Source organism: Megascapheus bottae, chromosome 8 (assembly GCF_031878675.1).
Source record: "Megascapheus bottae isolate mThoBot1 chromosome 8, mThoBot2.hap1, whole genome shotgun sequence".
In the NCBI taxonomy this organism is placed as follows: domain Eukaryota; kingdom Metazoa; phylum Chordata; class Mammalia; order Rodentia; family Geomyidae; genus Megascapheus; species Megascapheus bottae.
This window is the reverse complement of record NC_143516.1, coordinates 35,394,300-35,466,388: the sequence shown is the minus strand read 5'-3', so window position 1 is coordinate 35,466,388 and position 72,089 is coordinate 35,394,300. Positions and strand designations below refer to the sequence as shown.

The window sequence follows — 72,089 nt, the reverse complement described above, 5'->3', positions numbered from 1 at the left end:
CGCTTTTGAGGCATGTGAGCAGCGCTTAGTTTGTAACAGGGTGGTAGGCCTTATCAAGGACCCAGGGCAGGATGAGCCCAAACCGCGAGGGTCCATCTTCACAGCAAACGAAGGCTGTGGAAAGTAGAAAGGCTTTTGGATTGCTTATTGATGACTTCCCCCCACCATACGCGCGCGCGCGCACACACACACACACACACACACACACACACACACACACACAAATGCTCTGGAAAACATACGTAGGACAAATTCAGTCACATTGCCAATGGGGGGGCATTCCTTTAGAGCAAAGGTGCTCTCAGAACCATGTAACTTTTGGCTTCTTGATTTGTGCTGTTTTTCCATTTCTTTCTAACCCCCACGCTCTGTATTTCTTTTTGCTAGTCCTGGGGCTTGAACTCAGGGCCTGAACACTGTCCTTGCACTTTCTCAAGGCTAGTGCTCTACCACTAGAGCCAGAGCACCACTTCCAGCTTTTTTCTATGTATGTGGTACCAAGGAATTGAACCTTGGGTCTGCATGCACAATAGGCAAGCACTCCACCACTAGGCCAAATTCCCAGCCCCCAAGCTCTGTATTTTGCTGGTACTGAATACCATATAATAAAGCCATGTGAATAGCTCGTGAGAAAGTCCTAGTTATTCAGCTATTGCAAACAGAGGGAGGAGTATCAGGATCTTCAAACTCCAGCCCGTTTGCTGTTACACTTTAGGAAACAGATATGCATGCCTGTAATCCCAATACACTATGTTGTGTTTTCATTTTTTAAAATAATGCTGGGGTACAGTCAATGAGACCCAGGGCTGGTGGAGGTGAGGAGTTGAGCTCCAATCCACAGGGATTCTTCAGTAGTGTGCTCAAGTAGGACATCCTGGGAAGGGCATGGAGGACCTGGACCTCAGAGCACATGCAGGCTGCTACCCCTCCCTCTGTTTGTGCAATCCAACCTCCTGTTTGTGCTGCATTTGCTTCCTGCATGCTCAGAATGGGATCCCTGTAGGACTGGACATTCCCAGGTGGATTTCCTCTTCTCTCCTGAGTATCCATCTTTTCAGAATAAGTGAGCACTGACTGACTTACAAGAAACTGGACAGACACAGCATTGCCTCTCTATTCCTAGAGAGACAGAAAGCCTGGGAACAGGCGTGGCAGGACCATTTATCTCTTGTCCCCTCCATCCCTTGCTTTCAGCACCTCTGACTCCTCCAGTTGTGAGTGCAAAGCAAATTGTGCCATGGCTGCCAGCTTGGGGTAGTGGGGAGACAGGGGCTGGGTTGGGGGATGGGAAATGTTCAGTTGCATGGCAGAACCCACAGGATGTCCTTGAGCCTGCCTTCAGCAAGGACAAGGGTCTGCAGACTTGCCAGGGAGGCTTCTCTGCTGCTTTCCCCTTCCCTTCCTGCCAGAGGCTTTGTTCGTCACAGGCGCCAAGATCCCACCGTGGAGTCTGAAACTGTGGCTCTGGTGCTTCTCTCCACAATGCCGTGTCTCTTCCCCACGTCATCTCCTTTCCCTCAAAGACAACTGCATGTTATTACTGATGGTCTGGGAGGGAAGTCAGTGGATGTTGTTTCCCCTGAGAATGTTCTACTGTGCTTCAGACAGGGGAGTTCAGGATAAAAGGAATCAGTGCTGGGGCCTGTGCTCTGGCACCGTTCCATCTTGGCTTTTCCCCATCATGCCAATACCACTTCCTCCAAGGCTTTTTTCAGTTATATGGTCCATTTCAAGTCTTTAGCATTGAAGCTTTTAAGGAAAAAAAAAAGCCAGAGCTCTTCAGAAGCTGAACTAAAGAATGAGCAAGTATTGTGAAGTCAGCCTACAGCAAGAGAGAGAAAACACAGCTGAAATTACAGGCATGGATTGTTCCTTCCCCAGATACTATAATTGGATATTATTTACCCTTCTATTCCAGGCAAGGTCCTCTGCCTCAACTCCTGAGTGTGTAGATTACAGATCCCCCTAAATCCCAATTTATTTTTTAACTTCATTTGACACAGGCCATCAGGGGCACTGGAGAGCCAGTGCTCATAAGGACTTCTGGTTAACCATCACCTGAGAAAATCAAAGAATGTCTCCAGAACACACAGTGGTGGTCATTGTGGGGGGGAGGAGGATTTCCCAGCCCCCATTCCATTTTCTTTTCTGTCAGTTTCTGTGACTCAGAGTTCTGGGAAGTCTTAGTCATTGACTCTCACCCAGTGTGTGATCTCCCCACCCAGATTGGCTTGGGCTTCCTCACAGCATGGCTGCCACAAAGGAAGAACACAACGCAGAAGCTAAAGACGTCAAGAATGAGTACTCCAGATAGGCAGCTCATGACATCAGCGCTAATTTTGTCTTGGAATCTCTAGCACATCAATTGTGCTACACAAAGACAGTTTTGCCCAGGTTTATCAAGAAAGTTTACAGACAAAAACACAAACAAACAAAAAAAGAATGCAGGGGCTGAGAATTTGGCTTAGTAATAGAGTGTTTGCCTAGCATGCATGAAAACCCAGGTTCTATTCCTCAGCACCACATACATAGAAAAATGCCAGAAGTGGTGCTGTGGCTCAAGTGGTAGAGCTCTAGCCTTGAGGGAAAAAACCCAAGGACAGTGCTCAGGCCCTGCGTCAGAGCCCAGGGTTGGCAAAAAAAAAAAAAAAAGAAAAGAAAAAAGAAAAAAAAAAGAAAGAAAAGAAAAGAATGTAGACTCTTTCCCTTCCATGAGAAGAGTATAAAGAATTTAAGGATTTTTTTTGGGGGGGGAAGAGGATGGGACACATGTATTTAAAAAGTGACTGCTCTCTCCCATTCTTTTCTATTCTTGAGGTTGATATCTTTGAGTTCTCCCTTCCACACCTCAGTCAAGTCCTCTCCACACTGACAGTGTCAGCAGGCCAAGTATGGAGGCATCACGGATGGCCTCTGAGGGTCCACCCTTCTTGGTAGTTATGCTTCTTAGCATTTCCCTCCCAACTCCCATCCAGGCTGCTACATGAGGAAGACATGCCCGGTGCTTACTAAGTGGGGTTCAGAGCTTCTGGGCTTTGAAAATGCCCACTGTAGAGAATGTCAGCCACTCCTGAAACTGCCATGTTTTGAGGAACCCCAAAATAGCCACATAGATGGGTTGTGTGCAAAGACCAAAATGCCTGGGCAATATTCATAGACTCCGATCAACCCAGCCCCAGTGGCCAGACACTGAAGTGGAGAAGCCAGCAAAGACATTCTAGCATCCACATGACTCCATTGTAGCTGCCATTTTCATGACACCAGCTCCTGCAATCACACTTCAGAGTCCAAATGAGAACCATCTCACTGGGCCTGCTCAGCTCTCAGCATCCCAAGAGATAACAACACATGGTTATTTAAGCTACTAAGTTCTGAGGGGCTGATTACACAATAAGAACTCGGAAAACATTAAAAAAAAAAAAAAAAAAAACCAGCCTGTAGCTGGTTGACTTTGAAGAGAAAGGAGTGTCAAACTAGACCTTTATGCCAAGTGAAAGTTTGGTTTATTTTCTAGAAACAAGGAACTGCTAGATGTTCTTGAGCAAAAAGGAAATTTGATAAAAAAAATAATGGATAAAAATTGGTTTGGGTGCAGTCAATAAATTCATAGTACTGAAGGTGATTGTTGGTGGCTAAGATCCCCCTTGGTGGCCCATAATATGTTTCTAAGAGGGCTGTTCTGTTACACATGTGTCATAGGACACAGACAGTCATCTAAAGAAAGACAAAGCTAAGCCAAGTCCTTGCTCTACAGCCAATAGTTGCTGGCCAGGGGAAACTGTAGGCTGTCATTGGCCATGCTGAAAAAACAACAACAAAATACCCAAAATGTCATCAATAATGACATAATAATGAGTGAACATTACAAATGATGAAGTTGTCCTGTGTATGACATATTGTTTTGTTTTGCATAAATTTTTCATTTTGACTAAACAACCTCTCAGGAAAATATTATGGCTATTTTTTTTTCAGTCCTGGGGCTTGAATTCAAGGCCCATATACTGTCCTGGCTCTTTCTCAAGGCTACAACTCTATCGCTTGAGCCACACTATCATTTTCAGCTTTTTTTATGTATGAAATTAAACTTAAGTCTTCGTGCATGCCAGGCATGTACTCTACCACTAGGTCAAGCTCTCCACCCTTAATGACAATTTTAATGCTTATCTTTATGAGCATTAAATATATGCTCAAAATTAGGATACATGCATTTTATATGTGAATTTCAAATCTTAAGGGAATGTTGGAAATTATAGATTTTTGAAAAGTTGAGAACATATAAAGGCTTTACCTAACCTGCTCAGCAAAAAAAAAGAAGCAAAGTTTTGGAGGGGAAAAAAAAGTTGATAAACAGTCACATAAACTTTTTTTTTTTTTTTGCCAGTCCTGGGCTTGAGCTCAGGGCCTGAGCGCTGTCCTTGGACTTTCTCAAGGCTAGCACTCTACCACTTGAGCCTCAGCACCATTTCCGGCTTTTGTCTATGTATGTGGTACCAAGGAATCGAACCCGGGTCTTCATGCATGCTAGGCAAGCACTTTAACCACTAGGCCAAACTCCCGGCCAGTCACATAAACTTTTAAAAATGAGCCTGAGTGATGGAGGTATGATTGAGTATCAGACTGTATTTAGCATGCATGAGATTCTGGGCTCACTTTTCAGCATCCACACACATAGAGTCCCCCCAGACACACACACACACACACACACACACATCCAAAAATGATGTACACTGTACACAGTTGAACTTAGTTGACTGTAGGCACAATTTCTCAGTGAGGTAGGCAGACCCATAAAGAAAAAACAATGGCAGAAACAATAAACACTGTGACCATGATGTGACAGCAGGAATGAGGTAAAAAGTAGATTTCAGATGTGTATCAGATGTCTCTGAAACATTACTCATTTCATTTGCCTAGAATGAGAAAATTATGACACTCTCATTCTCTGAGTAAGTGAAAATGAAGCAAATAATTCCACACTTTTCTCATTTTGAGTAAATGTATCTTTTAAAAGAGAATGCTGTTTTAAAAGTTATTTTGGTTTGGAAGAAGGACATTGAACACATAGTCTCATATTTATGACATCAATGATTACTCTTTAGAAATTCTGTAGCCATTTCTAATATATTCATATTTGTTTGCAAATATGTAAAAACGTCCCAGTACAACCAAGGACAACATTATCACCTATTTAAAAAAGAAAAAGAAAATCTTGCTATGTCCATGTGGATAGCTGTATTTTTTTGAAGTCTGAGCTCCCTCTAATGGTCAAAATAGTCATTACCACTGGATCAAATCAGCCATGTGTTTGTAAAGAACTTCAATGAGTTAAATGTTAACTTGCCCTAGAAATTTATTTACACTTTAACACTTTCTTTTGCTTGTTACTTAATAAGCACCATACTTACTATTTAGGATGCATGGCAACAGCTAGTATTGTAATAATTTGTAATTATCAGCTTTCTGTAGTGTTTATTGAGTTTCAGGCCACACAGGAAAGTAATTCTCACCTAATTAATACTCATTAATACACACCAATTTAATTTGAATGTTCTAAGGAAGTTAGGTCACTGTTTACCACTCTGAAAAGTCTTCATTGTTGAGCTTTGTGCTCCTAAAGTATTCCAAAAAAGAACATGTCTCACCGGATTCCCATCATTCCTTACGGGTAGAGGTCACTGCAACGAGTCCTCTGACGTCACTCTTATATTATTGATATCATTGGCAAAATCCAGTCACAAACTTCAGAGAAGAAGAGAGGAGAGCATGGATCTCGGGGTGGGAGTGGAGGGAGGAGGTGGACAAAGACCAATGTGCCCATGTGATCTACTTTATATTTTATATCTGGCACTTCATTTGAACCCCTAGAGGAGGGGCTTTACTCTGCTTCAATTCATCAAAAAGCTTTTGACCTTGGACAAGTCACAATAAGGTACAGAAAAGAAACAGACATCAGTGATCTCTTTAAAGATGTTTGGAGCCATGTAGGGGAAAAGAGAAAGAACTGAAAGTTGGGGAGGGGGCAATGTGGAAGACAGGAGTTCAGACTTGGGGGATGAAGAGGAGTCAGCTAGACAGCGTCTACATGAACAAAGGACTGGAGTCATAGCAAAAGTTCAGGGCTCTAGGGCCTAGGGAGTGGTGTAGGTTTTATCTCTCCCTTTTTTTCCCCTGGTGGTAGTACTAGGTCTTGAACTAAGGGCCGGAGCACTATTGTGGAGCTTTTTTCCTCCTTCATTCAAGACTGGTCTACTTTCATGCTGCCAATTGAGCCATAGCTCCACTTCCTGCTTTTTCACGTCTAATTGGCAGTAAGAGTCTCACAGACTCCAAGCTGGCTTGAGATGGCTTGAAACCATGACCCTCCGTCTCCTGAGTAGCAAGAATGACAGGCATGAGCCACAGAGCCTGGCTCCATCCTTATCTTTTAGATAACCTCAGAAACATTCAGATACATTACGCATCCTGCTCCTAGAAAATATTGGGAGCTCAGAGCCTCCATGGTTGTCTGGTGTTTGCTTCTTCCTTCCTCATGCAAGGAAATGCTTGTCCAGAGGGAGGGGTGAGGTCAGGACTCGTGCTAACCAGCTTAGGCTGGTTGGGAGCTCAGCCCTCAAAACATCTCCACCTTTTAAATGAAAAGTGGTCAGCCAGAACAGCAGAAGTGATTTGGTGGCCAGGTAGTAAAAACAATCTAGCTAGATGTAAGAGTGGGCTGCTCTCTCTCCCACCTGGCTAAAGGTCAGGTCAAATGTAAGAGTGCGTGACTACCAATGTAAATAATTTCATCGCCTCAGGAGGCTGAAATGATTATGCTTGCCAGCCACCCTGGCACACCTTCTCCACTAAAGGCTGGGTGTTGTAGCACCTGCTTGGCATCCTAATTACAGAGAGAAGCATAAAGTAGGAGGATCGAAGTGCAGGCATGAAACTGAACAAGCGAGACCTTATCTGACCTAACCAGGGCAAAATAAAGGCTGGAATTATAGTTTAGCAGTAAAGTTCCTGCCTAGCAAGCACAAATCCAGAGTTCAAAAATCCAGGTCCACCATTAAAAATAATAATTATTATTCTAAGCTTCGTGCTAAGATGTGGCTAGTTAATGAAAAAACTGATTTTTATAAGCATTGCCTTTGCATTTTTGTGAGATAGACTTAGAGCAGCTATCAGTCTAGATTTGATTTTGTCCTGTCACTGGGCAGGGGATCTTGCACTAAAATGTAATTTTCTAGGCTGATAAAAAAAAAAGAAAACTGCTTTCAGTTCTATTTGATCAACAAGAATTATCCTTTTCTATTCTTTCAAATAGCTGTTCCCCTGTATACTTAAAGAAGTATGCTTGTGAGTTTTCTTCCTCCTTCTCTCTCTCCTTCCTTCCCTCCCTCCTTCCTTTCTGAATAACCTGGCAGGCTTAACTGCCAAATAGTTTCTGTTTTTGTAAAAATACTTTACCTGTGAGTGTTTAGGACTACCTGCATGCGGTTTCATCCTTGTGGTTATTGACTCTGGGCATTGTAAGGTGATGACCACCTGTATACGGTGTTTACCTTTAAAAGCTCAGCCCCACTAAAGGTCAGGGATGCTGAGTAGTCTCTGTGCTGCTGTTAAATTGACTGCTAGCTTGGTTCACTGAGTGCTAGTGACTCTTGCTGGGGGGTTCAGGGCTCCCCCAAATGGCTGGGATATTATATCTTCCTTCCTCCCTCCCTTCCTTTCTTCTTTCCTTCTCTTTTCTTTTTTACACTAATACTACAGCTTGAACTCAGGACCTGGCGTTGTCGCCTAGCTTTTTTTTTTTTTTCTACTCAAGGCTGGGGATTCTTCCACTTGAGCCATACATCCACTTTTGACTTCTTGCAGTTTAGTTGAGCTGAAAATTGTCAGAATTTGTCTATTCTGGCCATATTTGAACCTCAATCCTCCTTTTTCAGTCTCCTGAGTAACTCGGATTATAGGCTTGAGCCAACAGCCCCTTCAGTTGAAGATTTAGTGGCACACCTCTAAAACTCTCTGTCAACCTTCTGTCCTGTGGACTTGATCCATCTCAATCTCCACCTCTATCTCCTTAACTGGGGTGGGAGGCGGGAACTGGGCCTTAGCTGGGGTTCCTTCCTCATGCTGTGGTGGGAGAACTGGGATCATGAAGTTCAGTGTCTTAGTGTGCCAGGCTTGCCAGAGATGAAGAACTCGCAGGCCTTGTGGTCCCATATGGTCTATTCTGGAACCTAGAAATCCAAGTTCCAGAATCCTTGGGATTTTTGGTGTCTTCTGAGGCCTCTGTCCTTGGATGCTTCTTGTCAGACTGTAGTGGAGGCCATTTCGTTTTACCTTCAGCACCTCTTTAAAGGGACAATCTGTAAAGGCAATCCTTTATATATGTCCTGCCAAATTGGCAGGACAATCCTCTGGTTGAATGAAGGCGTAGTGGAAGCAGTTTATTATGATGGGATGGTGGAGGCGGGGAGAGTACTTTGCTTTTTATTGGGAGAGTGTCTAATTAGAGTTCTGGGCTATATTGAAATTGCTTCTTGCATGAGGTGGGATGTTTTAGGGTTTGGGGGTACATCTCTACAGTAAGACATGTGCAGAGAATTTGCAAAACTCCACACTCCATCCCCAGAACTGCAAAAGGAAGTCTAAACAGTGGAGTCTTTCACTAGTATTCTGACAGCCTTGGCTTAGATAGTAAAATGTGAAATGAAGGCACAGAGTTTTATATATAATATAAATGAACAGATCTGCTAAGTCAGTCTAATTTAGTGGTCTGATTTTTATTTTTGGGAAACATAAATTACTATAATAAAATGAGCTTACACACATAAAGGAAAAAATCTGGAGAGGTACACATAGGACTATTGTTTATCCGTATCTTGCTATTTTTCTACATTAAAAATGTGTTCTTTGTTTCTGATGCCAGGGTGTGATGCTATTCAGCTATCCACTATACCAGCTATTCAGGAGGCTGAGACCTGGAGGACTAGAGTTTGAAGCCAGCCTAGGAAAAAAAGTCCTTGAGTCCTTCTTCAACTAACCACTGAAGTGACAACTTTGAGGCATTTAACTAGTCTACCTAGTAAGCAACAAAGCTGAAAGAACACGAGAGGCCCTGAGTTCAATTTGCATAAATGTACGCATGTTTTTATAGAAGTAAATGTTAAAAAAATTAAATTGAACACTAAAAAAACAAACCATTCAAACAAATTGCTAGATTAAAAAAAATGGCAGGGCTTGGAGGGTAGCCAAGTGGTAGAGTATTTACCCAGCATGCATGAAGACCTGGGTTCGATTCCTCAGTTCCACTAGCCTTGAGCAAAAGTGTCCAAGGACAGTGCTCAAGCCCTGAGTTCAAGCCCTAGGAGCAGAAAACTTTTTTTTTTCTGAACACACACAAATGCACACATAAACAGATGAATATTATTAAGCTCCCAGAAGGAAGGAATTCCCACCATTTGCCCTAACAGAGTTCAGCCTGGAAGACATCATGCTAAATGAAACAAGCTACATGCAGAGAGAAAAATACTATATGATTTCATTTAGACATGGAATTTATAGGGAAAAGCAAATTCAAGCAGGCAGAGAACAAAATCAGAAGTAAAAGCTGGAAGGAAATGGGGAGTTGTAGGTCAGAGGATGCAAAAGAGAAGATAGAATTTGTAGCCTAGGGCTCTGATATACAACATGAGGGTTAGAGATCATAAATTATGCTATGTTTAAATTCAAGTGAAGTAGAATTCAGCTGCTCTTAAGAAATGAGTAAATATGGGAGATGATGAATATGTTAATTTGTCTCACTATAGAACCTTTCATATTTGCACTATATATCCCAGGATGTTTTATTATATACCCTAATATATACAATACAATGTACTTTTGAAAGATGACGTATATGTCTTTGTGAGTACAAATGTTTACTTCTCTATGTATTAAAACTGTTCTCAGGAATACAAAGATTGTAATTAAGACCTGATCCAGATGCTAAGGAAAAGCTGGACATCTAAAATAAGTAGGAAAACAAGTTTGTGTTATAAAAGGTTTTGATTTTCAAGTTATATGAATGTGTTATTGACCACAGTGAAAGTGTTAAGTAAAAAAGAAAGTCCAAAATATGACTTTAGGTTATAAATCAATACAAAAGTAATTTGCACATTTCAATGAAGACGTGATGAGTGGTTCTTAGAGATGGATCGATTCCCATGTTTCAGAGTGGAGACTTGCTCTTGCTCTTTAATTCCCAGGGCCCATGCATGGGTCTAGACAGCAGGCAGCCCCAGCCCAGCTGTGTGGCCCTGGCTGCAGGCATGCCCGTCTTCATCCGGGCATTGTGGTAGCCACGCCGATGCACTCTTGATACTACAGAAAAGCCTGGGGTGACTGATTGAATGCGTCTACTTCAAGTCCATTGCTGCCCAGCTTCCCCTAGGATAAGATACAATGCTTTTTGGAAGGTGTCTCTGTGAGCAACGAGAACTGCAAGTGATGTCAGACTTTACAAGCCTTCAACAGAAAGCTTGGATTTCCTTCATTCTCAGCCCATGCCATGCTTGCACTAGAGGCGCCAAAAGATCCACAGGTTAGCTGGATGCCAGAGGCTTGCACCTGTAATCCTAGCTACTTAAGAGGCTGAGACCTGAGAATCCTGGTTTGAAGCCAGCCTAGGCAGAAAAAAGGCACTCATGCACATGCATGCATGCAAGCGTGCACACGAGCGCACACACACACGCACACACCCCACAAGTTAGAAGCCAATGAAGATGCAAATGAGTGAAGACATAGCACAGGTAAGAAAAGCTGAAGCCATTCATTGGTCTGACGTTTCATTAGAGCCGAAAGCCAAACCACCCCTTCTCTTGTGACTATTGGATAATTTGCTGTGCTCCTCGGAAGGTGGCCTCTACCCACCTGACAGAGCAGGTGAAACAGTAGCCATGTCTTCTGTCTCCGCCTCCAGTTCCCTGGCTGCCTGCATGTGTCAGCAATCCAGTGAACATCTTCTGGAGGCAGGTGACACCACTGCCAGGCCATTGATGCCTCTTAGAATAAATGAGGAGGAGATGACAAGGAGAAAAAGGAGCCTTCCATATGGGCCCAGGAAGAGGGTATGCAGTTATTACAGGGAGTGTATGAAGTCTCCATCTCAGATGACTGTCTGTCTGTCTGTCTGTCTGTCTGTCTGTCTGTCTCTCTCTCTCTCTCTCTCTCTCTCTCTCTCTCTCTCTCTCTCTCTCTCTCTCCCCTCCCTCTCTGCCTTTCTCTCTCTCCCTTCCTTCCCTCCTTCCCTACCCCCTCCCACCTCTCTGTTTTGGTACTGGAGCTTGAACTCAGAACCTGGGTGCAATATCTTAGCTTTTTGGCTAAAGGCAGGCACTCTACTACTGGAACCACAGCTCCACTGCTCTGTTTTGGGGTTGTTAATTAGAGATGGAGAGACTCTTACCCTTTCATGCCCAGCCTGCCAAGTAGCTAGGATTACAAACCTGAGCCACTGGTGAAGCTGGATCTCCTCTTACCTGGGTCAAGCACAGCACCCAGGACAGCTCCGGGCCTGCGCGCATTGAAGAGGATACATTGTGTGTGTATGATACATGTTGTCCTAGGAGGCTCTGGCCCAATAGGAGGCAACAGTCCTGAGGCAATTCCTTTAAAACACTGCCTCACTGATGCTTAGAAACATGTAAGTGTGGAACCAACAGCTATTAGACAGCTATAATAAACTTGTATAGCAAGCCTGCGTCTCAGCTCCTTAGAGATGCTCCTCTTCAAATAAAAAGCTCTCACACACTTTTACACTCATCAAGTAAGTGTTTATAGATATTGTTTTGTTACAAAGTAAGAGTATTTTGACAGTACAGAACAGAAGGGTGAAAGATAAATGCTTGTTAACTAGTGCACTGCAGTGATTAGAAAACCAAAAAAAAAAAAAACCCACAGATTTTTCTTGCAGAAAGCAAAGCTGTGCATTAGCTTTGTGCCTCAAGTTAGTACCTAAGAAACAAGTGACAAATGCTAGATGCTTGCTGTATCTGCTGTTGTGGAGAAAGAGGGCACAAGTACGAAGCAAAGAAAAGCTTTCAGTCCTCTCTGTGGATTTCAGTGTTGAGATTATTCCAGCTGCTGTTATTATTAAAATTCTAATAACCTCTTCTCTCACTTCCTATATTTAGTCTGTTAGCAAATCCTTTCATAGAAAATTCAGTTCTCCTCCTTGGCCCAGACCTTCGGCATCTGGATGGAAAATAAGCACACAGGTTGGGTTCCAGGTGTGCCATTCTGCATCTCCAACTTTGAGTGTGTACCAGGAGGTTGAGAGCAGAGTAAACACCTTTCTCCCTTACACTACCCTGTAGCATGCACGCTTGTGCCTACACAGTGGATCCTCAAAACACATACAATTGCTAACAGCGCACAATGAAATAAAGAGCTGCATAATCTGTCCTTTCCAGATTTACTGAAGGAAGCGAAGAAAGCAGAAAGAGAAGAAAGGTGTGGTTTCTGCATGGTTTCTGGATCCACAGATCAATTCACTGTGTGCTCAAAAATATGCTTTCCTCCCGAACTGGTTTCCAGTTTTGCTGAGAAAAGGATCTCTGTAAAGAGCATCATTTGACACAGTGAATGGCCTGGCATTCTGCAGGAGACATTACACCAGAACACCACCAGATTTTCCAGACATAACTGCCTTCTGGCCCCAAGTCACAGCCCAGCTGTGACTGCAGCATGGTTGGCACAAGCCTTGTGGCCTGGCTCCATGCAGCCGGACAGCAGAGGTAGCAGCTATCCTCTTACCATGGGCACTGACGACTTCCTGCTGTGGTCATGCCAAAACATTATGGGATGGCTGAAAGCAGAGAAAGCAGACTCCACATTAACAGATGGTGGATCAAAGATCAAGGGAGAAGTCACTACCTCAAAAGCACCTCAGAAAATCCTGGCCCAGAAGGGATGGTCTCTTGGAAAGATGTTTGGAATTGTTAAACATAGCCTGTTGTTAGGAAAAAGGAGTAACGTAGTTCTCTCCTATTCAGAGAGAAAATCCCAAGAGGTTTACCCAGCATTCTTAGGAGAAGGTTCTGTTTTGATCCATTTCACAGTTAGACAATCTTGAGCTGCAAACTTACTTTCAAACATTGACACTAAACTTCTTTCAGTGTCTCCACACAGCCTTGTAGATTTCTCATATGTAGTCCATTGAGAGTCTTTCGTCTAACCCAAAAGCAACTCTGCTTTCCGCCCTGCTAGGGAGGAAGATATGAGAAAGTCTATCTGCATATGCCTCATTAAACCAGTTATAATATGCATATCTTTTTGTTAAATCATGAGAATATGTATGTAAGTTCATGAAGGAAAGTTATTTATAAATAAATAAATAAAAAGGTACATTTCTCATAGATGAGATAGAGGAGCAGATTATAAGCAAAATTTTCTTCTATATTTCTTTCTTTCTTTTTTTTGGGTCGATCATGGGGCTCGAACACTGGACCTGGGTGCTGTCCCTGAGCTCTTCACCTTGAGGCTACTGCCCTACCGCTTGAGCCACAGTGTCATTTCCAGTTTTCTGATGGTTGATTGGAGATAAGACCCTCATGGACTTTAATGCCTGGCCTGGCTTTGAACTGTGATCCTCAGATCTCAGCCTCTGCGTAGCTAGGATTATAGGCGTGAGCTAACGCACCTATCTATATTTCATTGTAGCAAGAACATATTAGTTCACATTCAGGGAAAATCAACTAGTTTAGAAGAATATGTAGCTGTATAGACTAGTAGCATATTCTAATGGTAGAGTGCTCACCTAGCATGCATGAAACCCTGTGTTCAATTCCTCGGTACCATATACACAGAAAAAGCTGGAAGTGGCCCTGTGGCTCAAATGGCAGAGCGTTAGCCTTGAGTAAAAGTATATGTAGCTGTAATTGTAAAGAAAACATTTAAAAATTACTAAGAATCTTACTGCCCAGTAATTACTTCAATAGCCTTTCATAGTATCTGCACTACACTGGTTCTTTCATGTTTTATAAGAAAGTAACCCAAAACTCAGTACTGTAAAATATTAGTTTATTACTGGAGCCCACATGTTAGTGAGACATGTGAGGATTGAGGTAGGTTTAGGCTGAGCTTGTATGATACTAGCTAGGTTCACTAAGTTGTGAACTGCTCTCCTAAACTTACATGTTTAAATATTAATTCCCAATATCCAGTACTTCAGACTGGGACTGCATTGGGAGCTAGCATCTTTAATTAGAAATAGGACCTCTAGGGTCCATGAGTTTAGCCTAGTGGCAGAGTGCTTGCCCAGCATGCACAAAGAACCGGGTTCAATTCCTCGGTGTTACATACATAAAAAAAGTTCAAAGTGGTGCTGTGGCTCAAGTCGTAGGACTTTAGGCTTGCGAAAGCCCCAGGACAATGCTCAGACCTGGAGTTCAAGTTCAGGACTGGCAAAAAAAAAAAAAAAGAAAAAAAGAAATAGGATCTGTAAAGATACAACTAAACTGAAGTCATTAGCTAGGACTTAATCCAATATGAGTATGATCTCAATAAGAAAATGGCATTTAACCTTGTTGTTTGATATATTGTATATATGTTTATCTGGTTATTTGAAATAGGATAGGGAAGGGGGAAAACAACATGAGGGGTGGGGGTCGGTGTAGGGAAATGGGGACCAAAACATGAGAAAGGGTATCAATGTGAAGTAATGCACCTTCTATCTGGTGAATATAATGTAACTCCTCTACTAATTACAATAAAAATTATATGAAAAAAATAAAATGACTCCCTTGGTAAAGCACCAGCCAATGAGCTGAATTAGGTACCAAGTTTCAGTCCCTAATCTCAGACTTTAAAAAAATATGACATTTAGCTTGTTGTGGTGGATCATACTATAATTCTAGCTACTCAGGAAGAGGAAATTAGGGGAAGCAAAGTTTGTGACCATCTGGGCAAATAGAAAGACTGCATCTCAATGGATAAGTCAGACTTGGTGTTGTCTGTGGTCCCAGCTATGTGCAAGGCCAAGGCAGGAGGCTCTTAGTCTATCCCCGACCTTAGGCAACAGCATGGGACCCTAGATGTAAAATAGAGTGAAAAATTCTGGGGCATAGTTCAGTGGTAGCAAGTATGTGCCTAGAAAGTATAAGACCTAGAATTCAAACCAATACTGCTAAGAAAAAAGGGGGGGATAGGAAGGAAGGGAAGGAAGGGAAAAAAGAAAACCTCATCCACACACAGCCTTTCATAGAGGGAGAAGGCTATAATAGCATACCATAACCATTCACAGGCCAGAGAAACCTTGAGAAGGACCAAATTTCCCGTGTCTTGGTCTCAGACTTCTAGCTTCCAGAGGTAGAAAGCTATCAACTTTCTGTTGATTCACTTAGCCAGTCTGAGGTACTTGGTTTTTGATAATTCTGGCACAGGCACAAGCTGGTGTCTGTAGGACTCAAGCTATAGGCTGGCTCTGATCTCTGCTATACACTGGCTTTGTTTAAATACTTGAGCTGGGTAACTCACCCCCAGTGCTTAAATTGCTTTTTTTTTTAAACCCCTGGCACCTGTAGATTATCCTTCCCAGGTAGAAAAAAGACACATGAGAGCTTCTGGAAGCCTAACCTTAGATCTAGCTTACTATCATTTTTGTCTCATAGGATTAGTCAAAGAAATAACACACAAATGAGGTGAGGCAGAATGTGGTGCTGGGTATTTCTATGGGGTGGGGGAATCGGAACTAACAAGATTATTACAATACCTCACATGCACATATACATGTTCGTGTTGCAGTCCAGCCTCAGACTACATAATGTAGCCATCTAGCTTGTTTCACTTAGCCTTTAGTACCATTTCACATTTTTCAATAAAATTCATAACTTTACATGTTGTGCATGTGATATCTGCTCTTTAAAGAGGTGCATAGTCAATTGTATAAAAGGATAGAAAAGAAGTAGAATGAAGAAAATCACTTGGCAAATTTCCCTCTAAAAATGTCAATAAAATTAACCCATGATGGGCTGGGAGTTTGGCCTAGTGGTAGAGTGCTTGCCTAGCATGCATGAAGGCCTGGGTTCAATTCCTCAGTATCACATACATAGAAAAAAGCTGGAAGAGGTACTGTGGCTCAAGTGGTAGAGCTCTACCCTTGAGAAAATTCAAGGACAGTGCTCAGGCCCTGAGCTCAAGCCCAGGACTGGCAAAAAAAATAATGCTGCTGTCAGAAAGAACAACATCGCCCCATTTGTAAGGAAATGGAAAGACTTAGAAAAAATCATATTAAGTGAAGGAAGCCAGACTCAAAGGAATATAGGCTCAATGGTTTCCCTCATTTGTCATAATCAGTAGAAACCTTGGGCTCTTCTAGCAGAGAATTACAGTAGAACAAAACGTAGATTCATAAGGTCATATAGAATGACGCTAAATGAAAGGACCTCTAGGATATAGAAACAAAAGCCATTTAATGAGTAATTGTTGTCCTTAATGTACTACGTTATCTCTCATTTCGTTTGCTATCCCTTGGTTATCTCATATTTTTACAGTATTTCACTTTGTTATCTGATATATTGGATATATGCGTATTCGGTTATTTAAAATTGGATAGGAAAGGGGGGAAAACAAGATGAGGGTAGGGGTGGGGGGGAGGGAAATGGGGACCAAGGCATGAGAAAGGGCATCAATGTATGTGAAGTAATGCACTTTCTCTCCGGCGAATGTAATGTAACCCTTCTATTAATTACAATAAAAATATATGAAAAAATAAAAAATAAATTAACCCATGATGAGGCTAAGTGAAATGAACTCCAGGATAGGGAAACAAGAGGTTTATCTTAGGATTGTTGTTCTTAATGTACAATGTGAAGTTATTTCTTTTCTCTTTTTTTTCCCCTGTGGTTTATCTCATGTTCTTACTGTATCTGACTTTGGTAGCTGATATATTGTATATATGCTTATTTATTTGACGTGGGAAAGGAAGGGGGGAAACAAGATGATTAATAGTGGGTGGGAGGAGGGAAAGTGGGAGTAAAACATGGGAAGAGATATCAATATTTAAGATGTACCTACTACCTGATGAATGTAACTGTAACCCCTTAAAAATAAAATACATTTTAAAAATTAATCTATAAATTAGTCAATAGAAAAGCTTAATTCAAAAAAGTCCATTAGCCGGGTGCGTAGGCTCATACCTGTAACCCTAGCTAATCAGTAGGCTGAGATCTGAGGATCGAGGTTCAAAGCCAGCCCCTGCACAAGAGGACCTGAGACTTTTATCTCCAATTAACCGCTAGAAAACAGGAAGTGGGGCTTAGCTCAAGTTAGAGCAGTAGACTTGAGCTGAAGAGCCCAGTGACAGCGCCCAGGCTGAGTTCAAGCCCCATGCCCTGCTCCCCCAAGCCATAAATATATAATAGTGGTGTTTTAGCTACCCCATCTCTCCAAACACATCCTCTCTCTCTCTCACACACACACACAATTATTTGAGAAATATATATGTGTGTATAAAATATGAGAATCGGGCCAGGAGGGTGGTTAACTGGTAGAGTACTCAACTAGCATGCACAAAGCCCTGGGTTCAATTCCTCAGTACCACACATACATAGAAAAATCTAGAAGTGGTGCTGACACAAGTGGTAGAGTTTTAGCCTTGAGAAATCTCAAGGACAGTGCCCAGGCCCTAAGTTCAAGCCCCAGGACTGGCAAAATAAATAAATAAATAAATAAATAAAATAAAATAAAATAAAATAAAAAGAAAGAAAGAAAGAGAATCATTTGTGAGAATCATTGTTAAAAGAACACTTAAAATATGGGAAATTCTATTTGTTGAAACAATAAGCAACAACAATACAAGCAGAACATACAAAGCAATGATGACAGTACTAATTATAAGCTATCAGCTGCTTTCCTCTTAAGACAAACCTGGAAGCATTTTATGGGCCTGCTAAGACTTTTGATCTATTTGAATGGCAGACTGGCTAAAACTTAGTCCTTCTATACCATTTTTTTTAAATGATGACTCTATTTTTGTATCCCCCCCAAATATTTTAATGCAAAAATTTGTGAGAAATTATCAGGAAATTTTGATTTTTGAAGCATCAAAACATTTTCCTGAGAGAATCAAAGGATTAAAAAAATATTAAAGTCTCCTTTCTGAGGAGAAAGTACATCTTGGCTCCAAATCTGGTTTTCCAAATCAAAAAGCAGAATTTTTTCCCCAAGAAAACATTGAACTAGGGAAGTAGAAAAAAAAAACTTTTTCCATTGGTAATTATTTTTTATAATTTCATTCTATAAACATTACCAGCATATAAATGTCTAAAAAAGATTTTAGTGTCTTATGTAATCAGTAAATCAGTCATTTACAAAACACATGGAAATCACAGAGCTAAACAGCAAGACTTGAATGTATTATACTTGGTACGGCATATACTCCAGGGATACTAAATGTGTGCAGAATGCCCCTTTGTCTCTCCAGAGCTCTGTTATGAATTATATCATTTAAACATGTTCTCCATCCGTTTCAGGAGAGTTATTCCCAAGCCAGTTTCAGACTGAACCCACGTTGCATCTGTTTTCTGTTTGTGAATTTTGAATGCTTGGCACTTTAATTGGGATATTTTTCTTTGGGATGAAATAATTTCAAATATTCGCTTAATCAAAACAGCTTCCTTTCCCAGTTTCCATCATGGATTGTTGGTTGGATTCCCAGACCTGGACTCTGGTGCTTTAGGGAGGGACCCACCTTTTCTAGTGTGTGTGAGGGAACAGGGGAAAGAAGATAATATCCAGACTATTGGCTTATCCCTTCACATCCTGTTCCTTGATTTGTCACCTGACTTGAGGGCTCATTTGAGTATTCCTTAAGAACACTACCAATTTTAACTGTTTCATTATTTTCTGATAGTTTGTAACTTTCTGTTTTTCCTTGGAAGTCTAGGAACAGCAGAGAATTTCCCCACAGATGACAGTATTAGAATGTCATATCTTTCTCTTCTGCCAGATGCAGTAAAAACTAGATCATTGGGCTATGTGTGTTTCAGCAAAATTAATGTAGCAGAAGAGATTCATCAGACAAAGAGAGAGAGTGTACTTGGGATAGAAAGAGATTGGAAGAGGGAAAATCATAACAGGATTGAAATAAAATAGCACAGGGTACTGTGAAAATCATACACTTCAAGTCAGAGAGCTGGGTTTGAATTTCAGTTCAGTTACTCATGAGCCAAGTGACCCCAAAAGGTACCCAATTTCTCCAAACATCAAATGGAAGTGAGACCAGCACATACAATTACTACAAAGGTCAAATTATAAAGTTCTTAAAGTGCCTACTATCTAAATAAATTCTGGCTTTGAATTGCAATACTTTCTGCTAGGTGCTTAGAAAAAACAAATATTTACTTCTCACATTACTGACATCTAAACAGTCTAAGATGAAATTACCAGAATGTTTGTAGGAACATGTACAGGCCAGTCTAGAAAAATTTAAGATCTTGTTAAAGAACAAAAACAAAACAGTAAAGCCAAAAAGGAATGCAGATGTGGTTCAAGTGGTAGAACAAAAATGAAGTCCTGAATTCAAACCCAGTACTGTCCCCCTAAAATAACTGGAAAATTTTAATTAGAAAGAGTGTCAGTTGATTTTGTCCATTATACTACCAAACTTTAGAGACACAGATGTCTCTCAAAGGGGGATCTGTTCGGTAAATTAAAATACAACCCATGAACAGGAAAACTATGTAGTCATTACACATTATAGAACTTTATTGACATGATAACATTAAGACCAATAGGTTAATAAACACTACAGGTTAAGGAACACCATACCACCAGTAGAATGTGATACTATAAATAAATACATAATTGTCTATATAGATAATAACTAAAATTATATTTTTGAATACTGATGACTACCAAAGATACTTCTTATTTTCAACTCTGTTGAACTTTTCTATGTCTTTAACCAGTTCTGGTAATTTGTCCATTTCCTCTTTGACTCTTTGTGATGAAATTGGTTATAAAAATTTATTAATTTTTTTGTCAGTCATGGGACTTGAACTCTGTGTCTGGGCTCTGTCCTTGAGCTCTTCGGCTCAAGGTTATGCCCCTACCACTTGAGGCACAGAGCCACTTACAGTTTTCTGGTGGTTAATTGGAGATAAGAGTCTCACGGAACCGAGGTTCCCAGACCTCATCCTCCCGAGTAACTAGCGCCCGGCTGTATTCTTCTTTCTTGATGGTTTTTTCTCACACTACTCATACATTAAATTTTTTTAAAACGACCATTTTCCAGATGATTCCTTATTCTGTGTTTTCTTCTGCATTTAAAATAAAAACTCCTTTTTCATATATTGGAGTTTTGGAAAGGATCAGAGATAAATATCTATGTGATATAATCTATGTGAAATTATAGTCCCATTTCATTCTTTTTTGGTGTTTTCTTATTAAGGAATTTATTAACATTGATTTTTACATCATATTTCAAACGTCATCCATTTTTATTATTAATGATAAGGAAACAGGCTTCAGAGACATATCCAAAAATCACAAAAAATAGTAAATGACTACCTGCTGTAGTAAACATTACGTGACGTAGCCTTGTCCTGTGCACTTCCACACCCATACTTCACTCCGATGTCATCTTGTTTTATTAACTGTTCTGAATCCAGTCTTCCAGTAGAGATTCTTCTCTATGTCAAAAACTCAACAAATTCATCCTTCTAATGTTTATATGTCAACTCGAATAGGTTCTGTCATTTAAGTTTCACCCATTCTCAATCCTTCTAAAGGCAATTAGATCTAGTCACTTTTTTTTTTTTTTGCCAGTCCTGGGACTTGAACTCTGGGCCTGAGCACTGTCCTTGGACGCTTTTTGCTCAAGGCTAACGCTACTTGAGCCACAGCACCATTTCTGGCTTTTTTCTGAGTATGTGGTACCAAAGAATCAAACCTAGGGCTTCATGAATGCTAGGTGAGCACTCTACTATTGGGCTAGGCTCCTGGCCCGGCCCCAGGTCATAATTTTATCTCCTAGAGACAGAAGTCTGGTGGGTAGGGAGCGCTAGTGAGGAAAGGAGTGTCTGATGTTTGCATGCATGGCTTTACCATGCCTGCCAGCTGTCTCACATCTGCCCATGCAGTGTACGATGGTGAGCAGCACATCAAAATGATTGGTCGCTTCCCCATGTATCCCCTCAATTGAGCAGCTCAGCCTGTCCTCAGAGTTCCTCACACCAGTCACCTTCCAGTGAATAACTTTCCCTAGCACTCCTGAAGGCTGATTTTTCAGCCAATACCGCCAAAGTAGCTCCCCAGGACTTGCCTGCCATCCAATGAGCCATTAATATGTCCTCCCTACAATCGCAAGCTCGGTCCTGGAGGGGGAGGTAGGCTCTTCCATAGGCACTCTAAATCACAATTGAGCATGGTTTATTAGGAGTTGTAATGCCTGTAACCCCAGCATTCGGGATTCCAATGTAAGTTTGTGAGGTAAGAAAACAAATGTTATCACCTATTATAAAAAATATACACATGATGAAAGCATATTGTTGATTGAGACCCTAAGAGGACAGGCCAAATGATTCTATCTTGAATGCTACCCCTGAGAGTGGCTGCCTGGAGTTGAAGGGGCTTTAAGGCTATAATGGGGGATTAAAGATCCTTGATTCCAGGTGCAGATAAAAGAAAGGGATGGTGGGAAGGCAAGGGTATTTCTTGGCTATTATCCAAAGTTACCATCCCTCAGATTCACACTTGGGGATCTAGTAAGGGAGGATTAGTTTATAATTTTGCTTTCATGAATGAATGAACGTTAATTTGGGTGGATTAGCTCTTGAGAGTTATACAAATGGCTTTGGCCCTCTCTGTCCTTCTGCTATCTGCTATGGATTGACATAGCCTAAGTTGCTGGCACCTTTATATTAAAATGACTTTTTAGTATGCTGAACACTAAGCCAACTAAACTCTTCTTTAGAAATGATCTGATCTATAACACTGTTACACAATGCAACATGACCAAGACAACAGTTTCTCGTAATAGTAAACAGGCCCAGAAATTTAAATGACTTGCCAAAGGAAAAACGCTATAATAATGTACATATCTGAGATCCATGCACTCTTCTCTTTACTTTGCTGTATCTGGTGATGGGGTTTGGATATCTATTGAGCAGCACAGACAATTCTGAGGCAAGACTGATTCTCTTCTGGAACTATCAAGGCCTAAGAGTACATACCTGGGGGAAACCAGGTATTTTTGCCTTCTATGGTCACACACACACACACACACACACACACACCTGAAAGTTTTTTTTGGGGGGTGCGGGGGGCATGGGGCTTGAATTCTGGGCCTGGGTGCTGTCCCTGAGCTCTTCAGCTCAAGACTACCTACCGCCCTACCCCTTGAGCCACAGCCCCATTTCCCTTTTCTAGTGATTAATTGGAGCCGAGTGTCTCTTAGTCTTTAATGGCGGGGCTGGCTTTGAACCATTATCCTCAGATCTCAGCCTCCGGAGTAGCTAGGACCACAGGCATGAGCCACGGCACCTGGCCTGAAATAGTTTTCTATCTAACTCTGAAATAGGAGGGTGAAAGTCATTGAATTTGGAATGTTTTCGTATTTAAAGATGTATCACGTGGATTTTGTTAAGCAATAGACAAAAACAAAACAGCACTTAAGTTATCACATGAAAATATTAAACTACACCAAGGTTTAAAAATATATGCTAATTCACCCAAAACATTTTATCTTGACAGACGATCAATGAGGGAGACAGCTAGCAATGGTTTGGATTTGGGGTTGAAGAGCGTTTTTCCTGGAAAATGCAGTCTAGTAGATACTGAGCAGTGCTGAACCACTTGCACATACTTTATTTTGATGCTGAAGCACACTTAAACCCTATGGAAATTTCAAATGCTGCCTTGAGAATGTAGCTTAGGAAATACTAGTAAGGTTTGACTTTCCCACCATCACAATAACTGATGGCTTATTTACTACTGGAGTATATTCAGTTACTCTCCACTACCCTCCACGGAGGCACTCCATCCTACCTGCTGGCTTAAAAAGAAAAGTTTTGAAGCTCCTTTCTCACTGAAAGACACAACATAAACACAATTTAAAAACAGACAAACAAAAGATTTCCAGGCAAAGTGGTTCACATGGCAGTATTCAACTATTCTGGTCAAGAGGATAATCAGTTTCAGGCCAGAAATGTAGCATCAATTCATCAAAACAAAATGCAAGAAACAAAGTAAGCAAACATCAGATTTTCTTTCTTCTAATCAACCAGCTTGCTGATCTCTGTCAAGAAGCAAATTTGGCTGGAAAAAAAAAAAAAAACTATATTAAGCAAAGCAAGCCAGACCCAAAGAAACATAGGTTGCATGGTTTCCCTCATTTGTAATAATTAGAATGTGAATGTAAATCTACAAGTAAACACAATGGATAATAAAAGACAAAAAAATTACACTTGAACATGATTAATTGAACAGCATTCTAAATACCATTTACACAATGAGACTCAAGAAGGATATTCTTTCTTTCTTTCTTTCTTTCTTTCTTTCTTTCTTTCTTTCTTTCTTTCCTTCTTTCTTTTTTTGTTGCCAGTCCTGAGGCTTGAACTCAGGTCCTGAACACTGTCCTTGGGCTTTCTCAAGAGCTCTACCACTTGAGCCATAGCACCACTTCTGGCTTTTTCTATGTATGTGGTACAGAAGAATGGAACCTGGGTATTCGTGCATGCTAGGCAAGCACTCTACCACTATGTCAAACTCCCGAGCCCCCAAAGGAGAATATTCTTAGGATAGGACCACAAAGGCTCAATAGCTATGTGCACATAATCATATAAAATAAAATAATAATATAAAAATAAAATGAAACCAACTCTAAGTAGAAACATGAGGCTTTTTATTTTTTTTCCTATTTTTCCCCTTTTGTAGCTGTTTTAGGTCTCTGTACCTTTTCATTTGAATGTAGGTTCATTTGATTTAGGGAGTGGATGGAAAGCACAGAAATGGTGGATAAAATGTAAACTAATTTAGCAGTGATACTAGATACTATGCTGAAAGTGAACTATACAACTTGGAGATGGAAAGGGGAAAACCTAGAGAAATCAGGGAAGAGGTGACACTGTTCAAAAAGAAATGTACTCATTACCTGGATTATGAAATTGTAACAATTCTATATCACATTACAGTAAAATTTTTGAAAAAAGATTTCATATGTTATCTGTCTTAGGAACTACCTCTCTGGACTTGCTTGTTTACTTGAAAGCTGGAACTCTATTTCAGTATTTAAAGTAAATGCTACATAACGACGTGGCTCTTAGAATTACTACTGAAGAACAAAAGTGTGATAACATGATGCTAGAAGCTTCCAATTTATCAATAAATAAAAACTTCACAGTCCCAAGAATTAGTATTCATTTTGGTCATTTGTAAACACTAACATTTGTGGCAAAGAAAGATTTTACTTATTCAGAAACCTATCACTTTTTTTTACAGCATTTTTTTTCTTTTGTGGGTCATGGGGCTTGAACTCTGCCTGGGCAGTCTCTGAGTGGCTGCTGCCCTACCCTTGAGCCAAGCCCCACTTCCTGTTTTCTAGAGGTTAACTAGAGATGAGAGTCTCAGGTCTTTTTGTGCCTGGTCTGGCTTTGAACCTTGATCCTTAGATCTCAGCTTCCTGCGTAGCTAGGATTACAGGCGTGAGCCATCATGCCTGGCTTTGCAGAAATATATATGTTCAATTTTCAGACTTTTTTTTTTGTCAGTCTTGGGGCTTGAATTCAGGACCTGAGCACTGTCCTTGGGCTTTCCTCAAGGCTATAGCTCTACCACTTGAGCCACAGCACCACTTCTGGCTTGCATGTTGTACTGAGGAATCCAACCCAGGTCTTTGTGAATGCTGAGCAAGCACTCTACCACTAGGCCAAACTCCTGGCCTTATGTTCAATTTTCAAAATAAAGCATCTTAAGTCACAGCAAATAACAAAGTCTAATCAAGAAATTTGCTCTACTTTATCATTAAAAAATTAATAATGCTAATCATAACTCAGATTATTTTGGGGTGAGCAGTTATGGAACAATAATCCAAAGCCTAGTATTAACTTTACTATATTAATGTAAGAAATCTCAATTCTCTCCCATTGTATTTATTAAATGGTTCACTTACAGCCAAAATACTTTTAACATATTTTTTTTTAGTATTTTAATAACTTGAACTGCTAACAATTCTTTTAGGACACTCAGTTCCATTCCAATTTTGATTAGGAAAAAAGAAACAAGTAATCATTTGTTACTAATTATGCCCTATTGTGTTTTAGAAATGTAAAGTTTGGAAATTTGTGTAATAATTGTTCTGTATATTTAAAAATCTAAACACAGATACCAAAGTTTAGTTTAATTCCAAGTTTCTAGCCAATGTTTCATTCAAAAAAACACATTAGCCCTTTTACTGTTTATTCACTAGACCAACTGGATTACAGAAAAAAAAAAAATGCAAAAACAAGTAGAAGAAAAACCAAGGAGAATCTGCCATCTTGTGGTCTGGTGGGGAAATGCAGCAGTTGAAGAGCTTATTGAAGCCTGTGGAACCAATTACTTCTCCACCTTAACATTAATAACCTTGTGGATAACAAGTTATTGCAGTGTTACCATCCCTACAATTCACTTGAAACTATTTTGCTCATAAGTCCTCTAAATGACTTGGACTTTAAAATTCCCTAGATTTGTTCAATTTAATTAGCTTCCTCAATGAAATTAGGTGTCAAGATGGCTTTTGTATTTACCATGATCTATTAATTTGAAAGCCGCAGGCACCAAACAGCAATAAAGCTTCAAATGCAACCTGTCCAGTGACTACAAGAACATTTCAAGACTTGAGACTACTGTGCCATTTTGGCTCCATCTGTTTGCGTCTTTCCAGTAATTGCAGCTCACACTAAGAATTAATTCAATCCTCCAAACAAACCTGAGGTGGAGACTATAATTTCTCACATTTTAAATTACAAAACAAAAGAGACTCAAATTAGCAACTTGCACAAGATGGATAAAAACAAATGGGATTTTAGGCACAGGGGCTCAAGTGTGTCACTCTAGCCATTTGGAAAAGAAAGTGTGTGTGAGAGGGGGTAATCATATGGTTCAAGGCCAGCCTGTGCATAAAAGTTCTCAGGATTTGATGGGTAGGAACAGTGCATGCGCCTATTAACCTAGCAATACAGAAACATCGTGGCTGGGCATGCATCTGCCACCTGCAAGGCCATGGAGAAGCACCAGCAGGAGGAGCAGGGGTGGCTCAGATGATGATACCACCTGCTTTATAAGGTAAAGGCCTGGGCTCTATCCCCAGCAAAGAACAAGGAAAAAAAAAAGAAAAAAGAAGAAAAGCCTTAGCCGGGCAACATGGCTCACGCCTGTAATCCTAGCTACTCAGGAGGCAGAGATCTGAGAATCAAGGTTCAAAGCCAGCCCAGGCACAAAAGGACCTGAGATATCTCCAATTAACCTCTAGAAAATGGCAAGTGGGGCTTGGCTCACGGGTAGGCCGGTAGCCTTGAGCTGAAGAGCTCAGGGACAGTGCCCAGGCCAAGTTCAAGCCCCATGAACCCCTTCTCCTCCACAAAAAGCCTTAAGCCATTGAAAATTACTAGTTAGTAGTAAGCAATTTTGCCTCACAAAAACTCTAGCATTTGTCTCACAGTACAAATAAGTACTACAAATAGCAGACATCAGAGAAACTTCAGCAACATGTCTGTACTAAAGCCATAGGAAACAGATCAGATGAATAACTTCAACCTCAGAATTTCAAAGACTTATCTGTTGACAAAGAACTAATAGCTTTGGTAGAAGGGCAAAGAGTAGTCACTGTGTCCTCACCATTATAGTATCCACACTTAGTACAACATGCCTTGAAGAAAGAAGGGTAAGGACAACACATCAAGTTACATCTTCATTAGACTTTTTGCTTGAAGTCTAAGGTAAAATTAGTTGATATTGCCCCCCAGTTGAGAATGATTCTTCTAGTCTATAGCATTTGGCAGCAGAACCTTCAGCAATATGGAAAGCTCTTTTTTGGGGAACAAATAAAACTATGTCACTTAGTCCCAACACCGACACACTGGATAAATTGACCAGTCATTTCAATCAAGATTTAGGGGTATGGAACATTCTCAACCTTTGGACTAGTTAACACTCTGATTTAATGATTATTGCTCCAGTTCTATTATCAAGTGGTTTGCCCAAAAGCACATCTTCTCTCCGAGTTTTCCTAGTTGACATCATCATCACTGTGGATTCTGACACTCTTTCCACTGTCTCCTCTTCATACTGGTTATGGCTGTACTGAATTCTTTGATCTCATCTAATTAGTCACCTATAAAACATTTACCTTTCTGAAACTTGATAGTGCATAAAAGTCTGTCATAACTTGCACATTAACTTCTCAGAATGGAATTCTTATCCAATGCTGTGGCTCAAGTGGTAAAACTCTAGCTTCGAGTTAAAAGGCCAAGGGACAGCACCCAGGCCCTGAGCTCAAGACCCAGGACACAGTACAAGAAAAAAATGAAATACGTTTCATCAATTTATCTCCATTCATTCCATTTTGAAGTTTTTAATCTTTAATGTTGTAGATCTTAAAAGCCAGGTTCAGGAGTGTCTAGCTTTCCATTTTTATTTCCTAAGTGAGGTTTGAAGATCAGTTCAGAGAACAGCTTTCTCTTTCCCAGCTCTTCTCTTCACTCATGCACTCATTTTTATACTCTTCAGCTTTTTAACAAGTGAGTGGCACTTCTGCCTCCTACTCATGCATTTGTCACTTTTCTTCACCTGACCTGTTTTCCCAAGATTCAGTGTCATACTGAAGTGTTCCCTAGTCCAAATTACTTTAAAAACAAACAAAAAACTCCTGTGTTTAGTATTCACATCTTTTTCAACCTAAATCTTACTTTTCATTCCTGCCATTTGGCTTTCTACTGTCCCAACACCACTTGGGGGATGATATTGACCCTAAATCAAGCTTGGTATTTATCCTATTTTACAGACTTTAACCTTACATGTTGCTATCAGTATCTTGCATCAAAGTTTGATTAATGAATGGTATCTTTGTTTTTTCCAAAGATGTGGTGGTGGTTTGAAAAACAATTAACTGGTATCTGTATATTGATGTCCCAAACACCTGGATGGATGGCTTCTTCCTGGTAATCATTTAGCTTATGTTTCTCTATATAAACATGAAAGCATAACTGTATCCAGGGACATTCATTACATAATGCATATCATTAACACAATGTAACATATGACAATTAAACCATACTTGTCAGAAGACAATACTAAAAGAAAAAAAATCAAGTTAAAGGTGTGAGTTTAAAATTTGTTCAACATTAAATGTTTAGTTTCCACAGTGCATGGCCCTCAGTTCCTTAGTTTCTAATGCTATAGTTTTATAAGCTATTCACAGAGCAAAGGGGTGTAACCATGATAAGCTATCTAAACTTTAGTAAAGTAGCTACTTCTGAAGAATGGAAGAGAAATTATAAATGGCTAACATATATAAAGAAAGCTCTAATTTCTCTCCATTTAAGGAAAGGCTCCTGTAGAAAGCATGGCGAAATGAAACTCGGGATGATATGGAGATGTTCGTTATAAAAGTTCCTTCAGTGAGGACTAGTAGAGAAACATTTTTAGCGCAAATGTCTTCTAGCATTTTGTGATTTTTAAAACCATCAATTCGGATCTGGCAAAAAGGAGAGTTCATCAATTTTGACAAGTTCTTAGAACTATTTTATCATTTAGCTGATGCCTGTTATTCTAGCTACTCAGGAGGTTTGGGTCTGAGGATTATCATTTTAAAGTCAGCCTAAGCAGGAAAGGTCACTCTCCAATTAGTGACCAAAAAGTTGGAAATGGAGCTGTGGCTCAAACAGTACAGTACAAGCCTTAAGAAAAAAAAAAGAAAGAGGGAAAAAAAAGTCTTAAAGAGAGTGCCCAGGCCCTGAGTTCAAGCCCCAGGACCAGCACCAAAAATTATTTGCAAACCTTGGTAATAGAAATTACCATTTGTCTGCTTCCTTTCATTACATTGTAAGTGACTGATGAAAGCATTTTTCCATAGTTATATTCATTTGTAGTCAGTGTACCAAACAAATCATAAATATCAAGTATATCCCTGATTTAGAAACCTAAGTGTCACATCAGAATCCAAGTCCTATATTGGGGGAGGGGGGGCTGAGGGGGAAGCCATTATTTAGCCTGAAAGCTCAAAGGTCCAAAGCTCAAAACCCAGTGCATAAAAAGATGCATATTTCCTAACTAGCATATTTCATTTAAGCTGGCCATATAACACAGGTACATGTCTTTTCATTTTTGAGTCCTGGGACTTAACTCAGGGCCTGGGCACTGTCCCTGAGCTTATTTTGTTCAAGGCTAGCACTCTATCATTTGAGCCACTGAGCCATTTCTGGCCTTTTCTGTTTATGTAGTACTGAAGAATTGAACCCATGGCTTCATGTATGCTAGGCACATTCCCATACTACCACTAAGCCACATTCCCAGCCCAACACAGTACATCTCTACCAATTCAACCACAAGTCTTTATCCAAGTGGCACAGTGTGAGGACGACAAATGAAACTTCATATGAAATTCAACCGAGACATTCTGTTTCCTTTCTTGTTGCAAGTTAGAATTCCCAAGCTGGAGGTGTGGCTCAGCAGAATGCATGCCGAAGGAATGGGAGGGCAGAAGCTTAAATCCAAAACCCAATTTTTAAAAAATTGTATTTTTATTGTGGGACTTGAACTCTGGGTCTGGGCATTTGTCCCTGAGCTCTTCAGCTCAAGGCTACTGCCTTACCCCTTGAGCCACAGCACCACTTACAGTTTTCTGGTGATTAATTGGAGATAACAGTCTCACAGACCAGTGCCTGGGCTGGCTTTGAACTGTGATCCTCAGATCTCAGCCTCTTGAGTTGCTAGGATTACAGGCATGAGTCACTGTGCCCAGCTTAAGCCTAAATTGTGGGGGGGAAAAAAGCAATTCCATTTCCAGTATTTGGAGATCTTTAGTAGTTCAGCAGAACATGCAGGTGGATCACTGCCTCAACTGCATAACTCTTTTTTTTTTTTTTTTTGCCAATCCTGGGCTTGAGCTCCGGGCCTGAGCACTATCCTTGGACTTTCTCAAGGCTAGAGCTCTACCACTTGAGCCTCAGCACCACGTCCAGCTTTTTTTTAGGTATGTGGTTCTGAGGAATTGAACCCGGGTCTTCGTGCATGCTAGGCAAGCACTCTACCACTAAGCCAAACTCCTGGCCAACTGCATAACTCTTGAGCTTTAGAGATGCTCCTCTCCACTGGCATTTGCTGGCCAGGAGGGTTACATGGCAGAACTTTTATTGCCGTAGAAAATAACTGCTAATGTTAATATTTTTCCGTTAAGAAACAACAAATCACTAGTTTTCAAGCCATAATTGATCTTTCACTTCCAGGATATTCTAATTCTATAAAAAAATATCATTAGACTCTGAAACACATTTTCATATTATAATAAACACACAACACAAGCCAAGTACAATTTTTTAATAAAGATAATTACAAAAGATGGAAAAAATCAGCTCAGAAAGGCCAATTATTTCTTTAATAGATCCGGTTTTTTGACATAATAACTCACATCAATTTTAAATACTGTCACATAAAGCATGGTGAAGAAAAAAAATTTTTGTCTCATAATTAGAAAAACTCACAATAAAACTTGCCAAAAAAAAAAAACCAAAAACTAAAAGCCATTTTGAAAATAAATACAGTCCATGCCAAAATAGTATAAAATGAAGCCAGAAGTCTTCAAAGAAAAAAGTTTGTCCCAACATTTCTCACTTTTAGATGGCTTCCTAAAATCCAGGAGACTTTCAAATTCAAGGGTTGCTGAGTTGTTCTGACTTGGCTCTGTTGAAAGAGGCAATGTGAGTATTAAAAATGGCAGCTCGAGTTTAAACACACTCATCTAACTCTACTGTATTGATCAGGTGGTTTATGTCAACAGCTGATAAAAAACTTAAGTGCCTGAGGCTAGGAGTTTGGCTCAGTGATAGAGTGCTTGCAGACCGGGATTTGATTCCTCATTACCATAAACATAAAAAAAAAGCTGCGAGTGGTGCTGTGGCTCAAGTGGTAGAGCTCTAGCCTTGAAAAAGCCCACGGACAGTGCCCAAGTCCTGAGTTCAAGCCTCAGGACTGACCAAAAAAACAGAAAACAAAAAAACCTTAAGTGAATGCCTCAGTCTTTCTAGCAGCTTTGCAATCTATTTTAAGTAATCCTTTCCAAGCTAGCACAAAATTCTATGTGCATAGGCACACGCGCTTTAAATCCTCAGCTACATTTTACTTACAAACTGTGTTATCCTAATCTTGCTTAAATTACCTTTATACCACCAAAAAAAAACCTGCATACAGAAATTTGAGTACAATAACTATGTTTATTATTTTAGTATGTAAAATTACTAATATTAATTACCCTTTGGTATCTGTCTTTTCACCACTACCTTCCTTGGATTTATCTTCTTCCTTAACATCTAAAAAGTAAAAAGGAAGAAAAGGTTAAAATCTATTTAAAAAAATATGAGTTTTTATATTGTATTTTAAAAGTTTAAAATAAAAGCTATCATCCTATACAATCTTATGATTCATGAGTTTAGCAACAGATGGTAAGTTCTGTGTTAGATGCACAGGTTCAGAGTGTCAACAGTGTGGTCTTGCTCCTTTAGAGCTGGTGGCTCAGCAGGACGATGGCATCACCAAGAGGATAAGTACTGTGAAGAGTTCAGAGCACAGTGCTGAGTACTAGTACGGGAGGTCAAGAAAAGCTGCTATGAATGAAGTGATATCTAAAAGGTGTTCTAAATTGGAGCTGGTGTTTCACACCTGTAATTCTAGTGTAACCAGGCGGACCCAGAGAGGATGAAGGTTTCAAGCCAATGAAGGGACAGAAAATCTGACACACAATATCTCCAAAGGTGAACAAAAGCCGAGGATAAGCTGAAAGTGTAACTCAAGAAGGCAAAGTTAGCAAGAAAGCTAACCACACACCAAGCCCTGAGTTCAGACCCCGTAGGGGTTTAAAAAAAATGGGCTGAAGAATGAAAAGATTTTCTATGGAGAAGGATTATCTTCAAGAGAAAAGTAACTTAGAAGAACACTGAGGCAAGCAGATACTGGTAAGGTTGAAAGAGGAATTAAATAACCAGCACAGATGATGAGTTATGAGCAAAGGTATCAGATAAAATTCCATTACGTGCCTGTATAGCTTTTTCCTTCATGTATTTTTGTCCTTTTTGGGGGGAGGGAGGGCGCCAGTCCCAGGACCTGAGCACTGTCCTTGGGCTTTCTCAAGGCTAGAGCTCTATCACTTGAGCCACAGCACCACTTCCAGCTTTTTTCAAATATGTATGTGGTACCAAGAAATCAAACCTGGGTCCTCATGCCTGCTAGGCAAGCACTCTTACCATCAGGCCAAACTCCTGTCCCCTTCCTTCATGTATTTGGATTTATACTCTCAGTAGTGCCAGTCTATCAATGGCAGGCGATGGCACAACAGAGCTGCTTAAACCAGGATGGCCAGGAAGCAAACAAAGAGAATAGAGGAAGAGGCCTGGACAAGACAGAGCCCCCAACAACCTTTAGTTTTTAACTATCACTAAATAAATACTAAAAGTTTAATATTTAATATAGCAGCTACAGTAACATTATCAACTCCAGATCACCAAGGGTAAATTATTACAAGTGTGTTAATTTTTTTTTTTGACTGGGAGAATGGCCTAGTGGTAGAGTGCCTGCCTAGCGTGAATGAAGCCCTGGGTTTGATTCCTTGGTACCACATACACAATAAGGGGTGCAGTGGCTTAAGTGGTAGAGTGCTAACCTTGAGAAAGCCCAAGGATAGTGCTCAGGCCCTTTGTTCAATACCCAGGACTGGCAATTTTTTTTTTTTTCTCTCTAAATAAAAGCTTTAAGAAAAAGGGAGAGGAAAAGAAAGGCTTTTTCCTTTTTTTTTTTGGCCAATCCTGGGCTTGAGCTCAGGGCCTGAGCACTGTCCTTGGGTTTTCTCAAGGCTAGAACCCTACTACTTGAGTCACAGCACCACCTAAGGCTTTCTCCTATGTATGTGGTACTGAGGACTCGAACCCTGGATCTTTGTGCTTGCTGGGCAAGCACTCTACTACTAGGCTAAACTCCCGGCCCCTTCTATTCTAAGTTTTGACCTATTCATTTTTATTAACAGGTATCAATTGTACCCGTTAATGGGGCTTAGAATGATATTTGCATACATGTGAACACACTGAGAAAATCCAACCCCCTTTATCCTGTCAGCATCCCACTCTTTCAGTATCAATCACTTCTCAACATTCATAGTGGTATCTATCTTTTCTACTGGCCAGAGATTTTTAACAATTACAAGGCCCTATAAGAAGAGATAGAAGAAGAAGTTTTAGAAAAACAGCAATTTAAGTATTAAGGAGTTTAAAAACTATGAGCTTAATACACCAATGGGCCATTAAGATAGAAAATAGCAATCTCATTTTTAGTTAAAACAAGAGAGAGAAAAACACTCTAGTATTTTCTCATTGGGAAGAAAAAAAAAATCACCAAAAGGATAAAGATTTAAGATGAAAAGAAACAGGAAAAAAAAAAAGAAAAAAAAAAGCCCCAGAAAAGTAAAACCATTTTAGAGAAAGAGGCCGGTAATGCTAACAAAGGTGAACTAGGATGAATATAATGAAAGCATATGTTTTGCATGTGTGAAACCAGAACAGTAAAACCTGATGAAATTATTTTAAAAGGAAGTGAGATGGAGAGGGTATCTGAGCTGAAGTGATGTTGATTCTAATACATTGTGTTCACTGTGGAATGTCACAGTGAAACCCCTCCCTGTATAGCTTACTCAACTACTACAACTGGATAGGTAAATGATGTTAGCACAGTAGCTGTGAATCACCTTCATAGGTTACAGTAATAACACGAACAGGACAATTAAAACTAGCCCTCAGGAAGGAAGTTCATCAAGCCCTGACAATACATTTAATTAGAATACTACTTTCTACCTTTGCCCACTCCTGAAGTTCAATGGAAGTATAAAATTCCTTAAGAAAGTGCTATAATACAATGTGTTAAAAGATAACATATTCCAGCAGCAAATTCTACTGCCTAAAGCTGCTGACAGTACTCTGAAGTATGGGAAAGCACTGGGAAGTAGTGGCTTCTCCACAGCTTCCCCGTAAACTCTTTCCTCAGTTTCGTTTCCTTCTGTTTTTAAGCAGCCTGTTTACCTTCCAGTGTCTAGAAAACTATTTAGGAGCTAAAGACCACATACATGGGGAAAGAAAAAGTCAACCATCACACATCTACCCCTCCCATACTGTTGTGGCTGACTTTAAGATCTCATGAAAGCATCATGTAGCTCTGAAGTTTAAACAAAAGTAAAATATTTACAGAAAAGTAACTGACCTGCTTTTTTGTCTTCTGTTTCTTTTTTGTCTTCTTCAATCCTAGCTTTCTTTGCTCCTTTCTTATGATCAGTTACATTTCTACGACCTCCTTCTCCTTCATCCTCAGAATCTGAGAATTCTTCATCACAAGCTATCCGTTTGTCTGAGGCTCGAACTAATACATAAAAGATTAATAAATATTAACTGAAACAGGAGTTTCACAATTGTTAAAGTAAACAGACAAATATACACAATAATATTAAGATTTGAGTTAAACGAAGTGATTTGCTTAATGTTGAAATTTAATTTACAAAGACAGAGAGTCAAGGAGACATGAGAACATTTAGAGATGTGCTTTAAAAAAAAAAAAAAAAAACTAGTCATGGGGTTTAAACTCAGGGTCTCTCTACCACGTGGACCAGTTTCATGGCCAGCTTCTGAATGGTTAATCAGGGATAAGAATCTTGTGACATTTCTGTTTAGGCTGGCTATGATCCATGATACTCAGTCCTGAGCCTTGAACTCAGGGTCTGAGCACTGTCATTGGGCTTTCTCAAGGCTACAGCTCTACCATTTGAGCCACAGCACCACTTCTGGCATTTTTCTCTGTATGTGGTACTGTGGAATCGAACTCAGGTCTTCGTGCATGCTAGGCAAGCGTCCTACCACTAGGCCAAACTCCCGGCCCGGACATATCATTTTTTAAAGGCAAAACTTGCTAATAGGAAATAGGAAATAGAAATAATATCTTTAAAGCAGCACTTTATATCACAGCTGTGAAGAGAACAAGACAAAACAAAATACTATTAATACCAAGAGGTCAATATAATGAAAATTTAACAAATTCTTAAATATATGTAATGAGATCACAGAACATGGGTTACTTAACTCGTTCTACTTATTTTTCAATTTATTTTCAATCAAAATGTCTAATTTGTAGGAATTTTCATGTATATATGTACAATATTATAATAGTATGTATAAGATGAAACTAACTTCATCAGGTTGACATTAAGAAGCTAAACCTAGCCGGTTCTGGTGGCTCATGCTTATAATCCTAGCTATTCAGAAGACTGGGATCTGAGGATCACAGTTTATGCCAGCCCAGGCATTAAAGTCCGTGAGATTTTTATCTCCAATTAACCACCAGAAAACCAGAAGTGACACTGTGACATGAGTGGTAGAGTGCTAGCCTTGAGCTGAAGATCTCTGAGACCAGAGTTCAAGTACAACTGACAAAAAAACAAAAAAGAAAACCAAAAAGAAGCCAATCGTATAAAAGATGAAAAATGGAGAAAAGGACTTCACCAATATGTGCTCATGCAACATATCCTACAGTGTCATTTTGGAGCCACTAAAACTTTTAAGTTAATTTCTTACTTGAAATTCTCTTGTCAGGATCTTCTCCATCTTCATCTCCACTGTCTTCATGAACAGCATCTTCTGGGATGGCTTGCATTTGGACACCAGGTGCATGTGGTAGCATGCGTAGATTTTCAAATAAACGCTGTCTAAATTACACATGTAGTTATTAGGCAAAGCTCAAGCTCCTTTATACTCCCTCTTTTCCTAAGCTGAAGACTCAACCCAGAACCCTGTGTATGCTAGGCAAGTGTCTACAACTGAGCTACCTCCTGCCCTTAAAGCTCTTCTACTATGCAAATGCAAACACAAAATTTCACTTTTTGCATAGCTGTCTATGAATTAAATTATAGTACCCTATGTAATTAAAAAATGTATTTTAACTAATGAATGAAAAAAAATTTTTTTGTGTAGGTCATGGAGCTTGAACTTGACCTGGGCACTGTCTCTGAGCTCTTCAGCTCAAGGCTACCACCCTACCCCTGGGCCTGGGCAGTGTCCGTGAACTCTTACTCTTCAGCTCAAGGATACAGCCCATGGAGATAAGAGTCTCAGGTCCTTTTGTGCCCCAGCCTCCTGAGTAGCTAGGATTACATGTGTGAGCCACCACGCCAGCTTGAATGAAAAATTTCTGATGAACGAAAGCTCATAACTTTCTCTTAGTGAATATAAGAAATCAGATACCTAAGGTTAAAAATCCTTCTTAAAAAAACAAAGACATTTGTCAAGATGAACAATTAAATGACTTCTTACTTTATCTTTTCCATATATTCTGGAGTGTTCTGGTTTGTCATGTTTGAAGGACTAATATGCAGTTTGAAGTCCGGTCCAAAATACTCAAAGTAATCATTATATGGCAACTCTATTAAAAATAATGAAGTTTCATGTTAAAAGCTCAGTTTCCCTAAAACTTCATGCACAGAATCCAAAGTGAATGCTTAGCTATTTCTACATATTGAGAGTCCTTACAAACTAGGCACTGTAACATGAACACTTACCATTGGGAATTTCACAATCAAGGGCAACTGCTGTTTCGTATGTCCAGCATCGAGCAACATTTCGGATTGTGTACCCACCTCCTCCAAGCATTAGCAATGGTAAGTTAAAAGTTTTTACAACTTCTACACATTTAGCATGACCTTAAATAAAGAAGATCTGAGTAAGTAATTTTAAAAAGATCAAACAAAAAGCGAAAAAGTTCTTTCTTGCTCAAAATTACTTTCTAACTATTTTGAAAAAACTAAAAACAAGAAATTGCTAGTTTAAAACTCCTTATTAGTCACTTTTCATCCAATGATAAAGATGACATAACTGGATTATTTCTAGTAAATGCTTGACAGTAAAGTCAGATAACAATTAACTATTGATTGAAAATGAATACAGCCCTGGGTGTTGGTTGCTCAAACTCATAATCTGGGGCTAAGATCGGAGAACCATGAATAGAAACCAGCCAGGGTAGGAAAGTCTGTGAGACTTATCTTCAATAAACTACTCAGAAAAAGCCTGAAGTGGTACCATGGCTCAAGTGGTAGAGTACTAGCTTTGAGCACAAAGGAGGCTCAGGGATAGCACCCAGGTCATGACAGCCCCACAAATGCCCCTCACATCCAACCATATACCCTCTTACCCACTTTCTTTTTTTTGGTTGGTCCTGGGGCTTGAACTCTGGGCCTGGGTGCTGTTCCTGAGCTCTTCAGCTCAAAGCAACTGCCCTACACCTTGAGCCACAGCCTCAATTCCGGTTTTCTAGTGGTTAATTGGAGATAAGCATCTCAGTTCTTTAGTGCCTGGACTGGCTTTGAACCTGGATCCTCAGATCTCAGCTTCCTGAGTAGCTAGAATTATAGGTGTGAGCCACAGCACCAGGCTCATACCTACGTTTTTTGTTGTTGTTGTTGTTTGTTTTTAAACAAAACGATATTCTTGCAAGGTTACAAGAAAAAGTATCAGGTTGCATACAATGAAGCATTCCAGTCTAAACTGACTGTGTATAATCACCAGTCAATCACCAGTTTGTATTAAGTAAAACCCTTTCCATTTCCTACCCTATCATATGAAGAATGACTATGCATACTCTGACTTACCTTTGGGTAACAGTATTACAGTTATGTTTCTTAGTCCTTAAAATAAAACCCAGAAACCGCTGGGTATATTATCATTCAGGAGTCATCATTAAACAAAATCCCTCAGATTTTGTTTATAAAAAATTAATGCATATTGATTTTTAAAAAAATGTAATCCCAGTCCTGAGACTGGGATTAAACATCCCCAGGAATGTTATCCTTGAGACAGCTTACCTTTGACTGTTAGGCTGAAGAAACCAAGTCTACCACCAGATGAACTCAGGGACTGAGTACTACTATCCCTGAGGTTTTCTGCTGAACGCTAGCACTCCATCACTTGATCTAAAGCTCCAACTTTGGCTGTTTGGTAATTAATGTAGAGATAAGAGACTCATGGACTTTCTTGCCTGGGCTGGCTTTGGACCACACTCCCTTAGATCATGGCTCCTGAGAAACTAGGATTATAGTTGTGAGCCACAGGCATCCAATTCATGTTGAATTTTTAGAGAAATAAAAAGTTACAAAGAAAAAAAATCCCTAGGTGGTCTAACATCCCCATCATCTAAGGACCATTATAAAGTTTAATTATTTGTTCTCTATGTAATTGAAGACAGACCATTTTGATTATGTATTCTTGGACAACATACATTTCGCTACTGCAACTAGGAAAAACATGGGTGTCTTAGATAAAACTCATTTGGGCCACGGCCAGGAGTTTGGCCTAGTGGTAGAGTGCTTGCCTAGCATGCACAAAGCCCTGGCTTGGATTCCTTGGCATCACATACATAGAAAAAGCTGGAAGTAGTGTTGTGGCTCAAGTGGCAGAGCGCTAGCCTTGAGCAAACAGTGTCCAAGGACAGTGTCCAGGCCTTGAGTTCAAGCCCCAGGACTGGTAATAAATACCTACCTACCTACCTACATAATTGAAATAATCTGGCCAGGGAGCTGGTGGCTGACACCTGTAATCCTAGCTACCCTGGAGGCGGCAATCTGAAGACTGCAGTTTAAAGCCAGCCCAAGCAGGAAAGTCTATGAGACTCTTATCTCCAATTAACCAGAAAACCATAGTTCAAAGTGGCCTAATGAGGACTTCAGCAGAACAGCTCAGGGGAAGAGCCTGGGCACTGATTCAAGTCTGATGACTGAACTCCCTCCCCCCAATACAACAAGAATAATAACAATCACCCACAAATCAACTGGATTGAAAAACAGAATCAAAAAGTTAATTTACAAACCTGTAAGTAAAGTTACCTGACAAAAAGAAAGGCATACAGGGAAGGGGGGAAGTCACTGTAAAGAAGAAAAGCCACTTTTCCCCCAGGAATGTTGCCCTTGAAAGTGATTACCTTTGACTGTTAGGTTGAAGCAACCAAGTCTATCACCAGATAATGAATCTGCACCACACTGCAATACCACAGCACTGGGTTGATACATCTCCATCACTTTTGAGATGATCTATACATAAAATAACAAATGTTAATGTATCTACTAACACTTTAAAGTCTAATTTTTATTTTGAAAATAATACTTACAGGCTTAAATATCTGCCCATATGACTCATCGTCTATACCATCTCTCATTGGAAAATTGACAGCATAATATTTGCCTTTGCCAGCACCAATATCCTAAAAGACATAACTAGATTTTAATATTTGCTAATAACATGGTATATTTATGACAGTAGTTTTAAAGGATTTAAAAGACCAAGTCCGAAGCCCAATTCTGAATTCCACTTAGTAACTACAGGAAGAATACAAACTGAAAAAGAAAAAAGATGCACATTCCAAAATGAATACTGCTTATGAAGCCTAAAAGAACCACTTCCAATTAATCTTACGGCATTTAAAAAATTTATGAGTCTATATAGGATGAGGCTAAGTGAAGTGAACTTCAGGATATGGAAACAATTTCTTTTTTTTTACCCCTTATGATTTATCTCTGTAATTGTTACTTGTCACCCGACAATTAAAAACAATAAAAAAGGATACAATAAAAAACAATAAAAAAGGATACAATAAAAAACAATAAAAAAGGATAGAAAAAAATTTTAAGAAAAAAATTTGAGTATATTAATTGTACAATAACAGATTATTATGACAGTAATGGGCATTTGTGGGTTTTTTGTTTTCTTTTTTTTTTGGGGGGGGGGGGGTCGGTTGTGAAGCTTTAACTCTGGGCCTGCGAGCTGTCCCTGAACTCTTCAGCTCAAGACTATCGCTCTTGAGCCACAGCACCACTTCTGGTTTTCTGGTGGTTAACTGGAGATAAGAGTCACAGACTTTTTTGTGCCGGGCTGGCCTTGAACTGTGATCCTCAGATCTCAGTTTCCTAAGTAGCTAGGATTACAGGCATGAGCCACCAGCACCCAGCTGGTCATTTGAGAAAAAATAAACATAAATGCAATATTAAGTTACACTTTTAATGTTTACCCAAGAAATTCATTGTATGCAGAATATGATGAAAAGTAAATTTAAACTTGTGAAAAACAGAACTATCTCCAGCTCAGGATCCTTTTGGAGACACAACTGTGAGCTTTAAGCCTGAATTGTAAGTTTTAACAACTACAGACTAAAATATCAGATTTGCTCTTTACCATTCCAAAGACTCAAAGGAGAAAGTAAAATCTGGATTCTAGACACATGAACAGATTTAAATTATTTGGAGATATTACTAATGCATCTTTGTTGATATTGTGCATACCTAGCTACAAATATGTCTAAGTGTATAACAAAATGCACAGAAACCTTTTCGGAAAACTATTTTGGTTTTAACACCAAAGGACTGATAATCCTCACGTGCTTTTAAATGATGCCTTGAGAAGTATACACCCCCGAGATCATTAACACTTGTGCAAGTTCCCCTCAAATCTGTATGGAATCGATCTTAGCATAGATCTATTTTTACAAAGGCAAGCTTAGTTGTATCACCCAAATTCTAATGAAAAGAAAGCGAGCAGAATTACATTCTCCTTCAAGAATTTTTCCTAAATGATGGAGAAAAATGGAAGAAACAAGAACCTCTAGACTTCTGCACAGTTCAAACAGAATACACTGGGATCCTAATATTTCAGAATTAATTAATGCTAATTATATAGAATTAATCAGCAGTCCCCTAACTAAAGGTTACCAATTCAGAGTTGCTATCCTTTTTAAACCAAGCTTTATCCCATTTCTTACTTGACAACTGGTCTTTTGCCACACTTCTTTCTTCTACCTAGAATATTTTAATTATAGGCAAGTTTTTACAATTAGCCTGCCTTTTCTCTTTTAGAATGGATTAGCAGACAGAAAAGAAAATAACGATTAAAATGACACTTGATAAAAACTTTGCAGAAAGCACAAACACAGCTACATATGTAATGACTGGTTTATAAAATTTTATGGATACATTCAATCATTATTATTAGAATTTCTTTTCATAAGACACTGTAAAATATTAATTGAGAAAAATTTTTCTAACTATGGGTTGCTATGTATTTTCCAAAACTTCAAACAATCAACCAGTGACAGCAAGTTGGGTTAAAAAGGATTGAAAGAGGGGCTGGGAGTTTGGTCTAGTAGTAGAGTATTTCCCTAGTATGCACAAACACCCGGATTCAATTCTACGGTAACACATACACAAAACCGGAAGTGATACTGTGGCTCTAGTGGTAGAGATCTAGCCTTGAGAAAGCCCAAGGAGAGTGCTCAGGGTGAGTTCAAGCCCCAGGACTGGCAAAAAAAAAAAAAAAAAAAAAAAAAAGATTAAAGCTGGCCAAGTTGGCTCATGCCAGCTACTCAGGAGGCTGAGAGCTAAGGATTGAGATTCAAAGCCAGTCCATGAGACTCTTATCTCCAATTAACTACCAGAAAACCGGAAGTGCTGCTGTGGCTCAAGAGGTAGGGCTGTAGCCTTGAGCTGAAGAGCTCAGAAACAATGCCCAGGCCCAGAGTTCAAGTCCCATAACCAATAACAACAACAAAAAAAGATTGAAAGAGGATAAATATTATACAAAGTATGAATGTCAAGAAACCTTTTGCTGGATTTTCTATTGAAATGTAAGGGTTGCACACACATGTAATCTATTTTTTTACAGCAGGAGCATTCCAACTGTTCAGAATCAGCCAGAGTTTCTTGGAATTTGTATTTATTTGATGGATTTTCAGCCATCACTGGCCTTATGCCTTTTAACTAAAATTATGTATCTCTAACTTTAATACCAAAACTTACTCTAATTACATCATCTGAGCTCCTACCCAGTTTTAAATTAAGTAAGGTTTTATCTTGAATGCATAGAAAGATTACCACCTTGTGGTCAAATAAAGGAAATACACATACCTGAAGAAAAAAAAAAAATAATGCTCCTCTTTCCACTGTGATTTCTCTTTTACTTTTACTTTAGGACAAGTGTTTAGGACTAATATTCAATATTATTAAGGAGACCACTCTGTGGTTAAATAAAGGATACTTTCAGACTGCTCTTTAAATCTTGCTTACTATACTGTAATGACACACCACAATCTCAAAAAAAACCCCATAATAGTTTAGAATATTCAAAGCTATAGTAAGTCAAATCTCCCATATAATTACAAATTTTACTAAACTACTGAACAAATTTTAATATGCTCATAGTGTGCTTTAAATCTAAAAGCACCAAATGAAAACATAAGCAACATATTTACTGAAACAAAATCACTTAATAGCTTGCCTGTACTAAGGCACAGTATGTATGCTTTCTCCCCAAATGATATAGCTACAGCATTTAGAAGTATAAGAATAAAAATGAGAGTCAAGAGAAATCATAAAGGACAACAGAAGATTATAGAGACTGTTTTATCCCACTCAAATTATAACCAACAAGAAATGTGAGTTATAAATATATAGCTATTGAACTTGAACATCAAGTGCTCCTCATGCTCCTTTGAGCTTTACAAATACTGAGTCAATTAAAAAATAAAAAATAGTCCCTTTGATTCTAAGTTTTTGCTAACAGTTGACAAAATGAAATCTAGTAGATGATACAGAATATAGTTATTTAATTATGTATTCAAATTTCAAATTAGTAACTCAGAAAAACACTAATTCAAGTACAGGACTATTAATCTACATCAATATCATATTTATCTTGACAAAATTTGGTCTTACCCTCAAGTCTCCGGTACCAGGAAAGTATTCCCCATACTTGTGGAAGGAAACAGTCATCACACGATCTGTTGTGTAAAAAGCTTCTTCAACACCATCACCATGATGGATATCTATGTCAATATATAAGACCCTTTGATGATACCTAAAAACAAAGCCATGAGTAAATGTTATCTTTTCAGTGTTTCTAAGATGGATGCGAGGAGCAACCATGTAAGTTTACGAACTGCTGTTGAGCTCTTCAATTCCAAATTTAAACCTCTTACCTACTTCTCATTTAAGAGAATACTTAATCATGTGGAATTACAATTTGAACCTTAGACTTAAATTGGGATCCAATATGAGAGAATGCATTTACTCTATTAACATTCAATTCTACATGCTTAAAAATATTGCACATTAAAAAAATTCTGTCAGCATTTTTATTTAGATTTTATTTTTTGAAGATGTCACACTCAACAGAGTGAAAATGTGAAGCTTAAATAGGCAGATCATGGTGCAGACACATGACCTGGAAGGAGAAATAAGGTACCATGTAGAAACCAAGCAGTTATCTAGTTTCGTTAGTCACAGGGCTTAGACTCTGGCCTGAGTGATGTCCCTGGGCTCTTTAGCTCAAGGCTAGTGCTCTACTGCATTGAGTCATACATAGTACCACTTGTTTTTTTGGTAGTTAATTGGAGATGAGTCTAGGACTTTCATGCCCAGGCTTTTTTTTTTCTTTTGGCCAATCCTGGGCCAAAGTCACATAAATCATTAGCTAAAACCACAACTCAAATCTCAGCCAGATTTTTATATGCATTTTAAAACATTTTATCACATGAACTGTATCATTGTAAATTAGCTTACTTGAGTAATTCAAGGATAGCAAGCACAATATCATTCACGTAACAGAATCCTGATGCTTCTGACTTCTTGGCATGATGTAATCCTCCAGCCCAGTTGACAGCCATATCAGTTTGTTGTCGGTTCAACTTCACAGCCCCAGCTGAAGAGTAGAAATACGATAAGACATATATAACACTATCCTATATAGTTGTGACTTGTTTAAATGTACACCTGGGAGTTGTAAGAACATTGATAGAATGATAGGAAAATCTCAAAATGTAAGTTTTAAAAATTAAAAAGTCCCATTGTAAATATGAAAAACTGTAACAAAGAAATCTCCCTCTGTATAATTAACTCAAGCTAGTAAAAATAAACAAAAATTTCAAGTCATTCTATCATAAACATGGGGGATTTAAGGACAATTATCTTTGCTAGTTTATCTCTGTAATGTCCCCAAGAGGCTCATATATTAAAAACTTGGTATTTAATAAAAGGTGAGGCTGACCAGGATACATTGTTTACATCTGTGGAAATATCACAATGGAAGCTTCATTGTACAAATATATGCTAATAAAAACTGGCAAAAAAAATGCCTTGCTGCAAAATGAACAAGACTTACTCTCTGATATGAGAAGAACAGATGATGGAGTCTTTAAGCGTTAAGGCCCAGTGAGACATTCTAAATTTCTAGATTACTCAAAGTGTGACCTCAGCAAGGACACTGGTCCCTTCCCTCTTTCCCAACCAGCCTTGATGAAAATAAGCTTTCTTTCCACTGTACACTCCCAACCCGATGTGCTGTCAAAGGCCCAAAGCAGCAGGGCTAATTGCTCATGGATTGAAACCACCACAAGGTAAGAGGTTAAACAAATTATTCCTTATTTTTTTTTTTTGCTATCAAAACCCACTACCATAGAGCAAGGGAATGGTGGCACTCCCTGTATTTTGAGACTTGGAGGTAGTTGCAGAAGGATGACAAGTTCAAAGCTATACTAAAGAGAAAAAAACAAACCTCACTACTATTAAAATGTCTGTTTTACATGCCCAAAGTATAACTGTATTCAGATTAATTTTTAAACCTGATTGAATTTGGACACTTACCAACTGAACCACCAGTGGAGAGCTGACAAAACTCAAAAAGCCCATCAAACACTGGACAGTCTTCTCCAACATTAACTGCGGAAGATGAAATTCATTTGCTTAAAAAACTATTTTGACAATCATGTTTATCTGAAACAATCATAAAACAAATACTTCATGGTAGTACCCCAAAATGTGGGTTGATATTCTATTGAAGGTAATTAAAATGCTTCTTTTGAAATATAATCACCACATCTCACCAGGATTATTTGTGAAATAATCCTGCTTTCAGAGCTCAAGTGGTAGAGGACTTGTTTAGCAAATGTAAAGCCCTAGGTTCAACACCCAGTACTAGAAAAAGAAAAGGATTCTTATGAAATATTTTTTCTAAAATGATTTAACTCTCCAAAATCTATATACACTTCTAAACATAAATCTTTAAGGAAGTAACAGCAACTAATAAAACTTGTATGCTTTGAAGAAAAAAATTTTAAATGCATTAAGGGTCTTTGCTTTATTTAATTAAAAATTGGCTTAGGTGGGCATTGATGCCTATAATTAACTGGCTAAGCAGGATTAATAGTGGGTTTGTGGCCAGCCTTGACCATAAAGAGTTCCAGGCAGCCGACCTTACATACTTTGTCTAAAAAATAAGTAAATAAGTATAGACCTAAAGGAACGAACAAAAAAAACAACAGGAAGACAGAAAGCATGCATAGTATACACCTATGATCCTAGCTACATGGGAGGTGGAGGTAGGAGAACCTTGATTTGAGGCTAGAATAGACAAGAGTAGAGACCCTGTCTGAAAGCCCCCCCCACCCCAAAAAGGGCTGAAGGCATGCCTTAAGTTCTGCAGACATTTCTTTTTTTTTTTTTTTGCCAGTCCTGGGCTTGAGCTCAGGGCTTGAGCACTGTCCTTGGACTTTCTCAAGGCTAGAGCTCTACCACTTGAGCCTCAGCACCACTTCTGGCTTTTTGCTATGTATGTGGGGTACCGAGGAATCGAACCCGGGTCTTCATGCATGCTAGGCAAGCACTTTAACCACTAGGCCAAACTCCCGGCCCCTCTGCAGACATTTCTTATAAATAATAAAAACTTTAAAAATTAAACAGTTGCCTTACAACAATTTTTTTGGGGGGGGGGGCAGTCCTGGGCTTGAGTTCAGGGCCTGAGCACTGACCTTGGACTTTCTCAAGGCTAGAACTCTACCACTTGAGCCTAGCCCTTGAGTCTTAGCACCACTTCTGCTTTTTTTCTATGTATGTGGTACCGAGGAATTGAACCCGGGTCTTTGTGCATGACAGAAAAGCACTCTACCACTATGCTAAATTCAAGGCCCCAACTTTTAAAATGTTCTTGATAAAGCATCCATTAAACTAATTGTTCTCCTATGCCCATGGCTAACCTTAATCTTGAAAGATGGTAAGAATTAACCAAGTCTGTGGAACAAAGATATAGATGTAATCCTAGCTACTCAACAGGCTGAGATCTGAGGATCACGGTTCAAAGCTAGCCTGGGCACTAAAAAGTCCATAAGATACTTATCTCCACTTTATCACCAGAAAACTGGAAGTGGCACTGTGGCTCAAGGGGTAGGGATTGAGGGGGCAGGTCAGGGTTTTGAACTCAAGGCCTTTTGCTTGTGAAGTCAATGTACTAGTATTTGATTCACACTATCTACTTTAGTTATGACATTACATTGAACCAAATGGGATCATCTATAGTGGAAATGTGTAAGAAGTTTTATGAATTTGAGACATGTAATAACCTTATTAACCTCTCATTTAAAATACTTTATAATGTATTACATGAAAGAGGTAAGATTAAATGGAATCTTCATTATTTCAACAAAGGCAAAAACATTTGTACAGTACATCCATACAGAAGACAAACTATAGACATTAGGGCTAAGACTACCTAAATAAAACAACAGAATGAGATTTCTACCAATAGTCTTTATTCTCACAGTTATTATGGAAGTTTTAACTTTTCAACCTACCATTCAGATAGTTTTGTCTTTTTTTTCCTTTTTTGTTTTTTATTGTAATTAGTAAAAAGGTTACATGATATTTGCCAGATAGAAGGTGCATTAATTCACATACATTGATACCCTTTCACATGTATCTTTTTTTTTATTAAATTGGTTTTAATTGTAAGACTAGCTTTTTGAATCAATTATATTAACAAGACCAATAGGAAGAGTTACCAATTTGGATAGTTCCACTTATTCTAAAAATACTTATTTACATTAATCAATACTAATACGAATATATATATATATATATTTAACGTACATCTCTGCATCTGCTTACTATACTCGGACATGTTGTCTGGTCTAATTGACCGTAGAAATTTGATATATTCATCACTGTGATACTTGGTCATTTCTTCAGCAGTGGCTTTATGGGGTCTCTGTTTAAAAAAAATAAGAATATTACATATTATATCAGAATTATTAAACAAAATATATAAGCTAATCTAAATTTCTTCAAAAGAACTAACCCACCAGAGTGAAGTAAAACCCAGAGTTAACTAAAATTCATGCATGCATGTTTTAGGAAACAATAATGAACAGCAAAACTAACTCAAACTCCATAAAAAACATTAACAGGAATTAGTCATTCTTTATGATTTAGTGAAAATAGATCAACCCGATGGGTTGGTTCCATGTTCATAAGTTCTTTTTTTTTTCTTTTTTTTAAATTTTGCCAATCCTGGGGCTTGAGCTCAGGGCCTAGGCACTGTCTTTAGGCTTTCTCAAGGCTAGAGCTCTACCACTTGACCACAGTACTACTTCCAGTTTTTTTCTCTGTATGTGGTACAAAGGAATCAAACACAGGATTTCACACATGTTAGGCAAGCACTCTACCACTAGGCCATGCCTCCAGCCCTTCTATCTATCTATCACTCTTTTTGAAATCCACAGATTTCATCCATGACCTTTCACAAAGACCAAATTCTCACTTCTTACTGTTCTCGTGGCTTTTTTTTTTTTACTTATTCTGATTTTCTTGTATACAAGAAAATAATTTACATTGTAAACTTCGTCTTTCTTTTCTCCTTGAATATGTTTTGTCTTCACTTAAATATATTTCTGCCTTTATCAACAAAAGCTCTAAGGACTTTTATCCTAAAAGATATGTAATTTGGAAGCAGCGCTGTGGCTGAAGTGGTAAAACACTACTAACCTTGAGCTGAAGCGCTCAAGGACAGCATCCAGGCCTGAAGTTCAAGCCCCACAACTAACCAAAAAAAAAAAAAGATTTATAATTTGCCTGCTACTAACAGTATTTGATACATGCAATATTTGTAAGATCAATCATATATTTATGACATATTATATACCATATTATATAATTGTTTTCTAACAATACTAGGTCAACGGTTCTTAGCAGCACAGACAATTCTACAGTCATTGCCAAAATAATATACTTAACAGTTATTCTCTAGAAACATGCTAGCTAAAACTGTGAGAAATTATTTGTGAAATGAATAAGGAAAAGGAGGAGGAAAAAGAAAGCTACTACTATTCCAAATTCCTTAAGAGAATTTTCTCTGAAGAGTAAAACAAGGATCTTTACATCTATTAAATTCTCTCCCCAAAAGGGAAATTATAATGTTTCAAACAGTTTTTTAAAAGGGGCTACATATTTATAAAAAGGTATACTCACATATATTTCCATTTTTCTGTATAAACCATAATTTAACAGCAAGTTATGAGTCATTCGAATTCTGTGTGGTTTCATAGGATGACCCTGTCCATAATAATAATTTCCAATATCACCTAAAATAGATAAGTCATAAACTAAGAACAGAATCTTCATTAACTATCTCAATTTATGTATTCCAACAGTAGAAGGATAAAGCAAACAAGATTTACTGAAAATTTTAATGCTTTCAGAATTCATTTAGAAAGTTTAAAAAGTGAGGTACAGTAAAAAACATGTTGATAAATATTAACCTTTACTGGTATATAAAGAAAAGTTTTATTGGCTATTTTTACTGGTGTATTTTTAGTTTCTGTTCCCTAAAATGTTAATCTGCTTTTAGTGTATTGGTAATAAATTCAGATGCATTTTTTAGGGTATGTCAAGATTTTTTTCAACAAATAAATAATGCTTCTTAGATGATTTGCTGGCACCACAGAAATCCTTTTGACTTGGTTTTACAGGGGCTAAAACCTTCTGTAGGTTCTATTATTCTCTTATCATGGATGTGTTAGTAACTAAAACTTAGGTCCTAAACAAAGCTTAGCTATGTTAAAAATATTCTTGACATTCTCAAGGTAATGAAGATATTCTACCATTTTCATGACCAAGAAGTTGCAATTCCTATCCTGTTTTCTAAAGTAACTTAACACAATGTCTTAAAAAAATTATGCGCAAAACAAGCAAATAGCATCAAAATTAGATTTTTGTCAACCAAACTTTAGCAAAATTAAATTGTTAGATAATATTTCACATTTTCATTAAAAGTAACAAAAATTCTTAAATTATTTTTCTAATGTAGTAAGCACTTTTTACAATACTTTTACTAAACTAGAAATTATATTTAGCACTATCAGGTTTAAAGAATTCAAAAATGTTGTTGGGACAAAGAACACCATTTACTCATCTTTAAGATATATAAATGTTCTTTAAATATACATCTTTGTTTCTTTGATTAATGGAAATCAGAAACAGAAATCTAACGTTTACACTCTTCATCTATTTAACCACTGTCCAGAATGAATATTTACTTTGATTTTCTCCTTGAAAGAGTGTGACTGTGTAATCCAGGTTCACCAGAAACTCAAGATCCTCTTTTCCTCCACTTCTACCCTGGCTGAGCATTCAATTTTTATAAAACCCATGCTTCTAATAATATGATTAATGAATATTGTTAGCATAGTACCTCTGAAAACAATGCACATGCAAGGGAATGCTTAAGAGAACATTCATCTTAAGTGCAGTGCTAACAACAGAGCTAAGGAACAATGCAAAAAAGTCACAAAGCAGGGCTATGGGGCTATGCATATATCACATCACAAGTGAGAGGCCATGAATGTAAAGCACAACTATCAAGGAAGGATTTGATACAAAGCTCTGCCCTACCTAGAGGCAGCAAAAAAGACCAGAAAGCAGTCTGGTCTCACTGAATTGTTAGATACGAAAAAGTAAGCAACATGTATACTTAAATCAATGCAAAGAAGAAGTAATCACTACAAAGGAGAATACAGTAAGACTAAAGAAAATGCAATCTTCATTTAACTTCTATCTACTTCTATGTTAAGATTACTAAGGAGAAATATCTTTCACATGTACACATTAAAACATTTTAGTCAACAGACTAAAAATCCAATGGTAAGTCACAGGTTCCAATAGTTTATAAAAAGAAAAGGATAGTGGCAATATCTCACCAAGTGTGTTTGAAAAAGATGACACTGGTAATTAACATTTACTGAATACTTACACACAAGAGAAGTTGCTATTTGAAGCACTTCACATATATCACTTACTATTTCTTAAAACAACTTTATGATATAGGTATCATTACTATTTTTCCTATTTTGTAATTGTGAAGAATCATGAACTATATTAGTCAAGTAACAACACTGAAGTCAGTCCACTAGCAAGCAGAGGAGCTACATTAAACCAAAAAGGACAGTTCACAACCAAGGCTCTTTTACGTAGTAGTCACTGCCAGAACAATAGTGCTTTCAGTCACAAAAAAATGGCAGCAGCAAGGCTAACAAAAAAGTGTGTAATATAAATACTTTTAATTGAAGTTACAGATTAATATTTTATCAAGGATCCCCCCAGCCAGACATTGGTGGTTCATGCCTGTATTCTTAGTAATGCTGAAGGCTGGGATGTGAGAATCAAGATTGAAAGCCACAACAGGCAGGAAAGCCTTTAAGACTTAGATCTCCAATTAAGAACCCAAAAAGGTGGAAGTGGAGTTAAGTTTAAGTGGCTAAGCACTAGCCTTGGGTGAAAAAGGTAAATAACAGTGCATAGGCCCCAAGTTCAAGCCCTGGTATTGGCACCAAGGGGGAAAAATAATTCTTCCTTTATAAAAGAATCATTTCTAACCCTTTTTCCCCAATTTTTTAGATGGCTGCTTTGTAGATATTGTCTTTTTTCTTTGGTTAGGCTCAAGACTGGGACTTAAACTTGGCACCTGACACTTTCCTTCATGGGCTAGTACTCTGCCAACTGAGCTATGCCTCCAACCCTTCATTCATTCTTTCTTTTTCTTTCTTTCTTTTTTTTTTTTTGGCTAGTCTTGGGCTTGAACTCAGGGCCTGAGCACTGTCCTTGGACTTTCTCAAGGCTACAGCTCTACCACTTGAGCCTCAGCATCACTTCCAGCTTTAACTGCCTGCTTTTCATTCATTCTTAATAAAGGTTAAATGTTTACAGTTTCATTAATCTGGTTTTCTGATTTCAATTATCAGCTATGTTAGGTCATTTTCATTGATCTCTTGGTCTGGAGGTACAGAGGTTGCAAACATTCAAACTCTAGTGTAGTGAAAACCATAACAACAACAACAAAGTGATTTCCTAACCACAACAACCTTTCTTTGACAATACGAAGAATCTCTGGGAAACTGTTGGCTGTTCAAGAGAGCAAGGGAGTGGTTACGGAGGCCTGCAGTCACCTAAAATCCGTGGAACTAGATGTTTTTCATTTTTTAAACTTTTTCTGATTATGTTAAAGGTACTATGGTAATCTGTCATAAATAATATGCTAAAGGCTGGGCAAAATTTTATAAAACAAAAAGATGCAAGTAATCACAAGTGGGAAGATAAGCATTACATTAATAATTCAGGTAAAACTTTTGATTCCAAACAAGTCACAAAAAAACTTACGATTTTCAGATCATATTGGATTTCAGGACTGTGAAACGTACTTTTACCCCCGAAGGTTAGCTGACTGTAAAAAAGATTCAGGAAAAACAAAACAATACAAGAAAAAGGTATGAAAAGGCAAACTATATTATCCTAGTCTGCCACAGAATACTCAGTCCACTAGTAAGTTTTAATACAACTGATCCTTCCTCCTTGATACACCGAGTCTGAGTTTCCATAAGCCACTTTTCTGGATTTTACTAACACCATAACCACTCCTCCACTAAATTTTAAACTTCGGGGGTTTCTTCAAGTTCATTTGTTTATTTCCATCATTTGACAGGCAAGACGGTTCTAGGTGCCTAACTGTTCTATCCTAAGTCTCCTCTCCACAATAGCTGCAAAGCAGTGGCACACACCTATCTACTCAGGAGGCTGAGATCTGAGGATCACAGTAAAAGCCAGTTCAGGCAAGAAAGCCTATATGACTCTTATCTTCAATTAACTATCAAAAAGCTGGAAGTGGAGCGGTGGCTCAAGTGGTATGGCACTAGCCTTGCGTTTTTTGCTCAGGGATAGTGCCCAAGCTCTCAGTTTAAGCCCCAGGACAAGGACACATCCAAGATACTAGAGGCTGGACATCAATGGCTACTCAGGAAGCTAAAATCTGAGGATTGCTGCTCAAAGCCCACCAGAGAAAACTGAGGATTGCAGCTCAAAGCCCAGGCAGAGAAGTCTACAGGACTCCTTTTACCAATTAACCAATAAAAAGGCTGGAAGTGGAGTTGTGGCTCAAGTGGTAGAGCACTAGCTCTGAGTGCCAATGCTCAGACAGCTCCCAAACCTTGAGTTGAAGTCCAGGGCGGGGGGAGGGGGGCGGGGAGTAGAATAATGGATCCAAGGTCCTTTTATCAGTCTATACAGACTAACCTGACATCTCTTCTCTGGCTCACAGAGATGACCATTCTCTGTATTTTCATTTGAAATGAATGGAGATATCAAATACAGGGCTAGTGGTTGGTTAGTCATTACAACCTCAGTGAATGGTGGTACCAAGACCTACCTAATTATTTAAAGTGTCCACATCCATTCCATTTTATGTGAATATACATTCAATTCTTGCTTCCAGTTTACATTTCACCATTTAACCAATTATTTTAAGAGAAAAGTCTCTACTATGTTCTCAGTTCTCTTTCTGTTTTTCCCTACCCTCCTGGCCCCCAGCCAGGGATCTTGCACATGGTAGGCAAGTGTTACACACCAGTAGTGAGTTCTATCCCTGCAGCCTTCTCTTCTCTTAGGAAACAGTCTTTCATTTCCTTTTTAAGACTTAAATAAGCCAGGCATGGTGGGATCTCAGGAGGCAGAGATCCTGAGCACTGAGATTTCCAAGCCAGCCTGAGAAAAAAAATGAGTGAAACCCGATCTTAAGAGAAAAGGATGTTGGAGCACTGCGCATCTGTCATCCAAACCATTGTAGGAAGTATCAATGGACATTTCTGGTCCAGGCCAGCCTGGGCAAAAGGTGAGACCCAATTTCATACATACCTAAAAAAAGAATATCCTTACCTACCAAGTACAGGCCTTGAGTTCATACAATACTGCGAAAAAAAAATCATAAATAGTTGTAATGTCTCCTTGGTCTCCTTGGACATTACAACTAGAGTCAATGCGGAAAAGCCAAGTGGAACACTGAGGGACCACTTTCACCTATAACATGGACAGAACTCCCAGCCAGCCTGTCTATAAGTATGGTTGTAAGAATTTAAAAGAAAGTAAGGTGAAAATCCTCTATCTGCAAATCGTAATAACTGGTCTATTCATCAATAATTCAAAGTTCAGGTTTAAATGCTAGAAATATAAACAAACACAGACTTCTTGTCCTTATGAAACTTTTGTTCTAATGGAGAGAGAAAAAATTAAGTCACAGAAGTGATAGGAAGAAAAATAAAACAGGGATCAAGGTAACAAAGTAAAATTTAAAGTGAAAAGAAGTTCTGAAGGAAGATTCAAACACAGGAAATATGCATTTAAATAGCTATATGTAAGTGGTATCAACAGTATTCACAAGTTAGTACTCATTCATTTAGCGCTCATTTGCCTCAAAGAAATAACTACCTGGGGCTGGGAGTTTGGCCTAGTGGTAGAGTGCTTGCCTAGCATGCACGAGGACCCGGGTTCAATTCCTCGGTACCACATACATAGAAAAAAGGCAGAAATGGTGCTGAGGCTCAAGTGGTAGAGTTCTAACCTTGAGAAAGTCCAAGGACAGTGCTCAGGCCCTGAGCTCAAGCCCACGACTGCCCCCCCCCCCAAAAAAGAAAGAAATAACTACCACAACTGCTAAGGACCCATGCAGCTGTTATATGAGCTGGTTGCCGAATTCAATTTCTACTAGCAGTATACTGGGAGGTATGATTTTGCTATGTGTTGTCTTTCTACCTCTGTACAGAGCTGAGTGTTATTCTCTGAACCACTTGTTTCTGAAAGGTTTTGATTACACATGCCTATCGTGGGAGGTGGGCTGAGGGAGAGCACAGAGCAATGTGTACTTTTACATATTCAATTTTATTAGAGTATTAAATGTGATGGGCCTCCAACCTCAATTCAAAACCAAGTGTAGTTGACATCTCTAAAGTATAATAATGTCAGTACTGCAATAGCTTAGTGTGACTGATTTTAGGGACAGAAAGAATCTTATAGACTACCTAATTAGCTATACACCTTTTTACAAACTGGTGGTATTCCTGTATATAGAAGAATGAACAGGACTTAAAAGTTTGTTTCTGGAAACTTTGGAGGCATTAATCAATGGCCAGTCAAATGAGTAAGAAGGTACTCTGTGCATCAACACCTGAAAAATCACATGGGACCAGCAAGTACAGTGATCTAAAGGTTACAATTAGAAGCACACAACATACCCTTTGAGTTATCTATCCCAAAGGGTGGTGACTGACGCCATTCTGCCTAAGTATCATCTAGGGTAACAGAACTTGCTACTTTATTCCTTTCCTTTTTGTTTCTTCAAGTTCTTACCAAGTTAAAACCAACTAATTTAGACTAGTAGATTATTCAGGACCGATACTATTGACACTCGCAAGTGAATCATGTACACTTGAATGCCACACAGTTCTCTTGTGCAGAAACTAATTTATTTGTACCCTTTTTTTACAATTAAAGAAGGAAATATTATTGTTATTCATAAAAGCTGCCAATGTAGATTGCTGTTTTCTGTTTGTCTGTTTTAGGACACAGTTTGGCTGTGGAGCCCAGGCTGACAGTAACCTAAGTTTACTAGAACTGTAGATACTCATGCTTCAACTTACCAGGTACAGGAATCTCAAGCATGTACTACCACTTCTGACAAAGCAGGATTTGGGAGAATGAAGACACAAATTTTGGAAATTATTTGTTCAAAATTTAACATATTATATGTTAATTAATGTAAGTGAAACTATCTAATTTCAAGAATCTGTAACTCAGCCTCACCCAAAGAATAATCCTGAAGAATATTCAGCATAAGTGCATTTTAAAAACAAGTTAGGAAGAGAGGTTTAAGTATTTAAAAAAACAAAAAACAAAACAAAACCTTGGGCTCTCCTAGCAGAGATTTGCAATAGAGCAAAACCTTGATACAAAAGGCCATATAGTAGGACGCTGAATGAAAGGATCTCTAGGATACAGAAACATAAGCCACATAATGAATGATTGTTGTTCTTAAGGTACTATGTTATCTCTCATCTCTTTTGCTGTCCCTTGGTTATCTCATATTGTTACAGTATCTCACTTGTTACCTGATATATCGGATATATTTGTATTTGGTTATTTGAAATTGGATAGGGAAGGGGGGAAAACAAGATGAGGGGTGGGAGTGGGGGGAGGGAAATGGGGACCAAGACATGTGAAAGGGTATCAATGTATGGGAATTAATGCACCATCTATCTGGCAAATATCATGTAACCCTTCTATTAATTACAATAAAAAAATATATGAAAAAAATTCTTAAAAAAGCCAAGGAATGGTTAAAGACCCTGAGTTCATGCCCCAGTACCAGCACCATTAAATAGACATAATGGGTACAGACAAAAGATAAATAACCTGCTAGATTTATATACCTGCTTATCAATCATCAGGTAAAGAAAGCACTTTCATGGGCATTAGCCTATGGGCTAACAACAAACCCCTGCTCAGAAAACTGCTTCTCAAGTGAACCTCCTGGTTTTACTGTACAAGCTTTGTGACAAGTTACAAGAAGCTTACCCCACCACAGTCAATAGCAAGTGACAGCCCCAAGCATCAGTGTTCCCAAAATACTCTTCCCTTCAACACCAAACTGTAAGAGGAAGGAATCATTATTCTAAAGACAATGTAATTTTCATATCAACTACTCTATTTCCTTTCACTTCAATTTCACTTGTTGGTGGCATTTGCCACTAACATATTATAAGTTATGTTAAAATTCAAATGCTCACAACTCTACCCTCCAGTGATGGTATAATTTCAAATCAATTCATACAATATGCATGTGGTCCTCTCAAAAACATTAGTCTATTTTCATTTTGTCCTATCTTTCTGTAAGATTTTAAGATTTTTTTTTTCTAGCTTGTGACACAGATGGTTACTTTGTTTAAAACAAGCATTAGCCAGCCATAGGTGGCTCACCTGCCTGTATTCCTAGCTACTCAGGAAGCTGAGATCTGAGGATCATGGTGTGCAGCTAGTTGTGAGACTCTTATCTCCAATTAATCACCAGAACACCAGAAACATTGCTGTGGCTCAAAGTAGTAGAGCTCTAGCCTTGAGCTGATGAGCTTACAGATCCCAGGTATCACAACCTTCAAGCATCACCACTGATTAAACAAACAACAATAACAACAAAAACCCAAGCATTAATGTTTGCCAAATGAGGAGATGATATGACCAGTTCTAAGTTAGGGTCAACTCTACTTTGATCTAATAATGCTCTAGATAGAGCCTTATAGATTTCTTTAGGGGACCGTGATTCCAACACCCCAGATGCAGGAAACTGCTAGGATTTTCAGTTCACGGATAGACTTTTGTTTAATTCTCTTATTCCACCCCTCAAGGGTAATCTACCTAGTCTGAAATCTGTTAAGCAGGTTATTCCATTTAGTATAACTCCAGACTGGCACAGCAAACAGGAGTCAGAGATTTCGCGTTACCATTCACACTCCAAGGCAGAGTACCATCGGGAATTAAATCATCCTTTCCTCAATTCACTGTACAGTGAGCATAGTCGTGTGTTCCACACTTTTCAAAGTTTGCCCACGCCAAGGTTCTCAACCACTTCAGAATCAACATCTTGCTTTGACAGGCAAGATGGCCAAAGCTCTCCTCCTAAACCTCCACCGATGGATGGATCGATTTCCTAATAAAACAGAGAGCAACAAAGAAGTGGGTGGCAACCACCTCCCACAGAAGCAGGCCGGGACCCATCGAGTCTGGGCGACAGACTCGCACAAGCTGGCCCCTCCTTCCCCCCAAAACCTCCCCTGACTTCCATCGGCAACCACTACTACTACTACCCAAGGCGAACTCCTCCGAAATCCTAACTGACACAGGGGAAGTGGGCCTGGGCATTAGCATCCCGGGCAAAGTGGCGCTCAAAGACACCGGGGAACAAAGGGGAGGGATGGAGCCCACGCACGGGACCGGCGCGAGGGCCGGACTCGGACTCCCCCGCCCTCGCCAAGGCTCCCCGGCCCCCACCCGGATCCAAAGGGTGCCGGGGTGGGGGGGGGGGATGGAAGAAAGGGCGGGATGCAGGGAGGCTGGACCTGGTGGAACGGGCAGACCCTCCCCACCCGGGACTGACCCGTCCCCGGGGCGCGGGGAGGCGAGGAGCCGGCGGGGCCGGGGGAGGGGAGAGGGCCGAAGGGGCGGAGCTCCAGGGGCCGCGGGGCTTTGTGTAGCCAGGGCCCGGCTGGCGATTCTGGTTCGGCAGAGGGAGGGTCGGGTGCCAGAGGATGGAGCGACCCCCAGATCTACCTTAACCCCCACCCGGGATGCGGGCGCGAGCGGCGCGCCGGGCGGGGCGGACCGTTTCCCGCCGCCGCGAGCCGGGGCAGGCCGGCCGGGGCCCCCGGGGCGGCGGGCCGCACGCCTGGACAGGAGGCGAGTGTGGGAGGGGGGGCGCCCCGGAGCCAGCAGGGCCCGCGGGCCCCCACCTGCCCGCCCGGGACGGGTGAAGATGCGTCCGCCCCGCGGCTCCTCCGCATCCCTCCGCGCCCGCGGGCCCCAGCCCTGGCCGCTCACCATCGTAATAGTAGCAGACTTTCTTCTTGCCGCCTCCCTGACTGTACGCCATGGGCTCGCCGGCCGCCGCCGCCGCCGCCTCCCGGCTCCGGCTCCTCCTCCCGCTGCTAGGGCTGCCGCCGCGACTCGGCGGACAGTGGATAGGACCGAGGGGCCCGGTGGGGGACCGGTCCTGCAGGGGCGCGCAGGTCGGCCGGAGGGCGGGAGGGGTCCGGGAGGACTCGGAACCGCCCGGCTGAGGCGCCGAGAGCGCGGAGCGGGGGGGCGGCAGCGGCGCCAACGCGCGACACTGGGGCGGGGGAGGGGGGCCGCCAAGCCACCTTCGGAGACCCAGCGCAGGCAGGACGCGTCCACTGCGGCCGCCGCGGGGGAGCACGCGACGCGGCCCCAGAAAGAGGCCGCTCCCGACTTGAGGCAAGAACCCTGCCAGTGATGAGCAATTCGCAGAGGATGATTTGATCCACAAGTCTTTGAGTGAGGAAGCGAGGCAAGCGTTTGCTCCGCTTGTAAGAGAAAGGAAGCTCGGAGCCGGCTTGGCTTCTTCCCCCTCCGAATCTCCGCACGGTGGTTGCGCCCGCCCCGCGCTTGCGCAGTGGGCGCCTCCACCGGGTCTTGGCGGTCTGGACCCTCATGCTGCTCCCCTCCCCCACTGTCGCGAAGCTCCCATCGGAGAAGGCCATGTGCCCTGGGAGCGACGGGGAGACACCGCTCCGGGGTCCCCCTAGGGCCCCTACCTGCTGACTATTGCCGTCGGCCACAGTACCTGAGGGACTGATGTTCGTGTGTCTGTGTTGAATTTCTATTTTTTAATTGTGTCACTGGTTTAGTACAGATGCTCAGGGAAGAACACACCATCTGGGATTGAATTAGCGACCGATGGGATTAAAAATCAGGGAGAGATTCCAGCATCCGGATTTATAAAGCATTTAATTGCTCACCTGTTTTTTAAGGACTTGGAGTAGGTTCCTTGCAATTGTGGAAAGTGCTATTTCTGTTCCTTCTTTTTGCGAGGGGACAGATTAAGGAACTTTGTTCTCTTTCAAGTGTTAATGTCTAAGAGGGTGGGGTCTAAGTGGGTGATGACATACTCAGTTTCTCCCGACTCCTCCATACCTTATACCAGGTGAGGGTTGGAGGCTGACGTTTTGCAATGCAGCGCTATTACCCTGGGAAAAGGGCGGGGAGAGGAGAGCGGGAGAATTCCCCTCCCATAAGCACTGTTCACCTCCATCTCCTTCTCTCCCACTGAGACCGTACTGAAGCATGAACCATTTGGTGCCATTAACAAAAAATAGTCTTTATTTTTCTACTTGATTTCTAAAACCTCAGCAGCATTCATATTTAAAGCAGCAATTTCCTAGACTTCACCCCCAAGAGATTCAGAATAAGTCCAGGGGGTGTCTCTTGTTATATCCCCTTTCCCCCAAGTGTATTTCTAACAAGACCCCAGGTGACTGAAGCAGAAGGTACAGAAACCACAGTAGGAGAAACATTAGCTTAGCGGTACAAGTTAATCACATAGCATTGACTCCAGGTTTTCTCCAAAGGCAATGTGGAAGATATAAACTAGTATTTTTCCGAAGACCCAATACAATAAAGTTTGAAATCTTCCAGGAAGACTTCCTTCCCTTCCTCCTCCCTCAAGTGGATTTTGTTTTGTGTGTTGTCTACATAGCAGTAATAATACTTCTTGCCTCTCCAGTTCAACACTTACATGTAACAGTTACTAGTTTATCTTAATGTCCCACTGGGATAAAATTTCATAAGAGGGAACACATGTATCAAACATAATTGTTTCTTGAGTTCCTGTAACTTCTTTCAAGTCACTTAAACGTTGTGTCTAAGTTGTCAGTAATATTTGGAGAATATTGCAGATGCTCATTAATACCTGATAACTTAAACACCTTTAGGAATATAAGGTACTGCTATGATTAGTTTTAATAGTAGTAATAATAACTATTATTTTTGTATCAGTTAAGACCAAGTTTCACATGTGTAAGAAAAGCATGGCTGTAGCTTTCAATTGGTTGTAGAACTTAGATATTATTTAATTATTTTAACTGAATAGAACAAATTTCTCTTACAGACTAACACTGAATGAGATTTATCTGGTAATAAGGATTTGGCCATGAGAATTATGTCTTTAACTATGTGTAATGGACATGAAGCTATCAGAAGTAAACGTGGAATCAGTTACTGGAACTCTGTGACAAGCTTCATACATCATTTATCATAGCCAAGCTCTTGTCTTTCAAACTTTTTAAAATATGGAGTTTGAGACAGTATGCAATAGAAGAAAACAAGTTGAAAGAATTATAAATTGAATAGACTAAGTACATAACTGAGGTGACATTTCCTTGAACTTTTTTTTCTTTAGTTGCTAAGTTGATAACTTTTATTTTCAGTTTTTTTAAAAAAAATATTTACCTCTCTAAGATTATTTCAAGAAAATGATATGTTGGCCAGATGATGGTGGTTCACATCTGTAATCCTAACTTCTCAAGAAGCTGAGATAGAAGATCAAAGTTCAAAGCTAGAGTAGGGAGGAAAGTCATGAGAAGCTTCTCTCCATTAACCACAAAAAAAAAACAAAAAACAAAACAAAAGAAAAAAACCCTGGAGGCAGAGCTGTAGCTTAGTGTTAGAGGGCTGTTCTTGAGCAGAAAAACTCAGAGACAGTGCTCAGGCCCTGAGTTCAAGTCCCAGGACCAGTGGCAGCACACATACACACACACACACACACACACACACACACACACACACACACACACACAAAATGTGTTAAATAGGACTATAAGGCTACTAAGGATATGCTAAAAAAGAATGAAGCCCCATTGAGAACTATAACAGTTTACCTTTTAGTTTCTTTGTGTGTGTACATGCACACATGTGTCCTGGGGTTTGAATTCAGGGTCTGGGTACTGTTCCTGAGCTTGAGCACTGGCTCCGCTTCTGCCTTTTTTTCCCTTCTTTTTTGGTCAGTCATGGCACTGAACTCTGGGCCTGGGTGTTGTCCCTGAGCAGTCTAGCTCAAGGCTAGCCCTCTACCACTTCAGCCACAGTGCCACTTCCGGACAGTAGTGCCCAAGCTGTCTTTGAACCTCAATCCTCAGATCTCAGCCTCCTGAGCAGCTAGGATTATAGGTGTGAGCCACCAGCACTCAGCTCCCTTGTGGCTTTTTTGGTGGTTAACTGGAGATAAGAGTCTTAAGGACTTTTCTACACAGACTGGCTTTGAATCAAGATCCTCATATCTCAGTCTTCTTAGTAGCTGGGTTAAAGGGGTGAGCTGCCAGCACCCAGTTTACTTTTTAGTTTCATCAAAGGAATTGCTAGCTTGATGTGCTGACATATGCCCAGCACTCCAAAGGCTGAGATGAGTAGATAAAGATCCTGTGGTCAGCTTGAGTTACATAGACCTGGTGTCAAAGAACCAAAAAAAGGAAGATAGATATTAGAGAACACATTGCTTACCAGTCATAATAGGTGGGTCATGTATAGACCGTGGTTCAAACAACCAAGCAACATAAAAATAGAAATTATTTGTGAGAGGTGTGGCTAAAGTGGAAGAATGTTTTTCTAACAAGTACTAGGTCCTAAGTTCAAACACTAGTAACAAAAAAAAGGGAATTATACATATAAGCTTGTTTCCACTCTTAGAAATTTTAGACTTCTTAATGCTAAATTGTATATATGGTCAATTTGTGTTCCATAAAGTTATATAGATAGTAGAGAAAGACGGTGACAAATTGGAGAAAACAACCTCAAACTAAATTCTAATCTCTGAAAACGTATGTTGTCTATTTTTCCACAATACTAACTGTAACTCTGAAATCTGACCAGTGGCATCAAACTAAAGGATATTTCAGGATAGCTATTTGAACTGTGCATTTGTGCAAAAATTCAAGCTGTCCTTGTTTATGAAAATTTTATTTTTGAAATACAACTTAGCTACTCAATGATTCCATTGAATGAAACATTTTAAGTCATTCCTGTTAGTGTGTTTGCCCTTGATCTTCAAGTATGACTTTGACCTAATCCACCTCCTTGCCTAAATGTTCTAATGAGTTTCTACACCCACATTGTATGGATAGAATCAGCTTGCTAGTGTCTCTTAGTAATTTGATTTGGTAACTTAGTTCTCGTTTCCTATCTTAATATTTTAAACTTTCAAATTTGATTATTGTTTCTCTCTCCTATTACAAGAGACACTGAATTTCTTGGCAGTTTGGGGTTATAAAGATCATAAGACAGCATGGCTATCTGGAAAGGGAAAGATAAAGGGTTCACCCACCAACACTGGACTGATAATGAACATGATGACTAGATTATATGATCAAGTGGAAAATAAATACTCCTCCATTTTATTGCCCCTTATTAAAAAAATAGGGAGGGGTTTCCAGTAGAGGGGTTTGAAGCTATGTATGAGGAAGATTTTTTTTATTATTTTTAATTTAATTTAATTTTTTATTGTCAGGGTGATGTATAGAGGGGTTACAGTTACATTCACCAGATAGTAGGTGAATTCTTTTATTCTTATTGGTCATAAGGCTTGAACTCAAAGCTTTGGGCCCTTTCCCTGAGCTCTTTTTGCTTAAGGCTAGTGCTTTTTGGCTTTGAGCCACTTTGAGTGCACTTTCTGGTAGTTAATTAGAGGTAAGCCTCATAGACTTTTTTCTGGCCACGCTAGCTTTGAACCATGATCCTCAGATCGCAGTCTCCTGAATAGAGTAGGATTACAGGTGTGAGCCACTGGTGCCCTGCACTAAAGAAGTTACTCGTGGTTTTTGTAATCTTCCTCCAAAAAAGTTAAACAATTTTAACCCAATTACAGTGATGTTGGGAGCAGAGAAATTAATGAACTTGTTTTCACCCAAGAAGTTCAGTCCTCTGTTGCTAACAAGAAAGCAACAAGAGTGTAACAGACAAGACAGCATGCTTTCTACCCCCACGGTAGCTAGGAAGGTAGCTAAGGTAAAAGGGATCCAGAGTGGAAGCTGCAAAGACAAGGAATGTGAAAGTAGAAAGAAGGTGTGAGAGAGCTGAGAACTGAGGCTCACGATCAGATGGCAGATGCCAAGCTATCTAATATATCCAGTTGTACCTGGACTTACACCTCCGATCAAGTAGAAAGGGCAAATGGAAGCCTTATGGAGAAAGCCAGTGGTTTTCTAAAATACTGCCTGTTTGTGTATGGTGTTATAGACATCTAGAGGTAATGGATGCCTGACCATCAAGCATCCTCAATGCTTGGCTGCTGCTGATCTTCCTAAACAAGGTGTAAGGCAGTCTGTGAGCAAAAAAGCTCCGGTGAGATTTAGCAGAACTGATCACTGAGGCTACACACTCATGTGGAGTGGTGAGTTCTGCCAAGAGTATTTAAAGTTGAATTAATGCACCTTCTATCTGGCAAATATCATGTAACCCTTTTACTAATTACAATAAAAAAATAAATTATAAAAATAAAAAAAGAGTATTTAAAGTTGGATTGTTACAAGAGGCAGATCTGCACTGTTATTTTTGTTTGTTTGTTATTTTTTACTGTTCTTACATATTTCTGTTGAGCGTTCCAGATTGCATGTCTTATCTCTTTACTGAAAATGAGCAGTGTCTGTGGCTAGACACAGAGACAACTAAGTAGGTCAAGGGGACCATATCATGCCTATATGTAACTTCTTGCTGTCAGGGGAAAGAGGATTGGCTTGTTTGTTGCTTGCACCAGAAGTTTTGGCCCTTAATCTTGGGTTTCTCTTTGGCAAAGCAATCCACTAAACAAGCAAATAAGCATCATTTGTGTTTATTATTTCCCTTGAATTTTAGAGGCAAGATAAATGAGCATAAACATGCAGGATACTTTTGCTGCTTGCTGTGCTATGCTGTGCTGTGAGCAATAAATACTTAGTCTCCAACCCAGAATTCTTTTTTCCATATATTTTTATTGTAATTAATAGAAGGGTTACATTATATTCGCCAGATAGGAGGTGCATTGCTTCACAAACATTGATACGCTTTCTCATGTCTTGGTCTCCATTTCCCTCCCCCACCCCCACCCCTCATCTTGTTTTCTTGATTTCCCTCCTTCCCTGTCCTATGTCAAATTACCAAATATGCATAGATACAATATATCAGATAACAAGGTGAAGTACTATAACAATATGAGATAACCAAGGGACAGAAAAGGAGATGAGAGACAACATAGTACAGTAAGATCAACAATCACTCATTACATGGCCTTTGTTTCTATATCCTGGAGGTCCTTTCATTTAGCATCATACTATCTGGCTTTATGTATCTAGGTTTTGTTCTATTGTAAATCTCTGCTAGGAGAGCCCAAGGTTTGTACTGATTATGACAAATGAGGGAAACCATTGAGCCTATGTTCCTTTGAGTCTGGCTTACTTCACTTAATATTAGTTTTTCTAAGTCTTTCCATTTCCTTACAAATGGGACAATGTCATTCTTTCTGACAGCACCATTGAATTCCATTGTGTATAAATACCACATCTTGTTGATCCATTCATCAACTGAGGGACATCTAGGTTGGTTCCATATCTTTGCTATGGTATATAGTGCTGCAATGAATATTGTTGTGCTAGTGGATTTATTATGTCCTTGTTTCTGGACCATTGGATAAATGCCAAGTAGTGGAATTGCTGAGTCCTAGGGGAGCTCTATGTTTAGTGTTTTGAGGAACTGCCATACTGCTTTCCATAGTGGTTGAAGGAGTTTGCACTCCCACCAACAGTGTAGTAGTGATCCCTCTTGGCCACATCTCGCCAGCATCTGTTGTTATTAGATTTCTTGATCATGGCCATTCAAACTGGAGTAAGGTGGAATCTTAGAGCTGATTTGATTTGCATTTCTTTTATGGCCAGAGATTCCGACCCAGAATTCTTGTGACTTGACCATCATCCATGAATCTATAGACCAGTAACAAGTAAAATCTCCAATGCTTTCCAGTTCATTACAATGTAATGCAAAGACATTTGTAGCAGAAAGAATTTTTTCTTATAACGTGACCACACAAATATTTTATGTCCAACTCACAGTAAATTCTATATTTTTCTTTCTGATCATATATGGAAAAATGGGAATATTTACAGTAACATGAGAGTTGGAAAGGTTTAATTGGAGGACTATTGGTCTGGTAGGGAGAAATTGATATCCTTTTGCCCAACTCTTCTGTTTATGCAAAAATGTAAAATTATAAACTACTGAGAATTCATCTTTTTCATTTGAACTTGGACAGCAAATACTGAGAGTTTAGAATGGACATTATCTTTCAGCCACAATGGAGAGTGAATTTGTGGGGAGCCGGAGCAGCCGAGACGGCTCCTGTCCCCTGCCTCGCTCTTTGTGACTCCTTATTTGGTATGTGAGTGCGGAGCCTTTGCTCGTTCCGCTGAGTCTGCGCGTATTACGTCAGAGGCCTGACCAATCCCGAGTTTTAAAATGACCCTAGCAACACAGCAGCCAATGGCAAAAGTCCCGCGTTCTTTGATTGTTTATAAGCAGTTGCATTTCCCTGCCCCGCGCCCCTCTGCTTCAGCTCTCCCTTTAAACAAGTTGCTCTTCATTAAAGCGTGATACAAGAAGGATCCTCGGGTGGTGTCCGTTCTTCCCTGCTGGTCAGGGGTGCCGGGCGCCGCATGAATTATATGAACTGATTTTTTTCTTTGCCACGTGTGTGTGTGTGTGTGTGTGTACCAAACTTGAATTTAGGGCACTGAGTAGGCCTTGCTTACCCATGTTGCTCAAGACCAGAACACTACTGTTTGAGCCACACCTTCCCTCACAGTTTTATTTTGGTCACTTATTAGGGAAAAAAGAGTCTCTCATATTTTTCTGCTCCAATTAATTTTGAACCTTGATCATCACATCTCAGCCTAGGAGAATAACTAGGATTGCAGGCATAAGCAACCCAGCCTTGCCCCTGCCTTTCATTTCTAATTGAACTTGTTTTCTTTAGTATCCTAATGCCCCAAGGGCATTCCTTAGTATTATAACTTCTCCCTGGGTCTGCCACAATCATAGTGATGCTCTTTGGTGCTGCTAATTTATTTTCTGAAGTAAAATGTTCACATTTTCAAGTGCTCTAAACTTCACTATTGACTTAGTGGTACTAGTACTGGTCATCATAAAACTATTGTGTGTGTGTGTGTGTGTGTGTGTGTGTGTGTGTGTGTGTGTGATGGGGCTTGAACTCAGCCTGGGCACTCTGAGCTCTTCAGCTTAAGGCTACCATCCTACTCTTAAGCCACAGCACCACTTCCCCTTTTCTAGTGATTAATTGGAGATAAGGGTCTCATCCATTTTTAGGGCCCGGGCTGGCTTTGAACCTCAATCCTCAGGTCTCAGCCTTCTGAGTAGCTAGGATTACAGGTGTGAGCCACTGCCATCTTTATAAAGCTATATTGTTTGAACTTACTTTTATATTATTTCTTTTGGCCTAATACAAGCTCACATTTGTTAGCATGTTTTTAACAAAACACCTTTAAAAGCAAGGTGTTGAGGCTTGCCCCCACATGGGTTGCTTTATAGTTTGCCTGGGTTCTGACTAACAAACTTCATTTACTATAGTACCTTAATTAGCCAAATACATATTCATTCCTTCTTAAACTTGAACAACCAGTTCAACTAGTTGCTTAAAAAAATCTGACATAATACATAGCATTTCCTAACCCGTCCCTCTTAGCTTTTAATAGTTATCCTCAAATGACTTTTGAATTACTTATAGCCGAATGCCTAAAGTTTACTCATTTATTCCATACAAATCTTTCCCTTCATAAAATTATAAGGCAAAAATAGGAATACCCACAAAATTGGGTGACTTAACAGGATTTTTTCCCCCTCACAATTCTGGAAGTTAGAAGTTCAAGATTAAGGTGTTGGGTGGATGGTTTGATTTTGCTTGCAGATGATTATTATTCTCACTCTGTCCTCTGTCCTCACGTGATTTGTGTTGTCTGTATATCCTCTACATTTTGCATGAAGGCCCACCTTCACAACTCTATTTTAGCTTCCTTGCAAAAAGGACCTATCACCAAATGGGATTATGTTTTAATGTGCTGGAATGTTAGGAATTCTACCTATGACTTCTGTGAGGGGACAAAATTCAACCCCAAACAGCAAGCATCTTATGTGTTTTTGGCTTTGGGATGTTGCTAATAAATGTACATAGTTTATTATGTTCTGAGATCGACTCATATTTTTGTAACCTACCAAAAATACATACTGTGATTGCTTTATAAAATGCATCTAAATACCTTTCCTTAAGACTTCCTAGGCAAAAAGTATCTTACTATTAGCATTCCCGGAGGTCAGTTACCAATGGCATATCAGGAATTTCTTTAAAGGGGTTTATCTAGCTCACAGAATTGAATAGGAAGTCAGAGGAACCGGCTTAGGAAACTAATGGGAATTGACAGCTGTGACATGGAAGCACAGTTGAATATTTTCATGTGAGGAGTCTGATTACCATGTGCGGTATTGCTTTCACAGCACTGGAAAATGTTATTGTTAGAACCATCACACCCAGTTTGAGACTCTGTAATCACTTGACCCAATCATTACCACGACAGATCCTGGACAATTTCCTTCTCTCCCTCATTCATTTCAGGAGAAAAGCCTTGGCAGGAGCATACGATAAACACTTGCTAGGTTATATGTTCAACTGTCAGGGATTACTCAGAGAAAGTTCCTTGCCTTTTGGTTCTCATTGTGCACCACAAGAAAACTGTCCAAACAGAAGGGCGTCAAAGTGCTGAGCAACTGAAACATTATTATTATGATGATGATTATCTCAGATAGTTATCATACTGAGAAGAATCTTGTTTTTTTTTCATTAAAAACACCTGAAAACTTATAATTCCCATTATAATTTTTTCTTTTTTTGCCAGGCCTGGGCTTGGTCTCGGGGCCTGAGCACTATCCTTGGGCTTTCCTCAAGGCTAGAGCTCTACCTCTTGAGCAATAGCACCACTTCTGGCTTTTTCTATGTGTGTAGTACTGAGGAATCGAACCCAGGTAGAGGGCCAGGCAAGCACTCTACCACTAGGCCAAACTCCTGTCCCCCTCATTACAATTTTTTTTTATCAGAAAAATGAACCATTTCTTGATAAAGGGAAATCAATGATCAATTGATACCAGATTCAAATAGTTAATAACATCAATCTTTTTTTTCTTTCCATATATTTTTTATTGTAATTAATAGAAGGGTTACATTTCATTCACCAGATGGAAGGTACATTAGTTCACATACATTGATACCCTTTCTTATGTCTTGGTCCCCATTTCCCTCCCCCCCACCCCCATAACTAACCTCATAACTAATAATATTATCTGTTCAATCTCTGTTAAAGTAAGAAAATTGGCTATTTATAAACAGTGCTTCCTTTAATCAAATATCATGCATCTTTATTCATTTGGCTAATTACTTTAAAAAACTTTTGATAGTTACCTATGTTAGGTTCATTAGAATATAAAACTTTCTGAAGCATAAAGGACAAAGCATGAAGCTTAAAGGACACCACACAAAAAAGCACAAAGTTTTGGTCTGTCTAGCACCTTTCTACTTCTTCTTCTTCTTCCTAACGTCCTGTGCTGCCCCTGTGTGGGGCAGGATCCTGATAGTGTTATAAATCACATGGTTTCCATCCTAGGTCGCAGACATGTGCTTGTGATCCAAATTGGATCTGAGTATTCCCTTCAGACACTGCTGATAGAGCAAATTGGAGAGACTTATTCTCTTTGCTCTTGGCTGTCTTCCCTGACCTTAAGGAAAAGCCTGTCTGCACAAAGAGCAATGGAGAGAAATGCAGCATGAGTAGGGAAATGGCAGATGGTAGCTAAGAAAGTAGGTGGGTAGGTAGGTAGGAAGGAAGGGAGGGAGAGAGAGGGGGGGGAGGGAGAGAGAGAGAGGCAGCATTTGAAACTTTGAATCTAGTAAACCTGAAAGCTTGTATAACCTGTATACTCTCCATTTATAAGGACCAATAATGACCATTTTTGCTTAAATAAGTTCATTTGGATTTCTGTTACTTATAACCAAAGCAGTTTTGATTAGAACAAGACTGTGCTAGTTAGCATACTTTATTCTGAATGAAACTGAAATCATAGTTCAAAGAATATAAGATGATTGGAAGGGGGTGGGAGGGAGGGAAATGGGGACAAAAAACATGAGAAGGGGTATCAATATGTTAGAAGTAATGCACCTACTACCTGACGAATGTAACTGTAACCCTCCTATACATTATCCTGGCCAAAAAAACAAGGAATAAAGGCTTTAGTAATATCACCCTAACAGGGAATCCAAGAAAGGTTAGGTAGGTCTCTGGGCTAGTTGGTTCAGCAGCCCCCAATGTTGATAGAGACCAAGTTCACTTTTTATATTACCACTGAAAAACCCATCCTAAGACTGATATTGTCTTAGACAAAAACCTCCTTTATTCATTTAGTAGAAGAGAAAAAGATGAATAGGGTGCATGTGCTTTTAGTCAGTTTATTTGGCCAACTTCGTTCATAAGCCTAGCCTCAGCTATTAACTGTGAAAGTTACCCAGACTTTGGTTTGGAGTCTGCAACACTCTCCCTTATGCAAGAATGGGAAATATGTGCAGAGATATTGAACACTTTTGGCCTTAGCTTCTATTTGTTCTTATTCAGAAGCCCAAAATGGATCTGACCCATCATATTGAACCAGAATAGCATTTTCCTTTTATCTTACAGAAGTCAGTGAAAGTTAGATTACTTGGAACCATGGGTCCTGTTCAAGTAAGGAATATTGTCTTTTGTTAGAAGCATGGCACTACCTGGGGCAGAAATGTATCTCTCATGGATGGCAAAGTTTGAAGGACAACGAGAGTAGAAGGTGAATTGTAAACCTCAGCATAAACCATAAACATAATACAAATAACATCCAAGTCTGATCATCTTTTTTTTTTTTTTTGGTTTTTTTTGTTTGTTTTTTTTTTGCCACTCCTGGGCATGAGCTCAAGGCCTGAGCACTGTCCTTGGACTTTCTCAAGGCTAGAGCTCTACCACTTCAGCCTCAGCACCACTTCAGCTTTTTTCTATGTATGTGGTACCAAGGAATTGAACCTGGGTCTTTGTGCATGCTAGGCAAACACTTTACCACTAGGCCAAACTCCCAGCCCCTGATCATCTTTTAATAGCTATATAGAAACTTAAGTCAAAAGAATTGGTTGGAAAAGATATTAAAATGTCAATGAAGATTGTAAGTTAAGAAAGAATGCTGGAACACGTGGCCTGTCAAAATGGCATTACATTTCAGGTAAAGTATTTATGATGGACTTGGCTATTTTCCTTTCATGAACAATATGTCAAACTAAGAATAACTCTCGGCTGAAAACTGGGAAAGCTATTTAACCTTAGCATGCCTCAATTCTTATTCTTTTATCTCAACTTCAGAAATAATGAACTCAGTCATGAGTTTCATCTTTGTCATGCAAGCCTACCAGGAAAAGACAATTCTCTTTAGTAAACTATCTTGTTCCCATTGCCTCTGCTTTTTTGATTTCTGGATTCCTTCTTAGTCTGTCTGTTATGCCTTCACGAAATTTTATGGCCAGCTGTTCCTCAAATTAAGTCACCATTTCATAAGGTGGAGATGTCACTGGGGAACAGCTGTCCAGCCAAATCCGGCATGGTTCCAAGACCTTCCTGCATCTAGATGTAGCTTTATGACTGGTTTTCATCAGTAAAATGAAGATGAGATTTATGTTGCCTCCCAGATGGGAGGTTTTAAAATGCATATGTGTTTTCCCTGCTCCCTTCTGTCTACATGGAGAGGATGTCTACATGCTTAGAGGATGATAAAACTAGAAATTTAAGAGGTTAGGGGTGAATACTGGTGGCTCAGACCTTTAATCATAGATACCCAAGAGGTTGAGATCCAGAGAACTGTGGTTCAAGGCCAACCTAGGCAAACTCCATCTCCACAGTTACCAGCAAAAATTAGACAGGACTTCAAATGTGGCTAAAGTGGTAGAAAATCAACCTAGCAAATACAAGAAAGACCCAGAGTTTTTACCCCAAGTATCATCAGAAAGAGAAAAAGTTTGGATTTTTCCAAGCAGAATATTTCAAGGACTGTTAACTTGCGTGGGAGAAAAAAAACACTTACGTCTTTGAGTAACAGCAGCTATCTAGCAGTACCAAGTGATACTTAATTGACTTTTTCCCCTACCTCCTTCATACTCTTGCTCTAAATTCTCTCTCCTGCTGTTTCCTCGGGTGTCTCTGGAAGCATCTCTGTGGCTTCTTTCAATACAGCTAGGTGCTAGGAGGTGCTAGAGGGTGGTGCTCGATTTCTTAACTCCCTATGGTATCTTTCACGCTGCTTCACTTCTGAGGGAATGCCATCTGTCCAGCTTTTCCTACCAAGTACTCAACTCATAGGGCTAACACTGACATTATTATTTAATCCGCTGTGATTTAAGAGAGAATATGAGAATGAAATGGAACGTCATCATTGGTTCAGTATCTATGGCAACCCATAAGAAATGTATGAAGTTATAAGACCACCCATCTCCCTGAAACCAGCAGGGAAAACACCAATCTCCCCACTCCCTCCCCGCAATTTGATTCCTCTTATTAGCTCACTATTCCTTCCCTCACAAGCCACAGGATTCATTACCCCATCCCCCTGGATGTGTGGGAAGCTGAGGACAATACAGCAAAGTCTTAGTGCAGAAAACCTGAAGGCCAGAAAGAGAACCCATCCCAGGATCTCCAATACTCACATTTATCTCAGATACAATGTTTCCAGTTTGTTAGACCTTTTCTTAAAAAAATCATGTGACAATTTACTGATGATTCACTCTAAAGCTTTGAAAAAGAAAGCACTTTTGAAAGCTTTCCTACAATTTTTAATGTTTTTTTTTAGGGTAGCTCAAAATATTATGTAATTGGTTATTTAAAGTAGGTTCATGTTTTCTGGATATCTAAAAAAGAACTCCGTTTTCCACAAAGCCTTCAAAGTTTATTTGCTACTTATTAAATTTATAGCTGACTTTCAAAACTAGCTGTAACCTTCACCTCAGGATAATAATAGCAGAATGTGA

General features: G+C 39.6%; 1 protein-coding gene across 1 annotated transcript; it reads right to left on the bottom strand.

Annotated features, from left to right (window-relative positions):
* Positions 1-30,525: 30,525 nt before the first annotated feature.
* Positions 30,526-58,152, bottom strand: Hdac2 (histone deacetylase 2). Its single transcript, XM_090338254.1, has 14 exons — positions 58,007-58,152; positions 48,569-48,681; positions 47,192-47,309; positions 44,915-44,989; positions 43,835-43,973; positions 42,989-43,130; positions 39,397-39,489; positions 39,211-39,319; positions 36,800-36,940; positions 36,555-36,663; positions 35,820-35,950; positions 34,459-34,614; positions 31,472-31,529; positions 30,526-30,903 (listed from the first exon to the last, which is right to left on the bottom strand). The coding sequence occupies exons 1-14, from the start codon at positions 58,056-58,058 to the stop codon at positions 30,873-30,875; spliced, it is 1,467 nt and encodes a 488-aa protein (XP_090194380.1). The 5' UTR covers positions 58,059-58,152; the 3' UTR covers positions 30,526-30,872.
* Between the last annotated feature and the right edge of the window lie 13,937 nt (positions 58,153-72,089).

Excerpts from the sequence above, each read along its gene's own strand:
- Hdac2 (XM_090338254.1), bottom strand. The coding sequence starts at position 58,058 with ATGGCGTACAGTCAGGGAGGCGGCAAGAAGAAAGTCTGCTACTATTAC. Across the intron at positions 48,682-58,006 it reads AGTCTGCTACTATTACGATG|GTGATATTGGAAATTATTAT; the intron begins GTGAGCGGCCAG and ends TATCTATTTTAG. Across the intron at positions 43,974-44,914 it reads CTCCACTGGTGGTTCAGTTG|CTGGGGCTGTGAAGTTGAAC; the intron begins GTAAGTGTCCAA and ends TCTACTCTTCAG.